Source organism: Malania oleifera, chromosome 12 (genome assembly GCF_029873635.1).
Source record: "Malania oleifera isolate guangnan ecotype guangnan chromosome 12, ASM2987363v1, whole genome shotgun sequence".
In the NCBI taxonomy this organism is placed as follows: Eukaryota; Viridiplantae; Streptophyta; class Magnoliopsida; order Santalales; family Ximeniaceae; genus Malania; species Malania oleifera.
Window position 1 is genome coordinate 53,644,980 of NC_080428.1, and position 72,089 is coordinate 53,717,068.

Below are 72,089 nucleotides of genomic sequence, written 5' to 3' on the forward strand. Positions count from 1 at the left end.
TATGACCTACTTTATATGTCAAACCCTCATAGAGCCTAAGTGGCATTTGAAATCTTAGTGGGTCTTTGTCTGGTTTTGATTATGGCGGGCAGGGATACTTTACCCTGAACTTGGTAAGGAGATAACAGTCCAAAGGCCTCCACCATCTTAATTCTAAGTGCCAGAAAAAAAAAAATATTCCTAATAGAAAATTTCATGTCAATATAAGGACACGCAATATATATATATATATATATATATATATATATATATGTATATACAATATGATATGACAATAAGCTAAAATTATTAGAAATGTTGAATTCTAGTAAACAGTTTTAGTTTTCACTTAGTTGTTTCATTATTTCAACATTACCATTGAAATTTAATTACTTTAATTTGAAATTACACATTAAGAATCAAAGTTATAATAAGGGTAAAAAGGATACATAATTTAATTAAATATATATACATATATATATATATATATATATATATTTTAAAGGTACTTGTAACTTCCAACTTAATTCCTTGACCACCCAATTCTTTTTTCTCTATACTTTTGACCCGTTCTTTATTATTTTATTAATTGTGTACGCTTTTTCACTTTAGGTAGTAATAAATTAATATGGAGCACATTCTTTGTAAAGGAAAAATAAATAAATAGCTGAGATAAAAGTGGGAAATGGAGTGGTTTTGAACATTATTCCCAAACCTAAGTTAATTTATAGCTTTAAGGTACGGGTCAGATATGAGTGCTAGATTGGAAAGGTCGAGTCTCGATCAACATGATGTACTAACCTAAATTTCCCACCTTGAGAGTACAAGAATAACAATCAAAGAATTAAATTAGCAATGCCTACTGGACCTGCCTACTATATGCCTATAAAGTCATTCAAACCTCTTGGAATAGAGTTTAATTTGGATAATAATGGAAAATAATATACATGAAGATGGAAAACTTGTGGAGAATTATGAGTAATTTTGAAATTTGTCTTATTTTTATGTTTATTTACATTTCCAACCTTTTCTTTTCATCCTAGGTGGTATGCCAAATATGAATACCTAGGGGTAGTTTTATAAGTCCATATAGCAAGTTCAATCCCTCGAGAAAATATTAGGTATAATGAGTGTGTTCAGTGAATTTAACATGATTTTGCATGTATATAAAAAAAAAATTATTTAATTTAATTAAATATGTACACATAGCAAAATTAAGTTACCTTTAATGTATATAATTAATAATTTTCCCAATCCTTTACCCTTACATCTATTCAGGTATCAATTAAAATGGGTTTTGCTTGGATGCTATATATATAATGGATTTAACATGATCTCACCATGTATATATATGTATACATAATTGGGTTGGATGCTAATAATTTTCCTTCCATTAATCATATATAATCTAATTATGACGAAATCAAGTTAGATCTAGTGTATATATCTAATATATCTAATAATTTCTCTTGATCCTTTATCCTTATATCTAGTTGGGCCAGTAAAATGGATTTTGGGTTGGATGCTAATAATTTTCCTTCCATTAATCATATATATACATATATAGGTTGTTGTTGGGCATTCTCTGCGGTAGCAACCGTCGAAGGAATCACTCAAATAAAAACTGGCAACCTAATTTCTCTATCAGAACAAGAGTTAGTAAATTGTGACAAAAAGCTTAATATGGGCTGCTTGGGAGGACTAATGGTATATGCCTTCCAGTTCATTCAAAAAAATGGTCTTGCTAGTGAAACTGAGTACCCATATAGTGGAAGGGGTGGTAAATATTGCAACTTCACGAAAATGACCAATAAAGCTGCAGCCGCTATCAGTGCCTTCGAACGAGTCCCCACCAATAGCGAGAATGCATTGTTGAAGGCGGTGGCTTTCCAGCCAATCTCGATTGACATGGACGCTAGAAGTAGGCAGTTCAGGTACTACAGCAGCGGGCTATATACAGGTCGGTGCAGTGGTAGAATGAACCATGGCATAACTCTGGTTGGCTATCAGATTGACGATGAAACTGGTGTGGAGTATTGCTTGCTGAAGAATTCTTGGGGTCTAGAATGGGGTGAAGATGGGTATATAAAGATTCCGCGAGGTGGGTGTCAACTCGCTAGGGATGCTTCCTATCCCGTAATCTAAACAACAATAACAACAACAATAATCAAGACTTAGCCTCACTAAGAGAGGTCCTCTAGCCATATAAATAAATTTCTCATACCATAAAAAATAAAAATAATGAAAAATAACAAAAAAAAAAAAATCTCCACATGTATCTTTTGGCATAATTATAATACCACAAATTACAAATGATGGATGGATGTTGTGTGTTCTTTACTTTCTTTTAATGACACAGAAATTGAAAATGATATGTAAAGTATTATATATTTATAATTTAGAAATCTAGTTCTCTACCTCTCTTCTAGCTCATATGCCTCTAGTTTAGTATATTAATATATGTAGACACACAAGTCATATATATACATACATTTACACACGCACACCTCTATACTTGTGCACTCCTAGAGACCCCTTATTAATGTTGAATTAAGTTTAAATTACACTACTGTGTATAGATATCAAATTTTTTGCATGCATTTCCTTTATATTTTAGAATTTTCGCATACTTTTTAACTTCTAAAAATTTTTAATATTTTTATCTACAAAATTGAGCACTCAATTACAAGTTTAGTTAAGTCAATGGTGATTATGGAACAAGAGTGCAAAATTTGAAAATAATTCTTCAAAATTACACAGCTTTTACAAAGAGTCTTCTTTTTTATACATTGACATTGATTGTCATGTTAACCAAAAATGATATGTCAAATCAACACATTTAAAATCAATGTAGTTGGAGATGACCAATGTTGCGCATAGAGAGGCTTGCAAAAAATAGAGTGAAAGTAGACAAAATCACTTACAAAAAAAAAAAAAAAATATCCCTCAAAGAGCTTCAAAAGATATTAAGAATTCATAACATAAGAACAAACCTCTAGGTAGATGATATATGATGACTAATATTGTGCATAGAGAACTTATATTATGTATGGGAGTTGTCGCAACATCACGAAAGGGGTGAATCTCCTACACACTTTGATCCAATGGTTTTTGAAAGGGTAATAAGAATTTATTAATGAAATCTGAGACAAGCCAAGGCTTGAGAAATAAGACAAACAGTCAACAAAAACACAGAAACAACCAACGGATCAAAAGAAAACCAAGTGAGGGACATAGCAGCTAAAACATAACCAGCAAAGACAACAAACATGATTCCTCAGTCGTTATTTGTTATCATTGTGCATTGCTAAGCCAACTACTTCCCCCACTGCAATTGATAACCTCATTTCCAGCTGTTGCTCGCTGAAACTTGAGTGTCGAGATCTCTCTTTTCCAGACAATCATTCTAGAATAAAGACCCACAACCTTCTAGACCTTTCACATACGAAGCGTCAAAGAAAGCGAAACCAGTCACTTTGACCCAATGTTGAACTTGAATCAAGTGTAAGTACATGGGGTTGAGAAATATTTTTAAATGTAGAATCCAATGGACTCGTTACTAACCAATTTCATCCTAAGTGATGTTAGAACACCATGTTTGCCTTGCTGTATTCCTTGGGTATTTAAGAATTAATCCCCTAGGTTCAACTAATCTAACAAGCAGTATTTCACAAATCTAGGGTCTTTCTATATATTCAAAATTTCAATCAAATATTTAAACAATAAACATAAACATACAGGTGCAGAATGTAAATTAAAGAAAATAAAATCAACACCAGATATGTTATCGGGGTTCGGCCAACTATGCCTGCGCCCCCGCCTCTAATTCTCAAACCCGAGGATTCCACTAATGCTCACTTAACGGGTGGAGCAGCACCGGTTACAACCAAGTCAATTCAAGGGGTTGACCTCAACCAACACGTCTTACCAGGATGGCGCACCTAACTTTCCTAACTGGGTCTAAGCCAGTCTGAGACTATTCAACAGGGCTAGTCTCCCTCTTTAAGCCCGTGCCTGGAATACAACAAATGTGTATAAAATTTTGCGTACACGGAAATATGCTTCTCACACTAAGCAGATATGTACTACAATATGCACAAGTAACAATCAATCCACACCAAACATGTAAAAACTGTAAGTTCAGTGGTGTATACGTGCAATCTACACTCAATATAATAATTATACTCAGTCAAACACAAGAGTGTTCAAACAAGCTAATCTTTGAAAGTAAAGTATATCAAATCTCAATATCATATTAGTGTTTCAAAGATGCTAGCAATATTATTCAAACGAACTCAAAAATATTTTCTCAAATTGTATCAAGCATAAAAGTTGTTTGAAAACAAGCTTTGTAAAATATTTTGCACACAAAAATAATTACTTAAGTAATCTTGCAATGACAATGCAAAGATCCTCAAGCTAAAGAGTTTTCCCAGCACAAGATTTATCAAGTTAAATCCATAGGAAGAACCCTAGCCAAACTCTTAACAAAAATCAAATAATACAAATATCAATGAGAGTATAGGGCTATTTAGAATGGAGCACTAATAATCTAAACATTCTCTCTAGGCTTGGATGATCAAAGAAAATGAAGTAGAGAAATATTTGGGATAGTATTTGGCAAAATAGGTTTTTTAAATTTGAGAGGATTTTTCGTTAATGATCTTGTTAATCTCTTGCTAATTTGCACAAACGAGCCTCTATATATAGAAGTTAGGCAAATTATGACCGTTTAGGATATGTAGGGTATTATTAGGATTGTTTTAAATCATTTTAGCATAATTAACCTTGTTTGAAAAATTTAACCACGGTAAAAATAATTGTCCAACTCGAGAGCACCGGTCGACCGGACTTAAGGCTCGGTTGACAGAGTGACAAAGTTCGGTCGACCGGGAGAAATTTGAACTGAAAGTTTGGTCAATAAGACTAAGGGTCCCAAAGGAGATTTTTCCATTTCTGCGTGGTTCGGTTGACTAGGTGATTTTGACCTATGAAGTTCGGTCGACCGGGAAGTTGGATTCTCCCACATGGGGGTTCGGTCAACTAGGGCATTACTCCTATATTTCTAGTCGGCCAACCGATGAGTCAAACATTGACTCAGTGGGAGTTCAGTCGACCAAATAATATGAACTTGGCAAGGTACGGTTGACCAAGCTATGGTCAAAATGTTGACCATTGACTGGTTCGGTCGACCGACATAATTACACTACTTATGAAAGTACGGTCGATCGAACATGCATTTTTAATGCATTTCGGTTCTAATCGCTTTGTATATAAACTCTATTCATATGATGATTAAATTTAAGAAGATAGGACATATTTTTATATATTATAGGGAGTCCTAAGGTCAGTCTAGGTCTTCTTTAGGACACCGAAAAAATACGGCGTTAGTCGACCTTCCCCTAAAGTCAAACCACGATCTTGAGCTTCAGTTCCTACATGCATGTCATGCATTAATTATTACAGACTGTTCCTATATTACTATTACAAACCCAATCTTAAATTTATAAAATTACAACAATGAATCTTCTAGGTCTTATTTTGCTTCAAGTTAACATGTATCATCAAATGATCTTTGCTAAAATGAACCTGCACACAAACTTGATAGACATTAAATACCTGAGTATTTGTCATAATCAAAATAGGGTATGACTCATAGGGTCAACACACCTAATTATAGTTACTATTTGATTATTGGTCTCTAAGCTATATCTTGGTCCAAGAAATTTTATAGTGATGATCTGTGCAACCAAGTAGGGTTTAGGAGTACAATTATGTGAAGGGAAAATATTAGCGCGCGCCCTAACACATCCCTCCAATAAATTGTACCTAATTGAAATCAATCAAACAAAACTTAAATTCTTTTCATTTTATCAAGTACCTAGCTAGCCTTGAAATATTAGGAGCTACTGCATAAGACAAAAACCCTCCTAACCTCAAAAATCCTAAAAGGCATATAAAGACTTAACCCCAAGGTCAGAGGAAGAGTTATTATGGATACCAAGTTATTTGAACAAAACACATACTTGCAAGCACATGCAAAATAGAGAGAAGATACTCATGCAACATGCTAAACTATCAAGCAACATGCCATAATTACGAAAAGCAAACAAAGAAAATAAACATCATGCTAAAATATAGCCCTTTCACATCAGCAGACGAAGCATCAAAGAAAGCAAAACCAGTCACTTTGACCCAATGTTGAACTTGAATCAAGTGTAAGTACATGGGGTTAAGAAATATGTGTAAATGTAGAATCCAATGGACTATCTACTAACCAATTTCATCCTAAGTGATGTTAGAACACCTAATTATAGTTACTATTTGCTCTACATAAGGCAAGTCATCCTCAACTGTTTCTGGCTCCTCCGCAAGTTCAATCATCAATAGTCGTCCCTTTTTGCAATGGTGCTCTTTATGCCACTTTTCATCACAATGCCAGCACACACCTTTTGTCATTCTATCTATAAGTTCCTCTTGATTCAATTTTTTGGCAAGAAGGTTGCGAGGAGCAATTGATGTGATAGTGTTGCTAACATTCTACTTGCTAATGTTCTTATTGAAGTGACATTATTCTTCTCCAAACTTCTATCTTTTAACCATGCAAATGAAATCATAGCATTCATAGTTCATAGCCGATGTTCCTTGACCTCACACTGAATGTTAGGTAGGAACCTTCAATAAAAGTACCAATGAGTTGGCTTTCATTCCAATCTTTAATCTTGTTTGATAGTCACTCAAATTGTGTCTTATACTCTGAGACAGTACTAGTTTGGCATATTTTAGCAAGCTCTCTATTGATATTCGCATATCTAATGGGCCCTAATCAGACAAGCAATCCAGAAACAAATTCTGCCTATGAAGGCATTCCATAATGAGCTTCAAACCAGTCCTACCATTGAACAACTCTAGATGTTTCTAGAGTGCAATGAAAGCAAAAGTAATTTTTAGCCCTAAAAACCCAACAAGTAGGGTTATAACTATCCCACCGAGGAAATTCCACCTTCATATAAGAAGGATCACCATCACGCTCTCCTTGGTAACCTCCTTCACACATATATGGTTGCTTCCTATGATTAGATGACATAGAGGCATCACCTTCTCTCTCTTTGTAGGAAGATGTAATGATTAGTTTAGTCAGCAATGCATGTAGCTCTTCAAATTGAAACTTAAAACATATTTCTAAGTTCAGCCTTTAGCCTAACTTCCATCTGGGACTCTACTGAATTTTTTAAGGCTAGGTGTCCCATTTGGGCATACGAGGTCCAAACTGAGTGGGGTCAGTCCCGACACGTTTATCACATTGAGTTGGACGTGCCAAAGCTAACAATACCCAAAAACTCCTCCCTAAGAGTTTTTTCTCCACTTAGAAGTAAGGTTAGAATATAAACAAACTTAGAAAAATTAGTCCATTCTAAGCACTTAGGTGTCCAATTCAAGCATACAAGATCCAAACTGAGTGGGACCAATCCCGACACATCCTTGACATTAAGCTCGACATGTTGAAGCTGACGGTGCCTAAAAATTCATCCTCGTTGAAACTTATACGCTTAGAGCCAAACTTAGTAAACTTAGTTCATTTTAAGCACCCAAGTGTCCAATTCGAGCATATGAGGTCCAACCTAAGTGGGGTTAGTCTCGACTTGTCTGTCACATCGACCTAGATGTTTCAGATCTAACGGTGCCTAAAAAATCCTCCCTGATTCAAAATTATGTGCTCAAAGGAGAAATTAATAAACTTAGTTCATTTTAAGCACCTAGGTGTCCAATTCAGGCATACGAGATCCAAACTAAGTGGGATCAGTCCTGACACATCCATCAGATTGAGTTGGATGTGTTGGAGCTAACAGTGCCTAAAAACTCCTTCCTAATTGAAAATTATGCGCTTAGAGATTAATTTAGTAAACTTAGTTCATTTTAAGCACCCAGGTGTCCAATTTGGGCATACAAGGTTCAAACTGAATAGGGTTAGTCCTGACACGTCTTTCACATTGACATGGACATGTTAGAGCTAATGGTGCCCAAAAACTCCTCCTTGGGAGCTTTTTCCCTACTTAGAAGCAAAGTTAGAATACAAACAAACTTAGTAAACTTAATTCATTTTAAACACTCAGGTGTCCAATTTGGGAATACGAAGTCCAAACTGAGTGGGGTCAGATCGCACAGGTTTGTCACATTGAGCTGGATGTACTGGAGCTAACGGTATCCAAAAACTTATTCCCGGTTGAAAATTATACGCTTAGAGACGAACTTAGTGAACTTAGTTCATTTTAAGCACCCAAGTGTCCAATTCGAACATACGAGGTCCAAACTGAATGGGATCAGTCCCGACACGTCCGTCACATTGAGATTGATGTGCTAGAGCTGACGGTGCCCAAAAATTCATCCCTAATTGAAAATTATGCGCTTAGAGGTGAACTTAGTAAACTTAGTTCATTTTAAGTACTAAGGTATCCAATTTGAGCATACAAGGTTCAAACTAAGTAAGGTCAGTCTCGAAACGTTTGTCACATTGAACTGGATATGCCAGAGATGACGATGGCCAAAAACTCCTCCCCGTTGAAAATTATGTACTTAGAGGCAAACTTAGTAAACTTAGTTCATTTTAAGTACCCAAGTGTCCAATTTGGGCATACGAGGTTCAAACTGAGCTGGATTAGTCCTGACACATTTATCACATTGAGCTAGATATGCTGGGCTGACGGTGCCCAAAAAATCCTCCCTGATTGAAAATTATGTACTTAGAGGCAAACTTAGTAAACTTAGATCATTTTAACCACCCAGGTGTCCAATTCAGGCATGCGAGATCCAAACTAAATGAGATCGGTCCTGACACATCCGTGACATTGACCTTGAGCTTACGGTGCTCCAAAACTCCTCCTCTGAAGCTTTTTATCCACATAGAAGCAAAGTTAGAATATAAACAAATTTAGCAAACTTAATGAATTTTAGCACTCACGTGTCCAAGTCGGGCACATGAGGTACAAACCAAGTGGGTTGGATTCCGACTGATCAAACCTAAATATTTACAATTGTATCATTTTTTTTAACTATGTTTGAATGCCCAATCATTTTGCTATCAAATCTTTTTTAATTAAGTATACATATATATTGAAAATTTGTATACTAATTTTTTGTATAATTATTACTTTGTAGGGTTTGCGGCTATCACAACACTATGACGATGCCAGGCACTACAGTCATATGTGCGCAGCTTTTGACTTTTTCTGTAGTTTTTGCTATCTGAACAAAATTATTTTTTTGTATTTTAATTTGAATTTATAATTGTATGTATTTGAATTTTGATCAATTTTTATTTTAATTTTGAATAATTTATGAATGTTTTAGTAATTGTGGTTTAATTTTATGTATGCTAAAATGTAATTACAAGTTTTTATAGGAATCAATGAATGAAATAAAAAAAATTAATCAGTTAAAAGTATTAGTAACGATTTGAAAACTGTCACTAATAACACCACGACAAAGTATTAGTGACGATTTTAAAATCATCACTGATAGTCCATTTTTAGTGACAGTTTGGGAACCGTCATTAAAAACTAAGTATTAGTAATGGTTTTTAAACCGTCACTAATAGTCCATTATTAGTGACGGTTCTCAAACCGTTACTAATAGCTGGTCAGGTGAGCATTAGTGACGATTTAATAACCGTCACTAATAATGGACTATAAGTGACGATTTGAAAACCATTACTAATACTTGGGCTTTAGTGACGATTTTGAAGTGAGAAAATATAGAATTTATAGTTACGGTATTAGGCTTTTAATGACGGAATGAAACCGTTACTAATACTCCATTATTAGTGACGATTTTTGTAATTCTTCACTAATAAGTATTAGTCACAGCAAATTTAGCAATTAATTCTGAACTGTCACTAATATTCATGAAACCTTCACTAATAAGTATTAGTAACGGTTTTGTATTATTAGTGACGGTTTTAAACTGTCACTAATAACCTTATTTTTTATTTTATTTTTTTGTAGTGTTAACTACCATGTATGACACAAGCTAATTATTTTTAGCTTCCTTCACATTACTTATCTATAAATAAATAAGGCATAAGGCTCTTTTAGGGGATGCAAAACAGTAAGGAAGGACCATTAGGGTGCTATTTTGGCTGTAGAAATCAAGTTTTTTATTATAATCCCTTTTCATTCTTCCATTCATCCCATATTCCTCCTCCTACCTTTCTCTCTCACTTTATCTTATTTTCTCTCACCACCTTTTGTTGGATTCTTCATATCTTCCCACTATCATACCTTGTGGTCGAAAAATTATATAGGGGACCTCCCTCTTCACATGTCTGTGTGCCTATGTCCTAAATTATACACTTATGAAAAATGGGTCCCCCTCTTCACATCTCTAATATGAATAAATTTAAGACCGATTTACCACATGTCTAACATTTAAAATATGGGCACACAAACACGTGAAAGGGGAGGCCCCATATATAATTTCCCCTTGCAGTCGAATTAATTCCAAGTCATCATTTTATTTTGCTTTTTGATTTTTATAGTTTAAGTACGATGTGCTAATGCATATTTGTATTATGTGTATATGCATATTAGTTAGCGTGATCAACAATCATACGTGTTTTCGTACACAAATAAATGAATGTTATAACATGCAATGGTTAAAATAAGTGTATATATGTAATTTAAGCCATAATAAAGTAGGATTTATAAAGAATAAATTTGCATGTTTTTTTTTCTACATGTGTTACATCTAAAAATCAATTTACACGTCATCTAGGGGTCTAGTAGGATGTATATTTGCACATAGAAATTAAGATCATGAACAAAACTTTTAATTTCTTAATTTGGTCAACAAGCAATCAATTGCCATTTATTGACTAGTCCACCAGCCAAATCAGAGATTGTTTTACATGTAAATTTTTTGTATTTCTTTTATACTTCTAGGGTGATTTACTATTTTGTTAAGTCATGTTTATTTGAATAAAATCTCTTGGATGTTGAGATTTGCTATAATTTATGATTTTTCCTTAAAAAACCAAATATTTTCTTTTTTTTTTCTAAAGTTGGTTTTCCCAAATTGGGTTTTGAAATTAATTTTTTCTAAGAAAATAAGAGTTTTTATGTTGTTTTTAAGACTGAAATGTGTTTCGAAATTAGAATTTTTAGTTTAGAAATCAAAATATCAAAATATTCTTAAAATTTGGACTTTTATAAAAGATACTTGAATTTTGTTTTTCTAAATTAAAATTTTATTTTTAAGGGTGTTTTTAGGCTGATTTTGTATTTCAAAACTAGAGTTTTTAATTTAGAAATCAAAATATCAAAAGACTTTCCCAAGCTTTGGACATTTTCAAAAATAACTTGAATTTTTTTTTTAAACTAAATTTGTGTTTTCCCAATATTTTCTAGGCTAATTGTGTATTTCAAAATTAGAGTTTTTAATTTAGAAATCAAAATCTTAAAGAGTTTCCTTAAATTAAAATTTTCAAAAGGAACTTGAATTTTGATTTTCTAAATTAAATATTTTTTTCCAAAATTCACAAAAATATATTTTTAAAATAATATTTTTATGTACTACAAGAGAATTGATCCGAGAAATGGGTTGTAGGTAGCTTGTCTCTTGAAAGAGAGAGAGAGGTCTAGTCCAAATTTTTTAAAATAAAATAAAATCTTTTTTAAAGTCTTTGTTGTGTATTTTTATTTTTTTCTATATGTAAATAAAGAAAAAAAATAGAGAAATAATAGAGTTGTGGGGTCTTCTTGAGGTCAATTTTTTCGTATAGATTTCATGGAATATTTTTCATGAAATATATATGAGGAGTTTTCCTAAAATTGGATTTTTCGAAAGGAACTTGAACATTGATTTTCTAAATTAAATATTTTTTTCTAAATTTTACCAAGATATTTTTTACTAAAATATTTTTGTAAACTATGAGAGACTTTATCACAGAAATGAGTATGTGAGCAGCCTATCTCTTGAAATAGAGATAGGTCCACTCCAAATTTTCTTTTTAAAAAATTATTTTTTAAGTCTTAAAAATTATACTCCTAAACTCAAAATATTTTCAAAAAATTTTTTTTTTCCTTAATTTTACTTTTTAGGGAAAAAAATAATGTAGTGATTCCATTCTATACCTTTAAATTAATACAGGTGGGTTAATAGACTAATTAGCTAGTCTCCTTTCTTTCACCTCCTTTTAAATTTGGTCTCCAAATTGTTAGCTATGAGCTTCCGGGTTCTATATCAACAAATGGCAATATAAATTAACTACAATACGTTGAGAAGAAATGAGACTTGCCAAAAAATTACGGAAACACAACCAAAAGTTTTTTCTCTCCTAATTAATAAAATCAGTTCTTGTGATATGATAATAGCACAAAAATATATATTTTCAGTAGCACAAAATCAGTCCAAAAATAATCACAACTATCAATCATACGAGACACACGATTTTACAGGGAAAACCCCTTCAAATCAAAGGGTAAGAACCATGGGACTTGAGAGTCTACTCACAAACTTTACTATGATAAAAGTGTGCGTACAAGATCTTAACTTTTAGCTATCACAGTGAGTACATAACTCTATTTTTAGTTAACAACAAGAGATCTTAAAAAATTAAAGAGAAAAAGTTAAGAATTTCACCCAAAAAAAAAAACATGATTACTGTTCAAACCCGATATCTGACGCTACAGCGCTTGGACGACCAATCTGGCCATTCAAAATCATATTCTATGATTCCTCTATCAATTGACAAACAACCGGCTCAATTGGACCACGGATGCCCCTCTAATGGTTGATTGATCAAAATTGCATACTATTGCAAAAAACCAGATTTTCTCAATGTCGTTACTGTCAAAAAGTCGATATCTAACGCTACAGAGTTTGGATGACCAATCTGACCGTTAAAACGCAACGACTATGAGTCCTATATATACTAAAAAAACATCAGCTTGATCAAACTACGGATGACTATTCAATCTTCGGTTGATCAAAATTGCATATTATAGCAAAAACCCAAATTTTCTCTTCTGCTTCTCCCTCTTTCTACCGCACACTTTCTCTCACATTTTTTATGGAATTCTACACCGTCAATCCTAATTTTATTTACTTTAAATGAGGTGTAAGAAGGTCTCTAAAAAAAACCCAATAAAGAGCCCAAAAAAAATGGGCAAGAGAGTTGAATGGGTTTCTCCACGTAAGAGGGATACCCAAACCCAACACAATCAACACATGTAGTAGCAAATTATAAATTTGAATATCATTATAAATTTGTTTAATTCAAAAGTTATAAATAGTTCTTCTTCTTTTTTTAAGAAATAGAATGCACATAGGATATGATTGATTCCTTCACCTAATATCATAAGAAATACGTTATTGTCATCATCACTCATATCAAGATGCTTAAACCTAAAGTCCCATTTTTTATTTCTATAATTGAAATTTGGGTTCACATAGCACTTCATATCATAAAATAGGTATAGATTTTTAAACTCCCCACTATTGTTATTGAATTATTTTTTTAATTGGTAAATGCATATATGCATAATAGACTAAGGTACGTTACTGAATTGATCTTATTATGAATGCTTGATCCATATGGATGAGATTTGGTAAAAGTAATTTCTTTAGTTGATACATAAGAGTTTGTAAACTTACATTTACATTCCACCATTTGCAGTTGACAATGTCAATATATTATGTCATTCCATTCCATTACACATAAGATAGAATATTATCTATATTTCCCATAATGAGGCAGATTTTCGTGAACCACACAAACTTATTATCTTTATTTGTTAGGGATTCTAATGTGATTTTTGGTATTTTTTTTTATTATTGCATACAAACTCTAGCCACCAACGAGTCCTTCGAACCCCCTAGTGCGACACCAAACCTACGGATTAGCGTCCTCCGCCCCCAGGTCTCGCTGATAAGGATAAAGTCCAAAATACAGACACAGCTTCTATGCATCAGTTGGACATTCGGTCAACCCAAACCCCAGGACTCATCTCCATTACCATCCACGATCTCCACTGGCTCACAGAGAACTCTCACCATCCACAGTCCCCGCTGGTTCACAGAGCGAACTCTCACCATCCACTGTCCCCGCTGGCTCACAGAGTAAACTCTCACCATCCACAAGTTCCGCTGGCTCCATGAGTGTATATACCTGGAATTGAACCCCCGATACTCCTTATTACTTGCTGATGCCTTTCCATTGCACCATGCTCGTGGGGGCGTGATTTTTGGTATTCTTGATCATACATGAAATGTATGGCGATGCATAAATATCTACATAAAGATATATCCTCGTAATTATTATTAAAGATTTTTCTATCTTTGAGATGCAAATTGATATGTACAAATAAGGCAAGTGCGTGGAAGTAATAATATGATGATGGATCCAACTAACTTCACAAACCACAATATGACATCAAGAAATTAAAGTATATTAATTGTAAACATATTGATGAGTGACTTATGTGTTACATTATCCAAATGGATATTAAACACATGATTATGAATATTTTGGCTTTGGTTAGTGTATATTTACAGACTAATCACAACTAATCAAATAGCCAAATTGAGTTATTATTGAAAAGTGACCAAGAAAATGTGGGAAGTATTTATTATCTATTTAATCAAATTAATGAAAAGTAATTAATTGTGAGATAAATGTTTGAAATAGGAACCTTTTAACTAATGGATTAAATAGATACTAAGTAGAAATGCATTGATAGGAATGGGACTTAAGCCAATTAGATGAATCACTTGTAATAGCAACCAAAGCTATGAGAATGGAGAATTTAGGGTCTAGGTTCAATGGGGAAACAAGTTGTGTGAGTGGTCGATGACAACACTATCATTATCGCTTCTAATGGCATGTGCAATGCTCAATACAACATGTGAGGTTGAGTGAAGGCTTCTAATAGATCCATAGCCTTAATCGGCGGTGTACTTAGTTGCAGGGCGGGGTACACTTGACTGAATTTGCCTATATGAGTGTGAAGGTGAGACCGCCTTTTTATAAGACTTTGGTAAAGTCTCTAGATGCATATAAATTATCCAGGCAAGGTGCTGTTGAAATATTTTCTAAAATAATCGATTTTTTGGGTTTCCAAAGTCTTCCATTTATAAATTCTCTAAAGCATTCATAAGGAGCATTTAATGCTATGTGGGCTCGTCCCGCATTGAAAAGAGTGAAAAAAGGAAAATTCATTAATAAATGATAAGGTAGAATAATCTCTTAAAGTTGTTTGAGAGATAGTGCTAGTGTTTATTCTAGTGCACCCTAGGACAGTGTTTCACACAGTCCACACACATACACGTACGTGCGCATGCGCGCGTGGTGTGGGTTATAGGATGCTAGTGACGCATTTAGTTGGCACACAAGTACTTAGAATTTTACACGCTTGCATCATTACGAGGTCGTGACCATTGATCATGATCGGATGGCTTAAAATTAATCTTATATTTTTTAAGATCAAGTTGTGTGATCTGAACCGTATAATTAATATAATGGTCAGAATAATTGATTTTCCAGAATTTCTTGACCAGGGTGCGACTAAGAGACCTTGGAAGTGCGACCAGGTCTACTGAACACAAAGAAAGAATTGAATGTATTCTAAATTGTGTCAACCAAGGCGCGACCAGGTCGACGTCTAGTGTGACCAGGTTGAAGCCTAGTTGATTTAAGAAATCTGCTTCACGAATGGCAATTAATGAAACAGATTTGAACATATGTCACCTTTCAAAAAAGGCATAATTCTGTCTATTTAAAGACAGAATTGACTCCAAGAATATATAGAAAATTCAATCATTCTATCATTCTCTTCCCTTTATAAAGCTTTTACAAATTATACCTTCTTCAATCTTGAGTTCTATTTTCTGCAAAAATAGAATTCCAAAAATTTGTTCAGATTCTTCTAAGGGTGTTTGTGATCAGTTTTCGTTTGTTTATAACATAAACTGATATCAGATTATATTTTGGGTTTCATTATATCTTGGAAACGTATTTGCTAACTCAATACACACCGATATGGTGGAAACAAATAATGTTTTAAGGAAAACGACTTTGTAATGTGCCTTGAAGCGTTTTCTGTTCTGCAGCATTTTCTCTATTTATTATTTCTATAAGTGCATAGCTGAAATAAGGTAACCCAAGAGAATTTGAATCCATTGTGTTTGTTGAGTATGTGTCGATAAGATAGTTGGTTTGCAATAAAAGGATTTATGTTAAAAAAATATTTATTTTACCTATATCATTCAAATTCTATCTTCTAACACATAGTTATAATTCAAGTTTAAAAATCATTAGGACTAATACACAGCACTATTTTTGTAGAGACCCATAGAATTATGATAATTAAATAATAAAAGAAAGGTGGAAGTAAAGGAAAATTTTTAGAAGGTCAGTAGGGTCTCGTCGACGAACGCGGAGCGTTCATCAACGAATAGGCTTCTTGGGATCGTCGACGTGGACACGTTTCTCATCGATGAGAAGATACCGAGGGGACGAGTTCCTAGACTTGAATTTCGTCGACGAGGAGTAAGGGTTTGTCGATGAAACTCCTCTTAGACTCGTCAACGAGGTGACGTGGCTCGTCAACGAGGCCACGTGTCAAGACATCTATAAATATGCAAAAACGGGTTTTCAGCGAGGAAAAACTCTTTCTCTCATTTTCTCTCTCTAAAATGGGATTCTCTCACTGCTCTCTAAGTTTATGGCTATGTCTCTCCCCGATTCCATGATTAGGAGTTACCACGGTGATCTTGGAGAGATTCTTTAAAACATAGCCAGAGCGGAATGTTAATTTGAGAAGATTGGGAACCATCCCAAAACCAGGGTAAGTGAATTATTTGAGTATTTTTAGTGTTACCCAATTTATTTGAGGTTAGATTTAGAATTTTATATGAATATACTAGGGTTTTGTGAAGATTAGGGTATTATATTTTCAGGAATAAGGTGTTTTGAGACCCGGCAGGCATGGGCTGAACACCTAGAAAATATTTTCAGGAGTCCAAGTAAATTATAATTTAGAGAATTTATGGGTATGAGAGTTTGGGGAAATATAGTTGATTTATTGGAAATATGCACATATGTATTATTTTAGGATTTTTGGGATAGTACGCCATGAGCGTAAGGATTAAGATGGAGGCAAGCCTCCCAATCAGTTAGGTAAGAGAAATATGCTATGTTAGGAATTTTGGAAAATTTATCAGAAAATTTTATATGTATTGGTATTATTATTCAGTTTTCTAGAATTTTATTATTATTATATCAGGAGATGCAAATTTTAAAGCCTGGGATTTAATTACTCTACTGTGTGGCATGAGTTTATTATAGTTTAGTATAGTGTTTGTGCAGTTTTACAAATATCATGTTTTACAGCTTATTGGCGAGAAAATATTGATATCATTTTTCAGAAAATATGATTTAAATTAATATTCAGAATTCCATGACTTCAGATCCATGACACTCAATTATTTAGTTTATTTAATTATTCAGTCAGAAATTCAAGGTATGAAGAGCAGTTTAAAGATGTTATGGTTATTTTTATGTCATGGTAAAATAGTAAGATAATTATATATATCAGTACTAAATAGTATCAGACCCTGTGGAGATATTCAGTCAGATTCAGATAGTAGAGCACGGTATCGTTGCTATTTTCATATCAGAGTACAACCACATATCTCCGATAGTATATGGATTCTGTCAAACTGTGTCTAGAGAGTTTGCAGTCTCCCCAATACTTTGGGTTGAGGGGACTGGTTTGACGAGGTAGTTTCTAGTTCCGAGCCTTGGAGAGCTTGTAGTTTTGGGCAGACTGAGGATTGGTAGAGTACAGTTGACTTACTTGGTAGGTCAACCAAAATTAAGTCCCGCCTACGGGCCACACAACCTTGTCATGAGAGGTTAAATCATGACGTATAGTTTTTCCAAGGTAAACATTTCATTTATGTATATGTATACAGATTTACAAAATATCAGCAATATAGTATGATACTAGAAGTATGAAAAGGTAGAAAACTCAGATATTACAATTATATTTTAAAATATGATAAATGCAAGTTATACTGTATATCAATTTACTAGCTTTTGTAGTTTAAATATTATATTTATAATCTTTATATAAAACTCAGTCGCCACACACTAGTGATAGCATATTTCCTGTTACTGAGCGTTGTCTCATCCCAATGGTTTAACATTTTTTTTAGGTGATCCAACTAGGCGAGCAGATCAGGCTCGCAGATAGAGAGATCTTTTATTTTTCCTGGCTTATAAGGTAAGTGTATTTAAGGGATTATGTTTTGGGCAAATGATAATGGGGTGATGTGTAAATATATATACATATGGTTTGGAAACATATAATTCTGGTATTGTAAATATGGGTGTATGACTTTATGTTTTGCGCTACATAGGTGTGTTATTTTGTGTATAGGGATATCTCAGTGCCCACCTGGGGCCCGAGTTATTATGGCAGGTATAACAGGGATATCAAAGTAATTTATATATATATATATATATATGAGAAAAAAATGGTGTAATTTTTGGGTCGTTACAGTTTGGTATCAGAGACTAGGTTGCTAGGTTCTATAAACTATAGAGTACAACGAAAAACAATACCAAAATATAGGAATAGAGTTTGTAGAAAGATAGCACAAAGCATCGATGAATTAATGTTGGGGAATTAGGATGAGAATTTAGGATTCTGTTCTGCGGTTTGGAGGTAGAATTTCGGGATAATTTCTGTATTTTTCCTGGGGTGACGATTTCAGGAAAACCATAGTAAACTATCGACGATTTCTATTTCCATATGATAGAGTCAGACCTTAAATTAGTGATAAGCGGTAAGGGGTATTTTAGTTAGTATAGTAGTGTGAGGTTCAGATTCTCAGAATAATTTGGTAATATTGCAGGATGGACCCAGGAGGTAGTAGCGCTCACGCTAGTAGTGACAATGGATTGGAGCCTTCTGGTGTAGGAGGTGGGGATTCAGATGCTGTGTTACGTAGTGTGGCTTAGCAGGTCATGGTTGAGATTGTCCAGAGCTCGAAAGAGCAGGAAGGTCCATCTATAGCTCAGGGGTGCATGATAGAAAAATTTACGAAGATGAACCCACCAGCATTTTCAGGAGCAGCTTATCCTGCAATAGCGAAGAATTGGATGCAGGAGATGGAGAAGATTTTGATGGTGCTTCATTGCACCGATGAGCAAAGGGTCCTCTATGCCACATATAAGCTGACAGGGGAGGCCAAGAGATGGTGGATGACCACTAGATTATTGGAGGAGCAGAGATCAATTCTAGTGCCGATGACTTGGGCCCGACCGAAGGACATATTCTTTGATAGATACTATTCTTCCTCGGTCAAAGAGGCTAGAGTACAGGAGTTTCTGAGCTTGTCCTGGGGATCGATGACAGTCCAGAAGTACACGGCAAAATTTATCGAGTTGTCGCATTTCTACCCTTATATTGTTCCAAATGAAGCTAAAAAGGCTAGGATGTTCAAGAGGAATTTGAAATGAGATATTTATAGACAGGTGGCAGTACTGAGGATACAAGACTTTTCAGAGCTGGTTGACAGAGCCGTAATAGCATAAGAGAGTTTGCCGAGAGAGACTAAGATACAGAGCCAGAAGAAGAGGGCCGCACCCTCGAGTTTTCAGGCAGGTTCCAGTCGGGGTCCTTGGAGAGGAGGTAGATCCGGTGGGGGTCAGAGGCAGATGATGGAGTACAGTGGATTTTAGAGTGGGCAATCTTATCCCATCTGCCCCAAATGTGGACGGAGACATCTGGCTAGGGGAGAATGTCTGCTACTGTTGTGGGATGCCCAACCATATGGCCCAAACATGTCAGGGACCGCCGATTTATACACCAACTCCCAGACTGAACCGGGGTGGTCATCAGGCACCCCATGGAGGCCAATAGAGGAATACAACGCCAGTGAGGGTCTATGCATTAACGTCGGGAGACGTCGAGACTGCTGGAGACGTTATCACATGTACACTTACTTTATTATCATATAAAGTTATTGTTTTGTTTTGCACAGGTGCCACCCATTCCTTTATATTGGTGGGGTATGTTAAAGTAACTGGGATAGAGGCATTACTACTAGATGTAGAACTGTCTGTAGTCAGCCGATGGGATCTAGGGTGAGGTATAGGAAGGTAGTTCGGAACTTTCCAGTAAGTATTCAGAAGAAAGTACTACAAGCTGATCTCATGGTACTAGATATGTAGGGGTTTGATATAATATTGGGTATGGATTGGCTAACAGCTAATCACACCAGCATAAATTGCCATCAAAAGAAAGTGATTTTTCGACCCCTAGGTGAGCAAGAATACAGATTTGTGGGTTCACGTGTATGTGCCTCGCCACAACTAGTATCAGCTATTCAGGTGAGGAGACTGCTATTGGGTGGTTGCTAGGAGTTTGTTGCCTATATAAAAGAAATGCCAAAAGAAGAACTAAAACAAGCTGATATTTCAGTAGTTAGAGAATTTCCAGATGTTTTTTCAAAAGAATTTCCTGGCCTACCACCAGACCAAGAGATTGAATTTACCGTGGATCTATTACCATGATTGGCACCGGTATCTAAAGCACCATACCGCATGGCTCCATTCAAATTGAAAGAATTAAAAGATCAGTTGTAAAAGTTGCTGGATAAATGATTTATCAAGCCCAGTGTGTCGCCATGGGGGGCCCCAGTCCTATTTGTGAAAAAGAAAGATGGGACCATGAGGTTGTGCATAAATTATAGAGAGATAAACAAATTGACAGTCAAGAATAAATATCCTCTTCCCAGGATTAACGACTTATTTGATCAACTCCAGGGGACCCAGGTCTACTCTAAAATTGACTAGCGGTTGGGTTATCATCAGGTGAAAGTTAGAGTAGAGGACATTTCAAAAACAGCATTCCGAACCAGATATGGGCATTATGAAATTTTGGTGATGCTATGTGGGTTGACTAATGCACCAACAATATTTATGGATTTAATGAATTGGGTGTTCCATCGTTACCTGGACTAGTTTGTTGTGATTTTCATTGATGACATACTGGTCTACTCGAGAAGTTTTGAGGAGCACGAGTATCATTCGAGGCTGGTGTTACAAATATTGAGAGAAAGAAAGTTGTACGCAAAATTCAAGAAATGTGAATTCTAGTTAAGGAAAGTTACTAGGCATGTGATCTCCGAGGACGGTATATCGATTTACCCAAGTAAGATAGAGGTAGTGGTGAGCTAGGAAAGGCCAGGAAATATCCAGGAGGTCAGGAGTTTTCTGGGTTTGGCAGGCTATTATCGACACTTCGTAGATGATTTCTCCAGATTATCGAGTCCATTAAAACGACTCATGAGAAAAAATGTGAAGTTTTATTAGACCTATGATTGTGAGCAGAGCTTTCAGGAATTAAAGCAGCGGTTGGTTTCAGCACCAGTACTGGCTATTCAATCAGGGGAGGATGAATTTATGATATACAGTGATGCATCTTTAAAGGGTCTGGATGTGTGTTAATGCAGCATGGAAGTAATTGCCTACGCATCTAGACAACTTAAAGAATATGAGAAGAACTATCCCGTACATGATTTAAAATTAGCTGCAGTGGTTTATGCTTTAAAAATCTAGAGGTATTATTTATATAGTGGCAAATGCGAAATCTTCACAGACCACAAAACCTTAAAGTATCTCTTTACCCAGAAAGAGTTGAATATAAGTCAAAGAAGGTGGCTTGAACTCATTAAGGATTATGATTATACTATTAGTTACCACCCAGGGAAAGCGAATGTGGTAGCAGATGCTCTGAGCAGGAAATCAGTGGGACCAGCACTGGCAGCTTTGGAGGTTCAACATCCGATCCTGATGGATCTGGAGAGACTTGGTGTAAAGTTGGTAGAGGATAATCCTCAGGCATTTATTGCCATCCTGGTTGTGCAACCTACGCTATATGAAAAGATTAAGGTCGCTCAGGGTGATGACGCAGAATTAGCAGAGGTAATAGTCAAAGTACAGGAGGATCAGGGAGAGGAGTTCAGTATCTTTGATGACGGAGCTTCGAGGTTTCGCACCAGATTTTGTGTACCTATAGATAATAATATTAGAACAATTTTAGATGAGGCTCATAGATCTCTATACACTATTCATCCTGGCAGTACTAAAATGTATAGGAATTTGCGAGAGTATTTCTGGTGGACTGGCATGAAGAGGGAGATTTCCAAATTTGTGCAGCAGTGTTTGACGTGCCAGTAGGTTAAATCTGAGCATCAGAGACCCGTAGGGCAGTTGCAGCCACTTTTTATCCCTGAATGGAAATGGGACCACATATCTATAGACTTCATCACTAGGCTACCGCTAGCATCATATGGTCAGAATGCCATTTAGGTAATTGTTGATCGGCTAATGAAGACAGCTCATTTTCTACCTATTAAAGTTAGCTACCCTAAGAATATATTAGCAGAGATTTACATTTAGGAGATTGTTCGACCCCACGGAGTGCCATTGTCTATAGTCTCAGACCGTGACCCACGCTTTACATCATGGTTTTAGAATAAGTTGCAGGAGGCTTTGGGGTTTCAGTTAGTATTTAGCACCGCTTTCCATCCTCAGACAAATGGTCAGACAGAGAGAACGATTCAGATACTAGAGGATATGCTGCGAGCATGTGTATTGGATTTTGAAGGTAGCTGGATCCAATATTTACCGTTGGTTGAGTTTATTTACAACAACAGTTATCAGGCCAGCATAGGCATGACACTGTATGAGGTGTTTTATGGTAGGAGGTGTCATTTTTCTCTATATTTGGATGAGCTAGGTGAGAGGCGAGTCTTGGGGCCAAAAATAGTGCAGCAAACGTATGATAAAGTTCAACTTATTAGAGATAGAATCAGTTCAGCACAGAGTCGGCCGAAAAGCTACGCAGATACTCACTGCCAGGAACTGGAATTTAAAGTGAGTGATCCTGTGTTTTAGAAAATAGCACAACTAAAAGGAGTCATGAGGTTTGGGAAGAAGCATAAATTGAGCCCTAGAATTTATTGGCCCGTTTGAAATACTTGAGAAGATTGGGTCAGTAGCCTATTGACTAGCTTTACCACCAGCTTTGTATAAAATACATGACGTATTTCATGTTTCTATGTTAAGGAAATATGTTTCAGATCCTTCACATGTCATCAGTTATGTAGAATTAGAATTCAGTGATGCTCTAGCATATGAGGAAGCTCCAATTCAAATCTTAGACAAGAAAGAACAAGAGTTGTGCAGTAAGAAAATACCACTAGTAAATGTCCTGTGGAAGAATCACATTATAGAGGAAGCTTCTTGAGAGCTTGAAGAGGAAATCAGGCAGAAATACCCACATCTGTTAATGGAGTACAATAGTGAGTTGTAAGCTAAATAATAACAGTTTTATTTTGTTTAGTACAGGGTAATGAATGTGTAATTGTAATATAGGATATAGGATAGGTAGAGTTCTTAGTTTTGGGAGAATTTTCTTTTATGAGTATATTTGTAGTCTCTCAAAACTACTTATGTAACTATGGTATTCCTCCGCCATAAGTGAGGGTTAGTAATAAAATAAGTAGTCCGTTTATGTTAAGAGTAGTGTTCAATATAAATAATAAATTTCGAGGACGAAATTTTATAAGGAGGGAAGAATGTAGAGACCCATAGAATTATGGTAATTAAATAATAAAAGAAAGGTGGAAGTAAAGGAAAAGTTTAAGAAGGTTAGTAGGGTCTTGTCAACGAACAGGCTTCTTGGGATTGTCGACGTGGACACGTGTCTCGTCGATTAGAAGATATCGAGGGGACGAGTTCTTATAGCTGAATTTCATCAACGACGAGTAAGGGTTCGTAGACGAAACTCCTCTTAGACTCATCGACGAGGTGACGTGACTCGTCGACGAGGAGACGTGGCTTGTCGAAGAGGAGACGTGGCTCGTCGACGAGGAGACGTGGCTCATCGACGAGGAAACATGGCTCGTCGACGAGGCCACGTGTCAAGACATCTATAAATATGTAGAAATGGGTTTTCAGTGAGGAAAAACTTTCTCTCTCTCATTTTCTCTCTTTAAAATGGGATTCTCTCACTTCTCTCTAGGCCACGTGTCAAGACATCTATAAATATGTAGAAACGGGTTTTCAGTGAGGAAAAACTTTCTCTCTCTCATTTTCTCTCTTTAAAATGGGATTCTCTCTCTTCTCTTTAAGTTTTCGGCTCCGTATCTCGCCGGTTCGACAATCAGGAGTTACCACGGTGATCCTAGGGAGATTCTCTACAACATAGCCGGAGCGGAATGTTGATTTGAAAAGTTTGGGAACCATCCCAAAATCAGGGTAAGTGGATTATTTGAGTATTTTTAGGGTTACCCAGTTCATTTGAGGTTAGATTTAGAATTTTATGCAAATATACTTGGGTTTTGTGAAGTTAAATTAAGGTATTATATTTTTAGGAATATGGTGTTTTGGGACCCAGCATGCATGGGCTGAACACCCAGAAAATATTTTCAGGAGTCCAAGTAAATTATAATTTAGAAAATTTATGGGTATGAGAGTTTGGGGAAATATATTTAATTTATTGGCAATATGTACATATGTATTATTTCAGGATTTTTGGGATAGTATGTCGTGAGCGTAAGGATTAAGTTGAAGGCAAGCCTCCCAATCATTTAGGTAAGAGAAATATGCTATGCTAGGAATTTTAGAAAATTTGTCAGAAAATTTTATATGTATTGGTGTTATTATTCAGTTTTCTAGAATTTTATTATTATTATATCAGGAGATGCAAATTTTAAAGCGTGGGATTTAATTACTCTACTGTGTGGCATGAGTTTATTACAGTTTAGTATAGTATTTGTGCAGTTTTACAAATATCATGTTTTGCAGCTTATCAGCGGGAAAATATTGATATTAGTTTTCAAAAAATATGATTTAAATTAATATTCAGAATGCCATGACTTCATATCCATGACACTCAGTTATTCAGTTTATTTAACTATTCAATCAGAAATTCAAGGTATGAAGAGCAGTTTAAAGATGTTATGGTTATTTTTATGTCATGGTAAAACAGTAAGATAATTATATATATCAATACTAAATAGTATCAGATCTTGAGGAGATATTCAGTCAGATTCAGACAGCAAAGCACGGTATCGTTGCTATTTTCAAATCAGAGTGCAACCACATATCTCTGATAGTACGTGGATTCCGTCAAACTATGTCTGGAGAGTTTGTAGTCTCCCCAGTTCTCTAGGTTGAGGGGACTAGTTTGACAAGGTAGTTTCTAGTTCCAAGCCTTGGAGAGTTTGTAGTTTTGGGCCGAACTAAGGATTGGTAGAGTACAGTTGACTTACCTGGTAGACCAACCAAAATTAAGTCCCGCCTATAGGTCGCACAACCCTGTCATTAGGGGTTAAATCATGACGTACAATTTTTTCAGGGTAAACATTTCATTTATGTATATGTATACAGATTTACAAAATATCAGCAATATAGTATGATACTAGAAGTATGAAAAGGTAGAAAACTCAGATATTACAATTATATTTTAAAATATGATAAATGCAAGTTATACTGTATATCGATTTACTAGCTTTTACAGTTTAGATATTATCTTTATAATCTTTATAAAACTCAGTCACCACACACTAGTGATAGCATGTTCTTCTTACTGAGCGTTGTCTCATCCCAATGGTTTAACATTTTTTTCAGGTGATCCAATTAGGCGAGCAGATCAAGCTCGTAGATAGAGAGATCTTGTATTTTGCCTGGCTTATAGGGTAAGTGTATTCAGGGGATTATGTTTTGGGCAAATGATATTGCGGTGGTGTGTAAATATATATACATATGGTTTGGAAACATAGAATTTTGGTATTGTAAATATGGGTGTATGACTTTATGTTTTCCGCTGCATAGGTGTGTTATTTTGTGTACAGGGATACCTTAGTGCCCACCTGGAGCCTGAGATATTATGGTAGGTATAACAGGGGTATCGAAGTAATTTATATATATATATATATATATATGTATATGAAAAAAAATGGTGTAATTTTTGGGTCGTTATAACTTTACTCAACATGAATAGTTTTGTTTTATTTTTAAAAATTATGAATCGATAGGGGATTGCTGGTTTAATTCTAATTTATGATTCAAAATTTTGGACTGTTTTTGAAATTTATTTTATTTTATTATAACTGCATTTTATACTTTCATAACTGGAATATTTAATTACATCATGTAAATTAAATATAAATATTTTTCATTTTTATTATATGGTTTATATAAAAAAAATTAGATTGTATTTATTGTTTTTGAATTGCAATTGATATTAACATCCTATTTATTTGTCTATATTTATTCAGTAACAACAGTTACTCTTAAATCTATTAAAAGTGTTGAGAGATATAAAGAAATCAATGAGTTTCTTATTTAACTTATTTACTTTAGCTGAGATTGGTTACAGTTCCAAGGTAGTAGTTTAATATGTAACTTATCATAAGGTATAGGTTATTAAATCTTGAAGACCGAGCGCTAACTACACTGAAGTGACACCAAATTCGATTTTAGCACAACAAATTACTATGTTTTAATTTATAAAATCTATTTGTTGTAGTATGTGGCTCATATCGAGTGGAACACATGTACAAAGAAAGCTTGGGCTTGTGTTGACCTTATCGGTCATGCCCGATTTTGATTATGACAAATACTCTTTGTATCGATCTAATGGGTGTTTGAGGTTTTGTGTAGGAACTAAGATTGTTAAGATCAAGATGGGCACAAAGCAAGTAAAGCCTGAAGACCGATTATCGATCTTAATTGTAATATAATTCATTAGTGAAAATCGGTCTGTAATAGTAAGTAGGGCTCTAATTTGTAATAAGCTCACACACATCACATGCATGATAAATACGTAAGCTCAAAAAAATCATGAGTGAGAAATGACCTTAGAAAGACCTTAGGGTTTTTCTCTTTAGTTGACCGAAGGTCGATCGACACCAGACTTTTTCGGTGTCTTCAAATTGGACCCCAAATGACCATAGGACACTCACATTTGCACTTATGTTTGTTAGGCACTTGAATAGGGTTTGTATGTTTCAAAACTGGACTGAAATGCACACATGGTGCACTTTTGATCGACCAGGCAAGTCAGTTCATTTTGGCCTGGTTGACCGAACCAGACCTGGGTCAACTGTTGACCAAGGTCCTGGTCGACCGAACTTATGCAGTTCAAAAAGCCTTGGTCGACCGAAACCTCCATGGGTCAACATTTTGACCATCTGGTCGACCGACCCCTTTTTGTACTCCAACGACCAGGTCGACCGAGGGTCCTCGGGAGAAATCCCAGCGGTCTGGTTGACCGAACGAGCCAGTTCAAATTGGTTCCATGGACCGAACCTCAAAAAATTGAAAAATCGCCCTCTCCTGGTCGACCGAGCCCTGAGTTCAATTTTCCCCTAGTCAACCGAACCATATAAGTCCTGGTCGACCGAAACTGATCTGGTCAATGGGACCTCTCGGGTTGCCCTGATTTTTACCGCGATTAAATAATTTTTAAACAGGGTTAAAATGCTTTAAACATCATTAAACTTCCCTAATAATACCCAATAGGTCCCCAACGGTCATATTTTCTCCTATGCCTATATATATGAGATCATTTTATGAAAATGAAAATGGATTAGCCACTTTGATTAGGGGAGAATTCTCTGAAAACTCAAAAGCCTATTCTACTCATTTCTGAGCCTCATTCACTCATGCTTACTATCTATTAGTGCCTACATCATTTGTAAGTGGATTGAGTGTTTGTTTCCATAGGTTTGCTCTCCTTGTCTTTCTTGGTTGATACGATTTTATTGAGAGAAAAACCTACGTACTTTTAGGGGGCTCCATTAATAAGTCTCTCCTAAGAAGACTTTCATTTGATCTTCTGAGGTTGTACATTCATTGCAATATCTTGAGAAGATCGTATAGTATTTTGGTTGCAAAATCCTTTCATAATCACTTTCAAATATCTATTGTGCTTTTATCTTGAAAAATATTTGAAGAGATATTTGTTTGTGTGATAGTTATCTTTGTTGCAATATTTACTCACTCATATATTTTTTGCTGAAAACAAAGATTTCACATCCTTTGTAAACCAGGCATATACATCATTTGATACTTGCATGCTTGAGACATCCTGTTGATTGAAATACTTGAGACTTGACATCTTTGTGTGAACTTATTGGTTGAATATACTGTGAAACAAAGATTGCTTGTTTGACACTCTCACGTACCCATTACACGTAAGCACAATCACTGTACCATTTGATTATATACACATTTGTTGAATTTCCAGGCACGGGCCTGAAGAGGGAGACTACCCCTAGAATAGTCCCGGATTGGCTTAGACCCGGTTAGGAAAGCTAGGTGCGTCGTCCTGTTAAGACATGTAGGTTGAGGTCAGCCCTGCTAATTGACCTGATTAAGGTTGAGGTGAGTCCTATGTTAATTTGACCTGGTTGTAAATGGTGTCGCTCCACCCTTAAGTGAGCTATTAGTGGAATCCTCAGGCTTGCGAGCTAGAGGCGGGGACGTATGCACAGTTGGCCGAATCCCGATAACATATCGTGTGTCTATTTACATTTCAGCACTTTATATTTACCGCATGTATATGTTATAGTATGAATGATATGCTTGATTTAAATTTCACGTATCTTATTTATCAGCACATTTAGAATTGTGTAAAAAGACCCTAAGTTACCAAATCATATTGACTTCTTACTTAACCTAGGAGAAAAGTTTAAAATTTCCAATTCACCCCCCCTCTTGGGAATACACCTTTTCTAACAGCTTGTAATTTATTGATTTATTGTCTGGGATGCTTAATGGGTTGTGGGTACGGGGGCGATGCCCTTGCGGTATGGTACAGGGGTAATTTGAGGATTTTTTATAATACCTTTTGTACAATTAGGGTCAGTATAAATATATATGATGTAATCCTACTTTGATATATTGAAATACAACCACCGTTCACTCTAGTGGATATAGGCATACTATCGAACCATGTTAAATCCGTGTGTTTTTGTCGCTTCATCTCTGTGTTTTTTTTGTACTATTCATCCTAATTGTCCCATGTTTCACGAAAATTGGTATTAGAGCAAAGGTCACGATGTCTGGGATTTCTTCTGTGAAGTTCGACATGGTCAAGTTTGACAAATCTAGAAATTTTGGATTACAGTAGAGGGGGGTCGAGGATTTGTTAGTGCGGTAGGACATGGTGAAGGCGTTATACGAAAGGCAGCCGGAAGGCATATGTTAGCCTTAGTGGCTATATAATTATATTTAATATGTTTCGATGATATTAATCTATTTGTAGTTCCAAGTGTAATCCATCTTTGCCGATCAAGTTAGTACAGGTACAAGTGACAAATACATAAAGGTACTAGATCAAAGACAAAGATCGGACTGAGAAGACGTTCGAGTAGGAAAGATCAAGATGGACACTCATTTGGAAGAACTCAAGAACATCCAAGGAAGCTAATACAGAATCATATGTAATGGAGAATGTTTGAGGTAGTGTTTATTGTAACTCTTGCAGTTTTGTTTCACGCATGATTACTAAGCAAGAGTTGAGCAAAATGCATGTGCATATTATTACATACGAGTATATAGGATATCACTTAAATGAAAAATAAGTTTTTCATAGTTTGATGCTTAAGAGTTTTCAAAAAAAAAAAAAACAATGAGTTTTGTGGAAAATATCTTATACTCAACTTTGATTAAAATAAGACATAAGAGTAAATAGGATATCACCAAATCATAAGTTCAGTACTTATGAGTTTTCAAAGTAAAAACAAGAGTTTTATAAAAATATCCTTTACTGAGATATATTTTTATATGGGGCAAGTTTTAAATCAAATTAGTGCTATAATCTTTTAAAATATTGGTCCTAATTGGGTTTAAAATCTCAGTTATGCACCTCTCAAATTTCCTGAACACCTTTCAGTATTTGGGGCATAACTTTTGCTAGTAAAGTCTAAAAAAGGCAATCTTGGTATCTATGGAAAGCTAAGAAAAAATCCCATAATTTTCATGTTGATCAATTGTTGACTCTGGTGCAAACCCAAAAGGAGGGGTGAATTGGATATTTAAAATTTCTCTCATAGGTTCAACTAATCTAGCGACAGTATTACTCAACATAGGGTCTATCTATGCAATTATAAACCCAATCATTCATAATAGTAAATTACAAACATTCATGTTGGAATTTAAAATGCAAAAATTAAAAGCACGCACAAGAAATGTTATCGGGGTTCGGCCAATATTGCCCACATCCCCACCTCTAGCTTGCAAGCCCGAGGATTCCACTATGACTCACTTCACAAGTGGAGCAACACCGGATTACAACCAGGTCAATTAGAATAGGACTGAACTCAACCTTTACAACCTCTCCTTGCAGGGCAAAGAAAGCCCTAACACCTTATCCTTACAGGTTAAATCAAACCTGTAACGACCCGAATTTAAAATGGAAATTTGAGTAATAAAGAGATAGGGAAATAGAGACAGAAATAGAAGAAGGCCGTAGACTTCGTTGACGACATTACATTTGGGGAATAAAATAATTTTTAAGAGATTGCCTGAATTCGTCGACGAACACAGGGTTTCGTCGATGAAAGCTTTAAGAATTTCGTTGATGAACACAAGGCTTCGTCGACAAGAAAATATCGAGAGGGGTTCTAAGGCAGCCTAAATTTCGTCAACAAAATTTATGAAGAACTCGTCGACGAAGGTCGGGCTCGTCGACAAATTCTGCTTTTTATAAATACTAAAAATCCGATTTTTATTTCATTTGAAGCTTCCTTTCCACTCTCACTCTCTCTCTCTCTCTCTCTCTCTCTCTCTCTCTCCTCTTTGGCCCTCTCACTCTCTCTCTTCTATTTTGGGCTAGTTTTATGCCGGATCGAAGATCTGAGGCTACCACGACGCTCCTGGCAAAGTTCCCTACAAGTTTGCCGGAGCGGATCGTTGGGGAAATGAAGTTGGAAATCATCTCAGAGTTGAGGTAAGACTTTTTAAGCCAAATTAGACTTTATGGTAGTTATAGAAATTGATGTACGCATGAAAATACTAATGTTTAATACTATGAGTTTTGAGTTTCAAGGTATTGATCAGGAAGTCATACGGGGGTTAGCCTAGGATATTTTGGGGGCTATTTCAGTAGCTAGGTAAGGGAATAAATTAAAATAGTTATTTTTCACACAATTTATTATTGATTATGAGTAAATTTATTTTCAGAAAAGCAAATGTTCTACTTGTATATTATAGATGAAATGTGCATTTGGAAAATACTGCTATTATGATTAAAATATATATGTATGTACGAGATGCCAAAAATGATGATTTTCAGAATATAAAGCATGACTTTAAACGACATATGTGTGGCATGAACATTATTTTTATGTGAAGTGAATCAAGATATGAATGATTTTACAAGCAAGCATATTTCCAGGTATTTTGAAAAGACGAGTTATGTTATACTGAGTTTGATGAATATATAAAAAATGAGTTATTTTCAGAATGTAAATACCTGAAACGTATTTATGTTATTGGCGTGAGGCTATGTATTTATATTATCAGCACGAGGCCATATTTACGATTTTGGCGCGAGGCCATGTATTTATTATCGGCACGAGACCGTATTTACGATTTTGGCGTGAGACCATGTATTTATATTATCGGCACGAGGCCGTATTTATGATTTTGGCCGAGGCTATGTATTTATGATTTCGGCACGAGGTCGTATCTATGTTTTCGGCACGAGGCCGTGATGATGTTATGTATGTTCATGTATTATATGTTATTACAACCAGGATGTTAGTTTAGTTTAGTTCAGGGCTCGGTACTGTAGCTATATTGTAGATCAGATATCTACGTCAGATTAGTGCTAACCATCCCATAAGGGGATGGGAGATGGATAGTCGATGTAGCTTTCAATAGAGTGTAGACGTCCACCTGGAAGTCCGGACCAGGGTGTGGCGGGCCCATCGTACTTACAGACATATTTGATTAGGCAGTGGTCGGCCAGCCATTGTTGGGTCCCACCTTCGGGCTGCACAACCCATCATGGGGGGTAATACATGACATTGCTAGCTATTCATCCTGGGTAGATTTTCAGTATTACAGTTATAACAGATGCTTATGTATGTTATGATTTATTAGCAAATATGGAAGTACATGATTATCCAGAATGATATTATGATTATTTCCAGAGTTGTGAAATGTACTGTATATATATATAAGCACTTTAAATGTTCATGTTGTCACACAGATGTATTTAGTTTATTTTCCCTTACTGAGACGTGTCTCACCCCCAACATTAACACATTTTTCAGGAATCCTAGAGAAACCGGCGGGTCAAGGACGCTGTTGAGTGAGTGGAGCTTCCCTACTAGAAGGGTAAGCGTTGAACTAGGACTAGGAGACTTTCTGTTGTAAGGTCCTAGTGTCATTTTTGATTTTTTGAAAGATTGTAAATAAATACAGTATTTTGGGAATGTTATATAAAGCTCTGGTATTATGTTTTATGATTGGATATTCGAGATTGTATGTTTACTGCTGCTAGGTTTTCCGTTGTGCCTCACAGGTGTCCCCGCTACCCACGGGTTCGGGTTGACCATCTTGATTTATTATGTTATATTTTATTGAGGGACATTACAAAACCCCCTCAAGCCACGCCTGGAATACAACAAAATTACAATACAAATCATGTACAATATAATGCTTCTCCAATAAGCAGATATGTACCAATACAAATTAGTAATCAATGCACATCAACACAATATATAGAAACTATAAGTTTTTTGCAATAAGTGTCCAACTACACTCTTACAACTATTAATATGCAATAACCACAAAGAGTGTACAATTAATCTATCTTTAGAACCAAGTATCAATATTGATTAATCATAGCAAGGGTTTCAAAGATTTGCAACAAGAGTGTTCAAAATATCTCACAAATGATTTTCTCAAAAATATAGCTCAAGAGATATTTGAAAAGTATGCTTGTAAAAATGTATTTGCACAATCAAAATACAAGCTTAGTGAGTCTTGCAATGGTGATGCAAAGACCCACTAGCTACAAGGTTTTCCCACACAAAGAGTATACATTATACTAGGGAAAAACCTTAGCTAAAACTCTCCAACAAAATCAAGCAATCAATCTCAAGTGAGGAGAGTTTTGAGCAAGTGTAGCTACTCAAGATCACTCAATAACACTCTCAATAAACTTGGTTTATCAAAGGAATCACAATAGGAAAGTGTATTGAGTTTGTATGTGAAAAATAGGCACTTAAAATTTCAGAGGATTTTCAAGATAATTTAAGTGCTAATCGTATCTTAATTTTTCAAATGAGCTTGTATATATAGGCATAGACAAAATTATGGCCGTTGGGGACTCAATGGGTATTATTAAAAATATTTTAAAATTGTTTAAGAAAATTAACCCCATTTAACCCTATTTACCTCGGTTAAAAGTTGGACCAACCCGAGAGTTTTGGGCACCTAATCCGTGGTTCGGTCGCCTGAACAGACACAATAGGAAAAGTGCATTTTTGAGGTTCAGGTGCCTAAATGTGGGTTCAGTTTGCTGAATCGAGGCGATTTCCAAAAGTTCGAGATTCGGTCACCCGAGGACCCTACGGTCATTTTTGGTTAGGTCACCCGAAACCAAGTCAACCTTCTGACTGGTCAAAGGTTCGGTCGCTCAAGGTGTTTTGAACACCAGGGTTCGGTTGCCCGAAACCTCACAAATTTGGCCTTTTATGTCCTATTTCAATTCAATTATTTCCCCTGATAATATAAGTGATTATGGGGACTATCTTATGTGTTTGTGTAAGGACCTAGGAACTTTTTAAGGTCTTTGAGTTAGTCCCAAAAACCCGGCGTCGATCAACCGAAGAGTGATCCCTAAGGTCATTTTAAGGTCTTGAGTTTATAGTCCTATATGCATGATATGTAGATTATTACAGACCTAGGATAATTATTATTATAGACCCGGAAGAATAAAATATAGATTACAACAAATAAAAAAAACATTCTGGGTCTTCATTTTCCTTCAGGTCTCCGAGTGCCATCATATGATATTGCCAAGATAAACATGCATATCAACTCAGCAGACATTAAATACCTGAATATTTGTCATAATTAAAACAGGGTATGACCTACAAGGTCAACATCAGTTTTTCTTCTTTGGGATATTAGTCGACAATTTCAAGCCAAATGTTGCCCGGATGAAATAGTCACCTAATTGGGAAGATTAGTCAACAAATTGGGCCAAATAGTCCATGAATTAGGTCAAACAGTCGACAATTTGCATCGGGATTCAGTCCCCAATGGCTATAAATGGCTAGTTTTCAAAGTAAATATATAATATATCATCCCAACAGCCATAAAATGGGTAGTAACCCATTTTACCTATAAATAAAAGTCCAAAGACTTGTTTTAGACATTGATTTAGTAGTTCATATATCATTCCCAAGCACGCCACATTTTAGTTCATATTTCACGTGCTTAACATCTCTCTTACTCTTTATTCTAGTTGTGAATCATTACATGGAGAGATTTGTGTGAGGTTTGATTGTATTTATTATGAGCTCTTGAAGGAGCATTATTATTGTAAATCATTTTCTTCCTCAAGTTGTAAAAGGGTTCTTAGTGAACCGTGGTTGAAGGTTCTTAGTGCACCGAAGTGTAAGGATTCTTGGTGAACCTTGCGGCCCATGGTGAGCGAAAGGGTGGTTCCCGTGTGAAGGTTCTTGGTGAACTGAACCTTGTGGCTCTTGGTGAGCGATAGGGATTATTCCTATTTGTGAAGGCTTCTCCGCTAGTGAAGGATGCATATAGTGAATTTTGGAATCCTTGAGTGTGTCTTAAGGCGTGGACGTAGGTAAGAGGCTGAACCACACTAAACATCGGTGTTAAGTTTCTCTTCTCTACACTCTTTTATTTATTTCTTGTACATGATTTATATTTTATATATTGTGATATAATTGCTTGTATCTTGTCAAGTTTTATTATTTTATAGAGGAAAGCCTAAATATGCAAAAAAGTCCATTCACCCTCTCTCCCCCCCCCCCCCTCTCTAGACTCTACTTTAGGGCCAACAAATGGTATCAGAGCAAGACACTTATATTATCAGAGTAATTTGAAGAGCATAAAGATCAAATGACATATATTGTGGACACCTCTTCCCAAGGACTATCCGTGACGAAACCATCGTTGTTTAACGGCTCCAACTGCCTAGCATGGAAGAATTGAATGATAATCTTCATTCATTTACATGATCTTGAGATGTGGCAGGTTGTTGCAAAAGGAGACTACATCTAAAAAAATGAAGAAGGGGAACCGAAAGAAATAGAAGAGACGTCAAACACGAAAAAAAAAAAAAAAAAGCTAGTACAACTTCAAAAACAAAACATTTTCTTTATTGTAGCTTAAGTGATAATGAATATAGTTGTATTTGCGAATGTGAAACCGCAAAAGAAATGTGGAATATGCTTCAAAACACCTATGAAGAGCCTAAGAAAGAAATAGGTTTTACCTTAGATTCATCTAGTGCTACTCACCTAGATACATTAGGAGAAACACATTCTTGATTCATAGCCAATGAACAAGAGGAAATAAGTTCGAATGATGATGATGATTATACTCCTTCATATGATGAATTAGTGAATAATTGTGCTAAATTATTTGATGAATTAGTTTTAGTAAAAAGAAAAAAAAATATTAAGAAAGAACTTGCTTTATTTAAACTAAGGGAACTCTCTTTGAAAGAAGAAAATAATTCCCTTAAAAGGGAAAATGAGGAGCATATTGAAAATGCTCAAAAAGACCGTGAAGTTTTTCAAGTAGAAGTAGGAAATTTGAAAAATCAAATTGAAAATTTTTTTTTTTTTAAATACTCTCTTGAAAAAGAAGATGAAGATCATGGAAAAAACTATTAATGAATTTACAAGAGGAAAAGAAAACTCCAATAAATTCTTAGGAGTTAAAAGAAATAGTTTTTACAAAAAGAATTTTAAATCCTCTTCATGGGTATGCCTCATTAAGAAAATATAGGGTTAATAAGGGAAAACCCTCACATGCAAACAAAATATGCTTGTATTGTGAAAGAAAAGGGCACATTCGTTATTTTTGCCCTTATAGAGGAGCTAGAGGCAAAGAAAGGAAGCTATAATCGGTAGTTAAGAAAATCAACCCCTTAGGACCCAAGGAAGAATGGTTACCAAAAAAAACTACATGATTTTTTGAATATTGCTTCCTTAGAACCTAGGATTAGAAAATAGGATTTAGGTAGATTTAACCAAACCTAGGTAAAAAGGGATAGTGATGACTAAGTGAATCTATATAGTGAAAAGTTTACAGGCACTTGCCAAAATTGTGCTTATGGTATAAAATCCCATATTACTCATAATAATTGTTTAATTACTACGATGGGGACTTTAGAAAAATAAGCCAATGTGATGAGTTCAAATGATAAATCCATTATGATATTTTGACTATGTTTATCCTTATTAGTTGGTTAATTTCTATTTAAAAGTATTGGCTATAACTTATGGGATAAAGTAAGCATGCACACCCTCACAAGCTCTATAATTAGGCTTATTCTTTAAAGACTAGAAAGGAATGAAACAATATGTGATTTTGTAAGACATCAGTCTTCATAAGATATCATTCCTTCAAAATGTCCAAGGGAAAAGGACTTAACTAGCCTATTTTTAGGTGAAAATAGAAACGTTCTATTTCTGATTTGAATAACTTAGGTTTTGAATAAAGGATTCAAAAGCATACTTTAGTAAGTAAATCCATCTCTTATGGACAAGAGATATATTCCTTAGTTACATAATCTGTTTTTGATGATATATGCTTAAAATTTAGAAACATAGTAAGAATATCTAAAGCATAACATAACTTATCACATACATGAAGTTGAGTTTTAGGGGATTGAATCATAACAACTTGCTCACTTTGAACATAAATGTTGAATGCTTGATCAAATTTCAAAGGCATTCTTAAGGCATGAAAATTCAGTCATCACCTAGGATCAATATGCCCAACTCTGGTAGTAGAAACCTTCTCAAATTCTAGTTATGAGCACTAATAGATTCTAAAGTAGTTTTCTACTTATGAATACTCATAAGTATAATTTCGCGCCAAATTTGAGGCATTTACTAAGGAATTCGTGTTTTCATTGTCTCAAGATAGAGTATCCCTCGCTCTATGCTTGACATGAGAGAAAACTCCTTAACCAGTAGCATTCTTTTCCATAGGAAATCTTTACCAAATCATTGGTAAAGAATTTTATATTCATAGTATTATATTCTTGCTCAAAATTATGAGTATATACTTAGTTTATGGCACTTTCCCATTAGTGGCAAATCGGGAGAACATGTCTCCTATTACCAAGAGCATTGTTCAATAAAGTTTTGTATAATCCTAAATGCTCATTGCCGAGTAGTAAGGACATACTTATCATGCTTAAATCGCAAGCATGAAATCGTTATGGAAAATGTCCACTTATAATTACTTTGAAATTATGTAATAAATTGAAAAATAGCTCTCGAGCTATACTCAAATCTGATAAGCATCCCCTTCCAAGGAATATACGACTCATTATTTGGATGCTAATCTAGAAAGCAATACCAAAGTAATTCAGAGAGGTTATTTTAACATTGGAATTATCTACCTCTTATCTAAAACTCACTTTGTTGAGATATTTGCTCAACAAAAGCTTCAAGAGCTCAACAAAATGCTTAGAAAAATTCAATATCATATATTATGCTATGCTTATATAGACATATCCTAGAGCTGCTAACTTGCCACATAAATCAACATCTCTTACCGTTAGAGGAAAATTTGTCCTCTGTAGTGGCAATAATGGAAGCCTCTGAGTGCCAAGTGATGAATAGACTAGATCTTATCCTTAACTCACTTGAATCAAGGTAAGTCTTGCTTTGAGAATCAAATAAGAAACTTCTTAGGATGAAAAGAAACTTTTTAGATCCTTACAATCATTCGTGCCAAACGTTGAATAGACATGAAATTCATCTTATCAAAATCTCAAAGCAATAATAGGTTCTCTAAATAAACATTCATGATTGATCAAGAACCTATTTACCATAAGCATCATTGTGTTTGTGCAATGCAATTAGTTGTCGAGCATGCACTAACTTATGGTTGATTCAAAAAGAAGAAAAATTTCTTCTTATACTCTTATTTATTCATCGTTGAAGTATCCCTTGTAAGAGTATCTATTCCATATTCCATTGAGAGTTTCACTCATAAGTACTCAATCAATTGTTGCTTAATCAATTACAATAATATAATTCTTAATTTTCAAAATCATTCATTCTTCATAAAGTATGAAATTAGTCATGGAAGCTAATCTAGTAAAACTGATGGTTTGGTTCTGCACCAAACTATCAGTGGTTTCAAAAGAAACCATCAACAGAAATCAACCAAGGTAGGTTAACGTTTTGGTTCAGCACATACTCGCCTCACCAACATGAAATTGGTCTTAATATGCTTTTAGGCCACTTTAAGCTAAATAAATAGTTCTTCTTCTTTTTTTTATGATGATCAAAGGGAGAGAAGTAGCCTGGTGTTATAGGTTGGTTACTATAGGTAGGTGTATTAAGTACAAATTTGTGGCAGTGCTTAAAATGATTTAACTAAAAGTTTGGATTTGCTACTTAATATGTTTTAATGAAAGTTCTGTTCGTTTGTTGCTTTATCTTAAAGAACTTTCTAATTTTTGTATTGTTTATTATATAGCTCCTTTGAATATGAAATATCTAGTTGAATAATTTAATTGCGCCTTATATGCATATAGTAAGGGGAAGCAAAATTTATAACTTATTCAAACTATATGCATAAATCAAGGGGGGGCTTTCAATAATATCCTGTAAGAACACCAATGGTTTTCCATCATCAAAAAGGGGAAGATTTTTAGCCTTGGTAGCTACATGATCTTAATTATCATGTTTTGATGATAACAATCCATTAGTGGTTCTAAGTAAAATAATTTTTGCATATCAAGATGATAAGTACAAACTCAAATGTAAAGATTAAGTAAAATTTTAATAGGTTAGACATCTCAAAAAGGAGGAGATTGTTAGCCTTAGTGACTACATAATTATATTTAATGTGTTTTGATGATATTAACATTTTTATAGTTCCAAGTGCAATCCTTCTTTGCAGATCAAGTTAGTATAGGTACAAGTGACAAATACATGAAGGAACTAGATCAAAGGCAAAGATCGAACAGAGTAGACGTTTGAGTAGGAAAGATCAAGATGGATACTTACTCAGAAGAACTCAAGCACATCCAAGGAAGCTAATGTAGAATCATATGTAATGGGGAATGTTTGAGCAAAAGTTGAGCAAAATTCATGTGCATATTAGTACATACAATGTTGACTCTATGAGTCCAATATTGTTTTGATAATGACAAATCACATAATATCTCACATGTGCATTGAGATTGTGAACATGATCATTACTTAGCATGCACGGAAGGTAAGAAAGTCGTGGAAGCCATGAGGATCTTAAAGCATATATAACCTCACACACTCCATGGAATTTGAAGAGCGAAATGATGAAGAAGCTTCAAGTTTTCAATTGTAATGGGTATTTAGTATTGTTTAAATTTACATATCTCATATGATGTAGTTGGAAGCTCAAAAAGACCTAAACTGATCTTAGGACACATACATTTCATGAAAAATCTATTTAAATTAGTTCTAGGTTGGATAGTCATTGTAGAGGCACAATAAGTCTGAAAAATAAAGGCCTCGTCAATGAACATCCTGGCCTCGTCGATGAATGATCTGCTCTCGTCAACGAGAAAATACTGAGAGCTCAAAAATCTCAGACAGACCATTCAGCGATGAACTCATGTTCTCGTTGGTGAACGAGTGTTGAACACTCGTCGATGAACGTGTGCCCTCGTCGACGAGTACATCACGCTAAACAACACTCCAATGTGGACATGGATGGAAATCTTTTATTTTAAATTATCCAAAGGCCAGAAATCTTGCAGATGGCGAGAACACTTATAAATACAACCTCTAAACCCTAGGGCATCACTTTTTGCATACTTATTGAGAGCTTTGAAGGTATTACAAACTTCTTGCCTGCACTCCAAGGCATTCACATCAAGTTTGGGCATTTCGTGTGTTGAGTTTCAAGATAAAAGGGTGTTCATTCATATGATCTTGTGCAAATTGTTGAGTTTTTGAGTATGATCCCTGTCTTGATACTGACAAAGCATAAGTTTCTTATGCGTGTATTTAGTTATTGAATAGGTTATAATTCAACACACACATAAGTAGACTGGAAATGGAAGCCTAGAGGAACAAAAAGCTCCCACCATCCTGGCACATTCCATGAAGTCTTAAAGAGCAAAGATGAAGACATTTAGTTTTTTTTTTATTGTATATGCATTTAAGTTTTTATTATTTGGTCTGTAATAATGCTTGCATTTGCATGATATGGTTATATGCTCAGATAGGACCTTAGACTTACTGTAAGGAACCAGACCAAACTTTGGTCGACCGAAGGTTGACCGAAGTTGGATTTTTTAGGTCAAATTAAGGGCAAAATAGTAAATTTTAATGCCCTTGGTCGACCGACCATTCTTGAGTTATAATCCAACGGTCGACCAAAAGCACTATTTGTCGAGGTCAAAATTTGACCAAGCCTCGGCCGACTGAATCTAGTATGCACAAATTGGCTCGGTCAACCGGGCTCTGTCAACATATTGACTTCCCTTGATCGACCTTTCTATTTTGAACGCACCTCCCTTGGTTGACTGAATCATAAACCTCTGACGCCCCAACTACTTGATCAACCAAACCCTGTAGTTCAAATTGGCCTTGGTCGACCGAATCTATATTGAAAAGCAAGGTGTAGTCCCAAGAGGAGGGGTGAATTGGATTATACTTCGTTTATTTCTTTGAGCTGATTCTTGACTTGTTTTTTTAATTCTTTAATCACTAAAGAACTTAGTTTCCTTTATCCAATCAACATCACAATTAAACAACCAATCAATTAAACACAATATTCAAACCAAACAACCAATTAATTTTTCAAGTATAAGTTAACTGCAGCACTATTAGATTAATGGAAGTATGCAAGATTCAACACTCTTTGGAATATAAACACATTCAAACTTTAAACCATTCAGCCACAATATATCAATATATTAAATTCAACTTTCAGCTTTTGTTGTTAGCCCTAGTTATAAATTTGAATTAAGCCCTGTATATATGAAATTTGTACTTGCTGATATAAAGCCTTGTATTGATGGATTTGTTTCTTCAATATGATGTGCAATATAACATTCAATCAACACAATATTCACACTCTTCCCAATATTCAAAACTCAAACTAAACTCTCAGTTAATTTATCTTTGGGATGTTAACCAAGTAACGTACTCCCGTATGGTTTCCGCAATATATGGTGTAACCAACGTACTCCTTTTCGGTTTCCGCAACCCAAATCAAAATTAGACTTCAAGTTTACTTGATTTCTAAATTACGTAGTTTGTATGATTTAGATATTCAAAACATCCACACAATTGTATATGTACTGAAAATAAAGAGTAAGGGAAAGAATGAGTGAGACGGAGATTTTTACGAGGTTTGGCTTATATCCAACCTACATCCTCGCCTTTGGAAAACCACCAAAGGATTCACTAAACTTGTTCTTTTAACGGGCGGAACAAACCTTTACTACACTCCTTGGTTAAGGCTAGAGCTCGCCTTCTCCAAACGATATCCCCTCGTCTGGTCACTCCTTAACTAGGCTAAAGTCCACCTCTCTAAGTAATATCCCTTGCTTAGCCAATGATTCAAACAACCCTTGGAATCGTCAATCTACAAGAAATAAATAAAATAGATGCATACAAAGAACTCGCTCCTCAAAGAGCTGGTTAGTACAACAATTATAGCACAACTAATATACATCAAAGTAAATAACAATATGGAAATTAACTTGAAACTCAATGAAGTATATCAACGATTAATTCTTTCAATGATTGAAAGATTTAGAATTTGTAGCACAATTCTAGTGGAAGAATATCAGCAAAAACTCAGTTGAATTCATGCACAATATGTGAGCTTGAGAGCCAGAGAGAGCCTTGAGAATTTGAGAGCAATTGAGAGAGATTTTGAATTTTTGCTGAATTTTAATTCTTGGTTTCATTGATTCAATGATCTTTGAAGCTTATTTACAGACTTTAAAAAGTATGTAACTTGATCCCCAAGTGACTTGGAGTATTCCCCAAGTTTTTACAAATTTTAAGCCCCAAGCAACCTCATTTAAAAATTTGACAGTTATGAAAAAAATTCAAAACAGTCGCGTGGCAGTAGACTGTCCATTTGTGGTAGTCATCTATCCAGTTAAACCAAGGGGACATCAAGGTGGCATTCGGCTGTCCAAACACGAACAAATGCCTCAAAGTGCACTAACAGCCGACTATCCAGTTCTTGACAGTCGTCTGTCAAGTTGTCAACTTCGAGCACCCTTCAGTTTTTTGATCATAACTTTTTCTGTGTAACTCCAAATTTGACGATATTGGTGTCAAAAGAAAGATAAAATAAAATTATACAACTTTTATGTTGAAAAAATTTTAAAATAAGTATTTTTGGATAGAGAAAAATGCACCTCAATGCGGATATAGAAAAATTGATAGCATTTGGAAAATCCTCTTTTTGGTGCTTTTCATTCCAAAAATGATTTTTAACCTTTTTGAAACAATTTTTGACCTTATAAAAATATTTTTCAAGTATGTTCAAAGGTATCTACGTCTAATAAATTTACCTAAGAGTTTCATGCATCCATATTGAAATTCTTTAAAATACTTACATGAAATTTCCTAAACTCTTTCGAATTTTCAATTCTTGAATTCCTTGAGGCTTTTATACTTGTTTCATCTTTCTTTAAGCTTTCATCAAGTTATCTTTAATCCTCATGCTCTCATGATCTTCAAGATTTATCTTTAACTCCATTTTTGAATCCATGCTTTAAGCTTCATATTGATCATCCTTCTTTGAAATATAAGTTTTTATGAATTCTTTAAACTTGCATTCATCATTAAGTCTTAAAAATACATCGCTTAAACAAAGCATGTTAAGTTCTACTTGTTTGTTAGCATCAAAACAAGATGTTAAGCCTTGTAAGGCCAACATATATGAATGGTAAACCAACCTTTGCCTTGGTCGTCCGAACCCACGAAGGGTTCAAAATTACCCTAATATGGTCAACCAAACTTACAATTCAAAACGACCATGGTCGACCGAACATCAATGCTCGGTCAACCGACTCGAGCTTAAGTCGATCGAACCTCGCGGGTCTACTATTTTTAACTGTGCTAATCAGGGGCTAATTTTTAATTAAACTTTTTTCAAAATACCCAGCGTGTCCTTAACGGTCATATTTTGAGTAAAATCTATAAAAAAAACCCCCCTCATAACCTCAAATTAAAAACTTTGATTAGCCATAATTTTCTCTCAAATTTATTTTAACTTTTCCTAATCCAAGTTCCCTCAAATCTATTTTTATTGCAAAATTTTTTTCTTTGGGGCAAATCTTTTCATACTCTCCAGACTCTCTTTGATTCTTTCTTTGAAAACATTTTTTGAAGAGAGTATTTTTATTGGGCATTTATTTTAGAGTGTGTTTATTGCAAAAACCTTTTCATGCATAAATCCTAACTTCTCCAAATATCTTTTTTTGCAAATCTTTGTTGGAGAAAACTTTTATTACAATTTGATCTTTGGAGTTTTTATTGCATATTTAGTTCACATCAAAGATCATATATGTATTGTTTTTGCAAAAATATTTTTAGAGCAAAGCCCTAAGTTCTCCTACTGTTTTTATTGAAATATATTTTAGGAGAAAATTTTTATTAGGGACAAAATCTTTGAAGCATTTATCATATATATTCTTTTCAAAGATTACAAAATCATTTTTAGAAAAACACCCTTACTCTACTGAGCTTATATCATATCATAAGAGAGTGCATGTATATGAGCTTAAATGTGTACATCCCAGCTTATTGTTTGAAACGTGTAATATGAACAAAAATGGTTTTAATGTATTGGTTGGGTTCATCTCATAAATTGAACTCGGGAGTCTGAGCCCCATAAGTGAGACCGGTTGGGTTCAGCCCGTAAATTGAACTGGAGAGTTTCAGCCCCATAAATGAGACCGGTTAGGTTCAAGCCAAAAATTGAACCGGGGTGTCTCCACTCCGTAAGGGAGACCAGTTGGGCTCAACTTGGTGATTGAGCTGGGGTTTTTCCTCACCCCGTATAAAGAGGTGTTGTAAACGATTTCTGCTCCGCTCGTTAAGTGAGCAGGTTTAGTGGAATCCTTGGGGGGTATGCCCAAGGCGGGGACGTAGGCTGGTTTGGCTGAACCTTGATAACAAATATCGTGTGTCTCTCTCTCCTTATCTCATTTAATTACTGCACTTTAACTTCCGCATGTGTATGCTTTTATTTAATGTTATAATTATTTGCATGCACACCTCTATTTAAATGAGATGTAGCACTCATGTATGTTTGCACTAATTGGAAAATCATTTTTCATGCACGCTTTAAATTAAAATGGGATATGATGTGATGCACGTATGCAGATATTTAATTACAGTGAATGCCATATTTGCTTTAAATATTTGCTTCCTTGATTGATTGGGGGAATTAAGAATGCTTAGACAAACCCTAGGTTGTGTAATACTATTGTCATCTGGTTTAAACTAGGAAGAAATATTTTATGCCCAATTCAACCCCCACTTGGGATTACACCAATTCCAACACAAACAAGTCGGGTATTGAGGTTTGGTAAACAAGGTATCGTTTTTGATATATTGATCTTTATTCTCAAAGTTTTGTACTCTCACAATCATATTGTTAAAAGATCTGTTGAGAGCAAGATCTTGACTTTTTCATATAATATATTACCTAAAGAATTTTTTTAAGAACTTATTAAAGCGTAAATCCTTGAAAGCATTCACTATTATATATTATATTCAAAGATTTCATATCAACTTCATTTTTGCAAGTAACTATTTGTTTAGATCTTTGGAGCCAAACTGTGCTTCATATGCTTTTACAAAGATCATTTAGTTGGATTCAATCTTTGAAGCATAATAGTCATATCTATATTTATACAAAGATTATTAAAAGACCTTTTTGACCACATCACGTACACTCATTGAGCTTCACGTTATATCATTTGAGTATGTATGAGGATTTAATTGTACTCATTAGCTTGTTAAGGAGTGTTTGAGTTTTGTAGAAAATTGTAATTATTGTTGTATTGACGGTTCAGGTTATGAACTGGGTTGAGGAGGAAGCTACGCCTATTGTAAGCAGCGGATTGTAATGGAAAGCTCCGTCCTAGTTAAAGGAGCGGGATTAGTGGAATCCTTGAGTAAGTTGCTCAAGGCAATGACGTAGGCTAGGTTGGCTGAACCTCTTAAAAACTGTATTTGCATCTCTCTTTCCCTTAACTCTTTTAATTTCCGCTTGCATTTAATTTTGTGGTTGTTGTGTATGTGTTAACAGGTTAGTATGTCAATATAATAATAGGGAAAGATTGATTGATTAATAAAATCACACATTAAAATTAATAAGTTGAGAAATACTGAACTACTTGTCATCTAAGTTGTACGTGTATGGTTGTAAGTAGTTCAAAATTAGAACTTGAGTGACACAAATTTTAAAATACCCAATTCACCCCCTCTTGGGATTACACCTTAATTAACATACAAGTATATAGGATATCACTTGAATGAAAAATAAGTTTTTCATAGTTTGACACTTGAGAGTTTTCAAAAACAAAACAATGAGTTTTATGGAAAATATCCTATACTCAACTTTGATTAAAATAGGACATAAGAGTATATAGGATATCACCAAATCATAAGTTCAGTACTTATGAGTTTTCAAAGAAAAAAATAAGAGTTTTATTTAAATATCATTTACTCGGATATATTTTTATATGGGACAAGTTTTAAATCATATTAGTGTTATAATCTTTTAAAAACTTGGTCCTGGTTGGGTTTATAACCTCAGTTATGCACCTCTCATATTTCCTGAATACCCATTGGTATTTGGGGTATAAATTTTACTAGAAAAGTCCAAAAAGGGTGATCTTGATAATTATGGAAAGCTAAGAAAAAATCTCACTGATTTGGGATATTAATTGATAATTTGGGGCAAGTTGTAGAATATCTCAAGCAAAATATTGCCCAGATGAAACAATCTACTAATTGGGGCAATTAGTCGACGAATTGGGGCAAATAGTCCACGAATTAGGTCAAATAGTTAACAATTTGCGTCTAGATTTAGTCCCCAATAGCTATAAACGGCTAGTTTTCAAAGTAAACATATAATATATCATCCCAACAACCATAAAACAACTAGTAGCCCAGTTTCCCTATAAATACAAGTCTAAAAACTTGTTTTAGACATCGATTTAGTAGATCAAATATCATTCCCAAGCATAGCACATCTTAGTTCATATTTCAAGTGCTCAACATCTCTCTTAATCTTTATTCTAGTTGTGAATCATTATTTAGAGAGATTTGTGTGAGGTTTGATTGTATTTATTATCAGCTCATTCAAGGAGCATTATTGTTGTAAATCATTTTCTTGCTCAAGTTGTAAAATGGTTCTTGGTGAACTGTGGTTGAAGGTTCTTGGTGAACCGAAGTGCAAGGATTCTTGGTGAACCTTGCTGCTCATGGTGAGTGATAGGGATTTGTTCCAATTTGTAAAGGATTCTCCATCATTGAATGAGGCTTATAGTGGATTATGGAATCCTTGAGTCTGTCTCAAGGAATGGACGTAGGCAAGATGCCAAAACACGTTAAACATCGGTGTTAAGTTTTTCTTTCTTACACTTTTTTATTTATGTCTTGTGCATGATTTATATTTTATATATTGTGATATAATTGTTTGTATCTTGCCAAGATTTATAATTTTGTAGAGGAAAGTCTAAATACACAAAAGAGTCCATTCACTCCCCCTCTAGACTCCACTCTAGGGCCAACAACATGCACGCCATAAATTAGAAGGAACTAAAAGTGAAGACTATGGCAACTATCAGACTTTGTCTGGTTGATGACGTGATGTATCATGTCATGGATGAGGAATCACTAGCGGCAGTTTGGTTGAAATTGGAAAGTTGGTATATGTCCAAGTCATTGACGAACAAGCTTTCTCTTAAGTAGAAACTCTATGGTCTTAAGATGTCAGAGGGTCCATATATGAACCAACATATCAACACGTTCAACAAGATCATCAGTGATTTGAAGCAAGTTGATGTGAAGTTCGAAGACAAAGACAAGATGTTGATGTTACTGAATTCCCTACTTGCTTCTCCTACATACAAAAATTTGATTACAACTCTGATGTGGGGAAAAGAAACTCTCAAATTGGAGGAGATCACAAGTGCTCTATTAGGTTTTCATCAGAGGAAGAAAGCCAGTGATGAGGATTTTCAAGGTGAAGGGCTTATGGTGAGGGGTAACTAGGAATGTTGGAGAAACAAGTCTCGGAGTGGATCGAGTAACAATAAATCTAGGTCTAAATCCATGAAGAGGAAGGACATAAATTTGTTATAAGTGTAGGAAAAAAAATGGCACATAAAACGAGATTATCTAGAGAAAAAGAAGGGGAATACAAAGAATAAAGAGGGCCCATCACAGTCAGCGAATGTAGCGAAAATAGAAGACTTGGAGAGTGGTGACGAGGATATGCTTTCTGTTTCATCCAATTCAGATCATCTCATAGATTCTTGGATTCTAGATTCAACATGCTTCTATCACATAACACCCAATAAAGATTGGTTTGACACCTATAGGTTAGCAAATTCTGTTTTTGTTTTAATGGGTAATGATGCTTTATGCAAAGTTGTTGGAATAAGGAATATCTGAATTAAAATGTTTGATGGTGTTGTTAGAATGTTGTGTCATGTTAGACATATACTGGATTTAAGGAAGAATCTGATTTCATTAGGCACTTTTATATTATAATGAATTTAATTACAAGTCTACAAGTAGAGTAATAAAGATGAGTAAAGGTGTCTTAACAATAATGAAGGGGCAGAAACTAGTAGGAAATATTTATGCACCGCTAGGTACCACAATTGTAGGTGGAGTTGCTGCTGCAGAGTCTGAGTCAGATAGCACAGTCTTGTGGCATATGCGGTAGGTCATATAGGTGAGCATGGGATGATGGAGCTTCATAAGAGAAATCTATCAAAGGGTGTCAAAATATGCAAGCTTAATTTCTGCAGGTATTATATTCATGGGAAACAGATTAGGGTGTAGTTCAAGACAGTTACACACAAGATAGAGGTAATTCTTGTCTATGTTCATAAAAATGTTTGGGGGGCTGTAAGGGAAGCATCACGAGGATGACATATGTATTTTGTGAGTTTTATTGATGACTACTCACAAAAGGTTTGGGTGTACTTCATGCGGCACAAATAAAAAATGTTTGCCAAGTTCAAGTTGTGGAAAACTAAAGTAGAAAACCATACAAGGAGGAAGATCGAATGCCTTAGGTCCTACAATGGTACTAAGTACACAAATTGAAAGTACACGGAGTTGTGTGAGCAGTAGGGGATTAAGAAACACTTCATAGTACATAAGACACCACAACAAAATGGTGTAGTAGAAAGGATGAACAGAATAATAGGTGAAAGAGCTCATTGTCTCAAGTTGAATGCACAGCTTGCAAAGAACTTTTGGGTAGAACGAGTGAATATAGCATATTTATTGATTAACATGCCACCTAGTGTAGCACTAGATGAGAATTTAGCAGAGGAGGTGCAGACAGGCACCGCGGTAAAGTACTTTGGTTTAAGGGTGTTTGGATGTCCAACTTACGTGCATGTTTCTAGTGAGGAGAGATCAAAGCTTGATGCGAAGTCTAGACAGTGTATGTTTTTTTAGGGTATCAAAAAGAGGTGAAAGGCTTTAAGCTCTGGGATCCGAAGGCAAACAAGGTGGTGATTAGTAGAAACATGGTTTTTGATGAGAAAGCCATGTTGTAACGTACTTAGGAAGAAGAGAAACGTATGCTAGAAAATTGCAACAGCAATGAGCATGTGGTACAGGTAGAGCTAGAGATCCATGGTAGAGAAGACAATGTTCAAAATATAGGGAGTTCTAATTCAGGAGATCAACAATATCACTGTGTAGCTATAGATAGACCTAGACATGCTATCAGGCCACCCACCAGGTATGGTTTTGATGATTTGGTTCCTTATGCACTCATTACTAGTAACGGAGATCCTACTACTTTTCAAGAGGTGATACATTACCAAGAGAAGAGTAGATGAATGGGTGCTATGGTGGAGGAGATTGAGTTTCTTCATAAGAACCAAACATGGGAGTTAGTGGAGCTTTTAGAGGGGAATAGAGCAATAAGATGCAAATGAGTGTACAAGAAGAAAGAAGCAATATCAAAAAAGGAGGGAGAAAAGTTCAAGGCTCTTCTTTACTCATAGAGAAAAAAGGGTTAATTATAATGAGATCTTCTCCCCTGTGGTCGGACACACTTCCATCAGGGCAGTGTTGGGTTTGGTAGCACATTTTGATATGTAGTTGGAGCAGATGGATGTAAAGATAGCTTTTCTTTATGGTGATTTAAAGGATCTGATTTACATGATACAACCAGAAAGGTTCAGTAAACCTAGACATGAACACTTAGTCTGTAAATTGAGAAAATCACTTTATGAGTTGAGGTAGTCTTCGAGGTAGTGGTACAAGCGATTTGACTCCTACATGATCTGGATTAGCTACAAGAGAGAATATGATTGTTGTGTTTATGTGAAGAGCCTTGATGATGATTCCTATTTTTTATTTTTTTGTTACTTTATGTAGATGATATGTTGATTGTTGTGAAAAGTATGAGTGAGGTCAATAAGTTGAAGATTTTATTGAGAAAAGAATTTGACATGAAGGATTTGGGTGTGGCCAAGAAAATTCTTGGGATGGAAATTCGTAGGGACAAAACTTCTAGGAGATTATAGTTATCTCAGCGTAGCTATGTTGAGAGGGTATTAGAAAGGTTCAACATGGATAATGCAAAACCAATGAGTACACCTTTGGTGAATCATTTTAGATTGTCTACCGCTCAGTGCCCAAAGACATATGATGAAGTTCAAGACATGTCAATTGTTCCATATGTTAGTGCAGTGGGGTGCTTAATGTATGCTATGGTTTGTACAATACTGGATTTGTCAAAAGTTGTTAGTGTGGTGAGCAAGTTTCTATCAAATCTGAGATGACAACATTGGGATGCAGTCAAGTGGATTTTCAAATACTTAAAGGGTACTATAAACTATGACATCATGTTTGGCAGACAACATGGTAATCCTTCAGTTGTGGGATATGTAGATGTAGATTATCTAGGGGACTTGGATGACAGGAGGTCTACCACAGGTTATGTATTCACTCTTGTGGGGAGCCCTATTTGTTAGAGGTCTATGGTTCAGTCTCTAGTTGCACTATCTACTATTGATTCAGAGTATATGACAGTGGTTGAGGCTGCCAAGGAAGCTTTGTGGCTTACTGGGTTGGTCAAGGAGCTGGCTATCCAGCAAGGTGGAGTTCAGTTGCATTATGATAGTCAGAGTTCCATTTATTTGGTAAAGCATTAGGTGTATCATGCGAGGACCAAGCAGATAGATATGAGCTTTCATAAGATTAGGGAAATGGTTTCTTCTGGTAAACTATTGTTTGAGAAAGTTCACACTTTTGAGAATGCAGCAGACATGTTGACAAAGCATGTTACCACAGATAAATTCAAGCACTCCTTGGACTTGATTAAAGTCTCCAGATGCTAGATGGGAGGTGTCCCAGCCTATTGCTTCAGATGGAGTTCCAAGTTATATATATTTTTTTCTCCTAAGGGGTGAATATTCATCAGGGTGGAGATTGTTATAGTATGTGACTCATATCGAGTGGAACATGTGTATAGAGAAAGCAGGTTGATGCCGAAAATGGAGTGGAGCAGAACAATAATGTCAACCATTTGGGCTTGTAATTTATTATTTTATTGGCTAGGATGATTAATGGGTTGGGGGCAATATGGTACAGGGGTATTTGAGGAATTTTTCTAATACCTCTGCATGCCTAGGGTTAGTATAAATACATATGATGTAACCTTACTTTGATGTAGTGAAATCCAGTCGCCGCTTGCTCTTGTGGATGTAGGCATATTGGTCGAACCACGTTAAATCTGTGTGTTTTTTGTTGCTTTATTTCAATTTTTTTCTGTACTATTCATCATAATTGTCTCACGTTTCACGACACTATTACTACAATTATGGTTTTTGAATTATTATAAAATTTATATTTTATTGATAAATTGTATTTGTACTTATTGTGTTCAATATAAAATAAGAGAGAGAGAGAGAGAGAGAGAGAGAGAGAGAGAGAGAGAGAGAGAGAGAGAGAGAGAGAGAGAGGAGGGTTAAATAAGAGAGAAATTAATTAAATAGTTAAATGAGCCATTATTAGGAATTTTAGGAGTTAAAAAACCAACAATTAGAAATTAATTGTATAGTTAAAAAATTCAAAATTATAAAAACTTAATTATAGTTTTGGAGGCATATAATTATAGGATGACCTACTTTAATATATAGTATAGATATTATATCTTGAGAAAATTTTTGTGGACTTACATAATCGATTTTATAAAAATTTGGAGTAAAATGTTTGACATTTTGGGAGTATGGATTTTTTTTTGCAACTGGGGGTTGGTTTGCCCTTTATAAACACCTTTTTTGGACTTACATGGTGGCATATATGATGATGCTTAGATTATTTTGTTGTCCCCAATAAAGTTGTCAATTTTGTTGTTGTCAAAGAGTGGATCGCTACTCCAAAAGCTGGTGAGATGGAAGTTTGATGAAAATTTGTCATAAATTGTGAGATATGAAAAATGGAAAATAGTCTTGGGAGGTCTCGATGACATCCAAATGGATCTTTCCACCCTTTGCAAGGAGAAACTTTTAGATGGAGAGAGGGAGAGTTTAGAGTTTGAATGTGTACTCACCTCTTTTCGGAGGGGGTCCCTCAAAGAAAACTTAACCATCCTTTACATTTGATTTCTGAGTGGGTGGTTACCTATGAATTGATAATTGCCCATGTACAATTATTATATGCGCGTGGGTTCATGCGTGACCACTAACTATGTAATGACCCAGAAAATAAAATAACAAAAGAAAATCAGAAAAATAGATTTTTGGCCGGAGAAGCAGAAAATCAGCGACGGTTTTGGAAAGTTACCGTGGAACGTTAAAGGTGAAACGGTAATTTTGGAGTCAGTTAATAGAAAACCGGCGACAGTTTTCTAAAAGGCACAAAAAACCGGCGACGATCTTTTGGCCAATGCTGAAAATTATAAAATGCCGAGAGTTTTATTTTGTTAATCAAAATAAAACTATTCTTTCTCTCCTCTCAAAACCCACGGCCCCTCTCCCTTCTCTCTTCAATTTCTGCTCCAATAAGCCTCAATTTGATGATCAAGAACCACCACAGGGTTCTTGGGAAGATTCTCCACAATGTAGGTGCAGCAGAATTTTAGTTTGATGTTTTGGGGCACCATTCCAAAATTGAGGTAGGGATGTTATTTAGATGTTTTTGGGCTGATTATTAATTTATTGCAGGTATAAGCTTAGATAAGAATGTATTTTTAAAATTAAATTAAGAAAATGGGATTTTGGTAAAATGTAGGGTTTGGTGCAGATGTTGTAGACTGGCTAGGTTTTAGTCGGCGTTTTTAGAAACCTAGGTAAATAATAAGTAGTTTATAAATTCAGGAAATATGGGTATGATAGTTATTTTGAGAAATTCAATTGATTGACAGAGGAATGTATATGTGTATAATTTCAGGTTTATGGAATTATGAATGTCATGGGCATAAGTTAGAAAGTCAGTAGACGAGCCTAGTTTGTCAGGTAAGGGAAATATGCTATGTTAGGAATTTCAGAATGATTATTTAAATTATATGTTTTTCCAGATTATTATTCAGTTCATGAATTATTTGTATATCAAGAAATACGGTTTTTTCAGTATATGAGATATTTATTTATGTAGTTGTGTGGCATGAGACAATATTAGATCAGTATATGAATTATACAGTTTTCAGACTACTACGATTTACAGTACGTATGCAGAAATATGTTTTATCAGACTTAACAGAATTAAGAATTACAAAGTATATACAGACAGATGTTTTATAGCATATGCAGATTTCTATGATTTCCATAATTTTAAAACCATAACACTATGATTACAGTGTATCTAGTTCAGATTTTACAGATCAACTTTTGATGTTATGGTGATTTCCATAACACTATGTTATTATAGTTTATATAGTTTAGATATTACAGTATTTACAGAGTAGCTTTCGGTGTTATGATTATTTTTCATAACACTATGATATTATAGTGTTTTCAGATCAGTTTACGATGTTATGGTTATTTTGGAATCATGATGAAATAGTAAGATATATATAGGAAATAGTATATATAGTATCGGACCGTGATGAATCAATTTATGTGCAGTCAGTAAAGCACGATACCATTGCTATTACAGATCAGAGTGCAACCACACATCTTAGATAGTGTGTGACCTTCCGTCAACCATGCCTGGAGGGATTGCAGGCTCCCCAGAAGGCTGGGTTGAGGTGGTCGGTTTGACGAGATAGATACCAGTACCGTGCCTAGGAGAGGTTGCAAATTGGTCGGGCTGAGGATTGGTAAAGTTACAGATGACTTGCCTGGTAGGCGAATCAGTGTTAAGTCCCGCCTATGGGCCGCACAACCCTGTCATGAGGGGTTAAATCATGACGTACAGTTTTTCAGGGTATTATCAAAGTTTTGTATATGTATACAGATTTACAGAATATCAGCAGATATATTATGATACTAAAAGTATGAAAAAGTAGAAAATTCAGATATTATAGTTGAATTTAAAATTATAATAGATATAGGTTGTACTGTATATTGTTTTACCAGCTTTTGCAATTTCAGATATTTATTAGCATGGTTTTTATGTAGTTCAGTTGCCACACACTAGTAATAACATATTTACTCTTACTGAGCGTTGTCTCATCCCAGTGATTTAATATTTTTCAGGTGATCCAGTTAGGCAAGCGGATCAGGCTCGTAGATAGAGAGGGCAATTACACTACCCTGTTTGTAGGGTAAGTGTATTCAGGAGATTGTATTTTTGAGTAGATGATACTGAGGTGATGTGTATATATGTATGTATGGTTTGAGAAGAATTACTAAATTTTGGTATTATAAATATCGATGTACAATTTTATATTTTTTCCGCTGCATAGGTGTGTAATATGATCAGAATTTCCTTAGTACTCATTTGAGGCTTGAGATGTTATAGTAGATATTACAAGGGTATCAGAGTAATTTTAATTATAAAAAAAATGGTATAGATTTTCGGGTTGTTACAAACTACTTCAATGGTGGCAGTTTTGTTAATCCTTTCCAATTTCGCATGTGATGTATGTGTTGAAGGGGTGCCATGGAGCTACTATTGATAACCTAAAACCAAGGAAATGGAGTGTGCTTAGCACGCGCGTGTGTGTTGAGAGAGAGAGAGAGAGAGTGTAGTGTGGTCAAGCTACTTGCCTACTTTGCCAACCTCAAATAGAGGTGTGTGGGCACGCACACGAAGTGTGTGAAGCCTAGGTGGAGTCGAGCTTCTTATGGTGACCTCAATCCATGGTGCGGGGTGTGAGGTCAAGGAGCAGGTGGGGCGCATAAGGTGCGTGAGGCCGAGGTGCTAGTGGGGTGACCTTAATCAGCACATACACTGCCTAATCCATCTCAAAACCGCAAAATTGCATTTGCTTCAAATTATCTTTTACTTAAGCTTTAATATTTTGATGAAATTTTCTGGAGCATATCATGATGACATCACAATAAATTATAATAAAAAAGATAAAATCAATGATTCATAAGAATGATTTTTTAATAAAAGATTTACTTTTATGTTTTGTCCATTTAAAAGATTGGATTTATAAATTAATTCTAAGATTGATAAAATTATATTTTTATAATATGTCTATTCGCTAAGTTATTCTCCTTTCACTCCCTTGATTTGCACATTTTTGTGTATATAATTAATAATAAATTTATTTTAAATTTTAAGTAAATCAACAATTTCACAAGAATAAGAAGTCTCTAAAATATTGATAAAAATTAGTAGTGTAAATATATTTTTAAAATTACTTGTTATCTATAATAATATTAAATACTAGTAAATAAATTTTGCAAAGAAAAAAATTAGTTTAAAATAGTAAATTTATAAACTTAGAATATTATGATTTAAAAATATGAAAAATATAAAAGATTAAACAATATAAGTTTTTTTTACTAGATTTGAATTTTGAGAACTAATTCCTCAAAAAATTATGAAATAATTGAAGATTTAATCGGAGAAGTTAAACAAATCGAATGTGAGGATGAATGCTAATTAAGAATCACTTTGTATGAAAATTAAAGAAGTACCATTTTCTTAAAAGTAATAAAATCATATGCAGAAAAGGTTAATAAAGTAAATAGAAAATAAAAATTAACGAAAGAGACATTTGTTTATTTTTAATAGTCTCTAAATATTCAATGAACCTGTGGACATATTTGCCCCCTACAAACAAATTACACAATAATTTCTCAAACCCTAGGCCCCCCTCTTTTTCTCTTCTCCAGGCATAGCTTCTTCTTCTTCTTCTTCTTCTTCTTCTGATGCTCTGCATTGTTTTTCTCTCTGAACGAGTGTAATTTGAAGATTTTTCACAGCCTTTGCATCCATGGCAATCTACTCTACTGTAAGTTTCCCAAACCCAGTTACCACTTGATTTTTCTCTGTACCCAATCATCGGACGAGGGGAAAAAAATCTGTCAAGAGCTAAATTAAATTTCATAGAAAATATTTTCTCGCCGCTGGCGCAAGGTTTCACGCGAGACGAACGGCCGAAAGAGGCGAACCTCCTAACCCAATAGAGTATTTGTAATGGAGGGCTCACGCCCGTGCAAGAGTTGTGGAAAGAGTTCTCTGGTTCGCGATGACGTATCAGCGTATTTAGTATGTACATCCTGTGGTTTTGTGCAAGATTGCCAAGATTTCCAAGCCTATTTCAACGGCTTTAAGGGGCCCCCTGAGGGTACGTTCGTCCGTGTGGGCACCTCCGGGACCGGAAGCTCTCTTAATTACAAAGAAAAGAAGATTTTGGAAGCCCAGAAGACGATGGATGATATAGTGTTTAGGTTGGGGTTTTCAGGGCCGAGGAAGAGTGAGGTTAAGGAGATGGTTGAGAAGATTACTGAAGGAGAGTATGGTCTGGGCGATTGGTTCCCTATTCTTGTTGGTGCGTGTGCTTATGTTGTAATGCGGACGAATAAAAAGTCGTTGTCCATTGCAGAAATGGTGTCAGTGATTGGATGTGACATTCATGAGCTTGGGCGAATGGTTGCACGGGTTGTGGATTTTTTGGATTTGAAGCTACCAGAGTTTGATATTGTGAATTCATTTGAACGAGCAATCCAGACTTGCCCAAGCTTTAGAAGAGTCTCTAGAGATAAGGTGGAAAGAATGCTTAAGCAGGGGATATTTTTGGTGCAGTGTGCTGTGAAATGGTTTTTGACAACTGGGCGAAGGCCCCTTCCTATGGTTGCAGCTGTGTTGATATTAGTGGCGGAATTGAATGAAGTTGATGTTCAGATTGAGGATGTGGCTACGGAAGTTCATGCAGCCGTAGCAACGAGCAAGATGAGGTACAAAGAGCTTCTAGAGGCTCTTGTAGAAGTTGGTAAAGGATTGCCCTGGGGAAAGGATATCACAATTAAAAACATTGTGAAGAATGCACCTTTTGTGATTCAGTACATGGAGATTAAGTCGAGGTCAAAGCATGGTGAGAAGAGGAAGAATTTAGAAGATGTTGGGTATTGTGTGGAAGATGTGGTTAGCGACTGTTTGAGGGAAGAAGCAGGATATGCTGTGCACAGTAATGTCTTTGAAAGTGATTCTCATTGCTTTAAGGCAGAAGATGGAAGCAGGTTTTCAAGATCAAGTATTGATGATTTGGAGAATCTCAAGGTTTCACATGAATGCTTGTCCATGATTTATTCAAAGTTCCTGAATGATTTTTCTCGTGTGAAGGCCGTGGAGGAGTGCAGGGATGATTGTGGAAGAAAGCAAAAAAATAGGTATGAACTGAATGATGCATGTCATGAATGGTGGAGTGGTAAATCAGAATTGTGCAAAAAGCTTTTCCTTGAGCAAGTTTTGGCTAAAGACGTAGGTTTTGATGCTCTGCCTCCATCATTCGTTACCGGATGCTTGGCCACTGAGAGGAGGAGGGAAAAGATAAATGCTGCTAAGCTGCGCATTGATAAGGTTATAAATCCTACCAACATTGATTCTGCAAATGCAGGTGATGTTTGCCTTTTTGATGACAGACATTCTGGGAAAAAAAGAAAGAGGAGACATGATGGCATTGATTGGGAAGATGTTGTTATTGAAACCCTGCTCCTTCATCAGGTTAAAGAGGAAGAAATTGAGAAGGGAAATTACAAATCTTTATTGGGTTTATGCGTCTTCAATTCTGGGGTTTGATTGAGAGGTTCCTGAATGGAAGGCATATTTGCTACAATCTAATCAATTTGTTTTCATTCTTCCTTTCTTCACAACTTCTCTTCCCCCGACCACCCAAATGAAAAAAAAACTGAGTCTCTAACAGCAATGGAATTTTCTTTTTAAAAGAGAAACACAAATTATTGTTCTATATATATATATTTACAAAAGAACATTTTGGTATAGTTCACTGGCATTTGCCTATTAATATATGCTTGTTGACTAGAAGGGTTTTGTTCTCTGCAAATATGCGTCACACTATTTTCAAGGCTTTATAGGTTGATTCCTATTTCCTTTTTTTTTTTTTTTTTCCTTAAAATGTCCATTAATTTATTTGTGTTAACTTTCCGATGTCTGCTGACTCTCCTCCTTATTGTACAATATTTGACTCAATTAATTGCTTTTTCTAAAAAAAGTTAATGATAATGGCTTGTATGGTGTGATTGGTTATCATCTGTGGCTCGCAAGATCTGCACATCATATTTTTTGTTTGAAAGCATGTGATAATTTGCCTTTTTAGAGCATCCATATATTAAAAATCACTAAAATAAAAATTGCCATGAGAAAAAAACTAGTCTGTGCCAATGGCATTTGTGGGCACTAGTGCTCTTGTCTTTATGTCACTGCTTATCTCAGGATCCATGTCTCAGAGCTTCTATAAAATAAAGAACTTATTTGATGACATATTAGTAGTATCTTTGATCGCAGCAGAGGGGCATCGTCTACTTGTGAATTTAAAGTAAGATTGAACCTCAATCTGAAAATATGCCATTCTTTTTTCAGTTCTCTCACATTTTGAAGTGCTGCAATAATAGATGCTTGTATGTGAAAATGAATGGCTGCAAAGAGCGACTTAATGCATTGCAGGATCACTGTCCCGAAAAAAAATGATAAGCCTGGCTGGGGTATTTAAGAAAAAGGAGAAAGGGCATGACTTCTGTTATGTTAATTGTAGGGTCAGCAAGGTTAATGTTTTCTTAATCAGATTAACATAAGGTTTATATTCACGCGCGACAAATGGAGCATGTCTAGAGATAGCCCCTTATAAAGCTGTTTTCTTACCTAGTCCTGATTGTACAATTGTTGGAACTGGATGATAAATCTTCGTTTCATGTTGGTCTCCTTAGAGTTTTATATGCAGAAATGCAGTGCACGCACAGAGAGATGCAGATCTACATCTTCTGATCTAGCTAAGTGGATGTTAAGTTTATATTTGTCCTTCCCTTTTGTAAAATCCTGCGGAATTATAAACCTCCCTACTTGTTATATTTTCCTTGATGACGATGAACCCCACTCACGAACCATGGATGCATGACTGCGACTGCACCTTCCACATCAGGTGATCTGCTTTTAATATTTTTAGTTAGATGATGTGGAACCACCCCTGTAAGCACATGACATCAGGGAAACCCTGGACGCTTGACTGTGTTTGCTGTCTGCACATTCAATTAACCAAGAGATCTGAAAAATATTTTCTGCGTATTTTCTCTCAGTACTATCGATAGCTCTTTCACAGATGCACTTACTGTTTGATATCAAAGCATTGATTGAGCTTCTTAAAAATTCCAACCAGTGTTTTCTATTGAGATCTAAAAGCTTCTAGCTCAAGTTTGCATCATTTTTTTTCCTGGGAAAATTAAGTTCAAGTCATTATCAAATATCAATCAATTGCTTCACTGCAAAATGTAATGCACATGCACACACGCATTATCTACTTTTCCTTTTGTAGTCTCTTTAAGCCTCAAGCGTGCATAATATTATGAACTTTAGGATTCTACAGATATAACAGTTTTCCCAGGCTTTTGAAGCATTGATGGAGTGGTGTGTGAAAACAGAAAATGAAAAGCTTTAATGTGCATTATTATATGGCTGTCACAGCTTAGGACATATAGCAGCAGCATGGTCTCTTTGCAAGCTGTTGAAGTTGTTCAAAGATATATGAATCATTCTTAATATATATCCTAAGAATTCTTCGCTTATTGATTAGAGGAAGTCAAGCTGGATCTCAATATACTTAAATTTCCATATTCTCAAAAGTTTCATGGTCCAGATTATTTTCCAATGGTTTATCATATGGGTCATTTTTTATCTTGTGACATGATTTTTTGCAGAACATAAGCAATACTGTTAATATTTACTTTTACAATGATTTAGATTATGTCCTGATGTTAATATGATGTAATGTCTTTTTGTAGCTGCATTTCTGTTTGCTAATTAGGTTTTGCATTGTATAAATAGAAGAAGTCTCTGTGTCTGTTTTTCCTAAGTCTTGATGTAGATTTGGGTGTTATTAACATCAATTTTTTTAAAGAATCACATATTCGTTAAGCATACGATATGTTTTGGTGCTTTTTTTAGTTTTATATTTCCAGTAAAAATTTAGTTCATAGTAGACCAGACCTACCATTCTGATTGGGTTCAACCTGGACTGGTTACCTGGCTGGTCCAGTAAGGTCAGCCTCCCAGAACCAGAATTGATGTTAACTGGAGTTGACTTGGATTGAATCGGTCTGGACCAGGGTTGAAGGCGGGACAACCCACCTCTTGCTTTAACAAAAAATTGTTGAAATGCAGTGCCCACTGAATTAAACCCCAAACCTGCATGAATACACTCCAGTTGTGTGCCTCCATGCCAATTACTTCTTGTAGAGTTGCAGTTTTTTCAATGGAACAAATAAATTGTAAGAATTGCCACACAAACACCCATAGCCACAAAACTTCAAATATTTATTCTGTCTTTGACTAAAAAAAAAACAAATTTAAAGATTTTTTTTATAAAAATAAGAAAAGAGGTTCAAATTTCATATTTTATTTAGATGGCTGTTCAAATATTTATACATGTGATTTTTTTTCTTTTTTGGCTTTAACTCGCTGATGCATGCAATTTTAATCAAACATTCTTGTAAAATATTTACATGAAATTGGTGTAATATTATCTTTTGTAACAATATTATTACATATGGTATCAATACTTACACATAAATAGTATATTAATATATATATGTATATATTATTTTTTTATCATGCCTTATTATTTTTTTTATAAACCGATTTGACCACTGGTTTGAACTATTACATATGCTAACATGTAATATTTTCTTGAAATAGTTTTGATGTATGTCTTTACCATGATATGCAATGAGAGGATGGTGCTCTCAGTTGCCCATATTGTGTGTAATATAGTCTTTTTCGATGACCTATGATGTGCTTAATGAGCTTGCATCTGTATTTTGGTTAGTAAAGCTGGATTGGTCGTGAAGGTGATTCATTGGTAGTGGTGATGCTGCAGTGTTCTGTTATGTTTTAATTGGTAGTGCTGATGGTCCTTAGCTACAGCGGTAGGCTTGCCTGAGCTGCCAATTCCAATCACAGAGGCAAAATTCCCATCACTGCTCTGTGTCTGTCTATCATCCTCTGCCAAAAGATCTCTGGCTTAAAAATTCCCTCAAACTCTTCATCCTCATCAAGAAGGGGGGATTCTCCATGAGCTATCCATCTTTCAATGACTCTCCTTAAATTCATTCTTCCTGGCATCCTATCAAAACCAAACCTTTTACTTTCTTTAGAAGTCATTAGCACCCTTTTCTTTGTCTTGTTGCTGATTAAAATCCTTGTGCTCTAAGCTAATGCTCTTGGGAAGGCGAATGGCATGGTGAATCTGATTGAGCTTTCTCCTTTATGCTGCTGCCAGCTCATGAGGCACGTGAACTCATCTAGGGTATCCTCTGCATCACAGGTCGTATTGCTGGCTTGAGCCACCCAAGTGCCAACTCTTCTTGTCTCACTCTTAGCGGAAACTCTTAAGAAGGACTTTATGCTCTTCAACTCAATGTTAATCTCATTAAGAACCTTGCACTGTCCTCTGAGTAACAAATATTGTTCTGAAGGAGGCAGGCTATTTTTTGTGACTGGTAAACCAACAGCATATCCCTGCCTTGTGGTCTTTTTGAACAATCGAATCTCAGATGCATGTGCACATTTTGCAATAATTAATTCACAACATAAGATATTTATTAACGATTAGATGCTACACATTAGATTTTTGTTTTTGGATGAGACAGGATTGTGGCTGGTTGATCCTGGAGGGAATGAAGCTCACTTCGATTAGATGCTGCATATTAAATTTATGATTTAGGGATGGTTAAGTTCCACTGTGGTTTTGTTTCCCATCTTTGTTTTTCCTTTCGTTGTTTTAATTCCTGCTATGAGATCTCTTGTCCTCTCCTAAGTTGTAATTCTCTCTTCTTTTTATTAATATATTTCTTTTTCTATAAAACAAATTGCTAGTTAAAGTGTTGAAATTTTCAATATGCATTTTATATTCTGCCTTCATTCAGATTTGAGAAAGTACATCCATATGGGAAGTTTTTCTTTATGGTTTCATTTGTTTTAGACCACTTTTTATTTGATTTAGACTGCCTTGAATGTCCTCTAAAGTTTATATGTTAATTACTGAATATTTCAGAGATCAAGCTGTAACAATTTTTTTTTCAATAGAGGTTCTACACAAGCCAGTTGGGCAAAAGCATGTGGCCCTCTACAATATTAGTGCAGATTACAGAATTCAACCTGTAGGGTATCTAAAATATTTCTACGGTGATCTGAGAAATCATGTTGGCAAGGGAAAAAAGCTCTCCCCAGTCATTTGTCAGTTTGTAGATGTAACGTGAACTTAAAAAGGAATATTGGTTGTCTTATTTACTTGATGGAAAGCTTATTCAATGAAAACAATTTTTTGTCTCCTTAGGAACCAATATCTATGCTATATATTAAAGTTGAGACCTGGATCACTGTTGGTGGCCAGGTGTCGGATGCTGGGGGGACTACTCCCTTTATCTGTTCCACGTTTTCCCCTGCTGCTCTGGCCTTCATTTGTTTCTCCTCTTTTCTCTCTGATTTTTTCTTCTCTTAGAACCCTGAAGAAGGGCAGGAAAAATACTCAGCTCCTGGGGACGTAGCAGGGTTGCATGCTGGAGGCATTCTTTTTTCCTCTACAGTCCGGCTTGGAGTCAGGCTCCACGTGATCTCAAAGTCGTCTTCCTCTGCTTAGTGTGGAAAGGCGGGAATGCTTGGGGTTGGGGCCTTGAAATGGAAAAAAGGATGCAAGAGGAGATCTACTGTGATGGATTCGAAGGACGACGGGTCAGTGAGGGCAGGAGGTTCTAGGGTTAGTTTAGCCCTGCTGAACACTCAAAACAGTGTTGTTGAGACTGTGCAGTCACTGTATTAGTGTACCTTTGGCGGAGTTGGTGCCTTGAGCCTTGGTCCGTGATCATGCTGTGGACCTGTAGATATGTTTGGGTTTCTGATTAGCTGCCTGGCAAGGGCTTGATTGGCTTCCCTGTGATTCTTTTCTTCTGACTCCACCTCAATCTTCATGGTTTGAACTATGGTGCACAATGGAAGGTCAGGGCATTTTCTCTCCCATGTTCTCTTGCTTTCTTTTTGCTATTTTTTGTTCTGTTTATCCTTCCTGTTGGTTCTCTCCTGTGTTGTGGCCAGTGTATTTGGTATTTTGGTGTTGTTTAGGACCTAGCATCATGGATTTTCCTGGCATTAAAGTATGTTTACATTCATTTTGTTCTTGGTCTGCCAACCTGTGCTCTAATTTTTTAGAAACCAAAATCAAAATGTAGGTGTTTTGTTAGTCTACTTGATTCTACTTTTACTTTTTAGTGCATTTCTGTGCCTATATTCTGGAATTTTTTGGTTCGGTGATTGGACTTTCAAAATGTAATTTCCAATATACAGCTAATATTATTTTTGCTAGGAGACCATGATACTATTGTGTAATGAGTTAAATACAAGGCATTCTTCTTCTTCTTCTTCTTCTTCTTCTTCTTCTATATGAAAGATTTCTAATTCAGTAGAAAACCTCATTTCCAAGCATGTTTTTGGAAAGTATAGATTTTTAAGCATATATTTTGGAACATATAGATTTCTAAGCATGTTCACATTCTTCTTCTTGCCATTTTCTGTGTGAGGCACGCTTGTTTTTATTTTTATTTTTATTTTAATTTTAAATGCAGTGCAGTGCAGTCCATGATGTGATTTCTTTTTCAGTCCTGTAAATTTAAAAACCTATTTGATAAGTTATTTTGGTGTTCAAGTATGATGGATAATCATGGTTCATTTTGGGTTTGGTTATTTTCTTCTATTTTGTGGAGTATTTTTACCTGATTTCTAAAATTGTTTGAGATATTTTGTTAGCCTATTATTATTATTATTATTATTATTATTATTATTATTATTATTATTATTTTATTTTTATTTTTGTGATCATGTGTCAGTGTTGCAGATATGATTTCATATTCTCTATGGAGTGTAGTTCTACTTTATGGAACATTGTTTTCTTGCTGATTTTTGAAACTATGTGTATATACATATGTGTGTGCATATGCATGTGTTTGTATATGCATATTTTTGTACACAGTGTGTGTGTATGGTCCACAATATCATTATTAGGGGTGCTACATGATTTTATGGATTGTTATGGCATGTATTGAAATTCCAATACTGTTAAATAGTATGTTAATCTTGAATCATATTTTATAAACATGGTTATATTCTGTTCCTGAATTTTGTGGAATGTTGTGGCATACATTTAAATTTCTGAGTAGTGAAGTGGCCTAATGTGTCATGAACATGCTTATATTCAGGTGAATTTTTTGCCATCTTAAGGTTAGTATATATTTCAATATGGTTTAGTGGGTTATTCTGTGCCATACATTCTAATTTCTGAGCAGTTAATTAGCTGAATGTTTTCAGATTTTGTGTTGTAGACGTGGTTATATTTCAGACCTAATTTTGTGAAATACTGTGCGTGTATGTTCCTGTGCTTTAAATTTAATGAATGTGTAGGGATGGTATATATCTGTGTGGTCTGTGTTGTCATTGTTGAGGTTGCTCTGTGATTTTGTGGATTGTTGCGGCAGAGCTTTAACTTTTGCTCATTTTGTTTTACAAATCACTCGCTATATTTAGGTTCTATGGTGCCCTGAAAAAATATGCGGGATTGTTGTCCTAAGAGTTGGGTAGCTTGACTGAGAAGTTTATATCCAAGTAAGAAGTTGGCGGCCATCAATTTGTGGTTTTGCATGAAAAAATTGATTTTCCCTTGTTGAGAATTAGGATATGATTATTATTTGTTTTCATAGATATCATAACATAACAAAAACTCTCTCTCTCTCTCTCTCTGGCAAATCAGAAATGGAGTATCCTTCTACTAGTATTTTTCTTTTTCATCTATTCTTCTGCTCAAAGCCAACAGAAGTCCTCTCCTTTCCATTTCAATATCATTTCTTTGAACGATCCTTCAATCTTGAAGTGTCTCTGTCAAAGAATGTATTTCTTTGCTCAAAATGTGCATAGATATCAGCAACTAAGGAATATTTTGTAACCTTTTATTTAATTGTAGTTTATTTCATGTGGCCTATCATTTCTGCTTCTTTTGACCTGTCCTGCTCCTACATTCAGGCGTGTTCATTAGATATATTTAAGGGAGGTTTTTTGGTTAAGATAGTTAACTTTTTACACTGGATATGAGATGTTTTTACTTTTATGTCCATCTGTTTCGTTGACTTGAAAACTTTTTTTTATTCGTTACTTTGCTGTCATATAGGGTGGGCTGATGTGTTGAGGTAGATTTAAGCTTTGTAGATAACAACACCATACTATGTTGTGACATATAATAATACTAATTTCATAAATTTTAAAGACTCAAAATATATTTCTGAATTTACTGTGTGATCTGAGGTCCTTACCATCTTTCAGTTTCAGTCATGCATTTACCTCACAATTCTTTGATTGCAGACTTCATACTGATTGAATATTTTGGATTCAGATTTATTCCAGGTATTTTTTTTTAAGTTATTAAATCTTTTCTTCTAAATTGAACTCAAGATATTATCCGCAAATAGTTACAAACCGAAAATGTTTAACTATTCATCAGATGCTTTTATCTTTAAAATAGCCATAGAGATCAATGAAATATTGGCACCTTAGTTCCCATTTTTTTGTTCTCTCAGCTTTTTGTCCATCTGTGCTTCAGTTTTGTTTCCTATTCTACTATAGCCAAGACTATTCACAAGGCCCTGTTTTGAAGATGTAAAGTTTCCTATACTTATTTAATGTTTTTAAAATTCATTTATCCTCGTTAAATTTAAATCATTTTGCATCTATCTCAACTATATATACTAAGAGTGAGTCATTCTTTCACCCGATCTGTATATCTTTTGATTTATAGTTTTGACTGTATTTTATGATTTATAATTGATTGTACAGTGATTTTCTTCTGATATGGATGCATATAGACATAATAGTGCAGCTGTTGTCCTTCATTTGACTTTCTATTAGCCTTTTTTTTTTGTCATTTAAAATTATTTGACAAGTGGACATTCAATCATCTAGGGATAGAACTGTAACAACATTGCAATAATCAAGCGAATGAACTCCTTTCCTCTTTATTTAAATTATATAATGTAACTCATAATTGACGCAAAATTAGAATACACCAACATTTTTTCTTGAACAAAGAAGTTTATTAGAGAGGGCAGAATGTACAAGAAGAATAAAGCAAAAATGAAAAGATGGAGAATATAATTCTCCCTTTACATCAAAGTAAGTAATTACTGTTGGAATCTAGTAAGGTGTCATGGGGTTCTACGGTTCTACCCCTTTTAGGTTAGACAATGTGTGGTTGGACCATGCGACCTTCAAACCTTTAATCCTTTAATTAGGGATTCTTCGGGTGAAGAATTGGAAAGGGGTTGGGAGGTTTTAGACTTACGAAAAAATTGAAATGCTTAAAGGAGAAGCTGAAAGTTTGGAATAAGGAGGTGTTTGGCAATGTGTGAATTAGAAATTTTAATATTTTGGGTGAGTTAGCTTCATTGGATAGGAAGGAGCAGGACTTTAATCTTACAAAGAGTGAGGAGATATAGGTTGAGTGGTGCTACTTGGTACTATCTTTAGCGCTCAAAGCACATTTGTGGGGGCGAGGATGCTATTTTAGTCGCTAATGAGGTGGTGGAGGATGTGCATAGGAATAAGAAGATGGGTTTCCTTTTTAAACTAGATTTTGAGAAAACTTACAGTAGGGTGAGTTGGATTTTCTTGGATATAGTTTTTGCAAGAAAGGGTTTTGGGGAGCATTGGTGTTGTTGGATTAGGGGTTGTGGGTTTTGGTGATTGTGAATGGTGACGCAAGGTCTTAAATTTCGATTTTGACTCAAATTTCAAAACTCCAAAAGTATGGAAATTTCAACAGAAATTTCGATTGCAATGTCAATTTCGATTTCGATTTGAAAAAATAACAGAAACTAGTAGTAAAACATGGAATTCTTTGTGAAACTTTAGAAATGGTTAACAAACATAATAATATAAGTTTTAAGACTAATATATTACAAATTAAATACATCTATGTTTTGTATGAGGTGGAAAAGTTGTAAAATAGTATGTGTATCAAACATATTTGTAAGATAATGTACAATAAACATATTCAGTTAATGTAAATGAAATTCATGAATCATTTAAATATTATTTATTATACAAATATTGATAATTTAGACATGAATGATGAAATAAAATATAATTTTATTTTTCCATATAATTTCAAAAGCACTTGTGATAACCTTTTGTTTCAATAAAATAAATAAAAAGAGAAATTTCACTTCACTTTTGAATTTGTCGTTTGAATTTCGACGAAATTTCATTGCATATTTAAAATTTTGACAAATTTCGTTCAAATTTCGAGGTTTCAATAAATTTCAGATGATTCGTTGAGATTTCAACGGAAATTATGCAAGACGGAAATCGACTGCCATTTCGATTTCGAGGGTGACGGAAATTGGAAATTTCGACAATTTCGTGGAAATTTAAGACCATGATGGTGAGCCTAAATCCTGGTTTAGTGCTTTGAGTGGCATTAGATAAGGTGACCCTTTATCCCTTGTTTGGTTTGTCCTTGTAGCAGATGTTTTGAGTAGGGTGGTGGATAGGGCGCTGGAGGGGGGCTTGTTTGTCCTTTGACTTACTTATGAGTCCCTTTGGGGGGTAACCCCAGAGTTGCAGATTTTTGGAATCCGATAGTGGAAAGGGTGGTGAAAAGATTAGATGGTTGGAAGGGAGCCCTCTTCTCTCTTGGGGGTAGAATAACTTGGATCTTGGCTTGTCTTTCTAGCATCCCTATTTGTTTTTAAATTTCTGGTGGGGGTTGCTAGCAAGCTTGAGAGGATTAAGAGAGACTTTTTGTGGTCTAGTGGGGAGAGTCATAGGGACCATCTAGTGAGTTGGGATAAGGTTTATGGGTCTAAAAAAAAGGTTGGGGGGATGGTGGTGGCGTTGTTGGGTCTTGGTAAGCTGGTGTCTAAAAACATTGCATGTTTAGCTAAATGGCTAAGGTGTTTCCCTCTAGAAGAATTGCACCTTTGGCATGAAGTAAGTTAGGATGGATGAGAATGAGTGGTATACCAATGTTAATTTAGATGTTCTTTGGGGAGCCCGTGGAGGTCCATTTCTTAGATATATCCTTCTTTTACTCCTCACACTAAACTTGAGGTGGGGAGGGGTTCTCATATCCGTCCTTGTAAAGACCCTTGGCTTGGGAAGCACATAATTTTTCACTTCTTTTCCTCTCCTTTTTCATATCTTTCTTTATTGGTGGCTTGAGCAATCCTTTGGTTTCTTGGAATATCCACGATAGGATACCTTTTAATGATAGGGAAATAGTCAAATTGTCATCTTTGTTATCTTTATTGAATGAGAGCAATCTTCCTTCGGGAAGGGATGTTCGTTCTGTCTTTGGATCAATTGGGTGTGTATTTTTGCAAATTTTTTTTTCTTTTTTTGTTTGAGTTTTTGATCCATTCCAATTCTTCTTTTTCGATCTTTTGTACTTGTTAAAGCTTGATATACATTGTTGGTCCACAACCTAATAGCTTAAGCATTCAAGCGAAGTGGTAATATAACATGGTACTAAAGCTAGTTTCCAGGAGGCATTGGGTTTTAGTCTTATTGCCCGCATTTATTTTGTGGTTTATTATTGTATTCCCTATAATGGATGATATTATTGTGTCTTTATCCCTCCATGCGCTGTCGGGCTGCACGTGCGGGGGATTGTTAAAGTTTGATATACGTTGTTGGCCCACATCCTAATAGCTTAAGCTTTTAAGTGAGGTGGTAATCTAGCAGTACTATTTGGAAGGCCAAGGTTCCCCCTAGAATAAAGGCTTTCACTTGGTTTTTTGTGCTTGATAAGATAAGTATTAATAACTTGCTGCAAATTAGGAGATCGTTGAAGGCTATATCTGCCGTTGTATATGTGCTTTGTTACAAGAACTCTGAGATAGCTTCTCTGATGAGAATCAACAAGCACCATTAAAGGATCCATTGCATGTTTCTGTGTGCTTTCTTGGGCAAGCATTTCAATATTGGTTGTTGGGTCTCAATGCGTGTCGATTGAGGTTCGCATCATTCTCATATTTTTTTGCAATGTGAATTTGCTTGGAGGATTTGGAATATGCCTTTTGGTGTTATGGGAGAGAGCTGGTTATGTTCTTATTCAGTGGAAAACTTATTAGACATCTCCTTTGTAGGCTTTGGTAGAAGGAAGGATAGGGCAGCTTCATGGAAGTGTGGTTTTTTTGTGGTTTTATGGGGAATATGGATGGAACGTAATGCTCGAATTTTTTTGTGAAAAAATTAAATTGGATATTTGTTTGGGAAAAAATTCAGTAATTGGCCTCACTGTGGCATGTTATGGATTTTCTGCCCTGCGGGGGGGGGGGGGGGGGGGGGGGGGGTGGTGTGGGGGGTGGGGGAAGCTTTCAGGGGTTTCAAAGAGAGTGGAGGAACATGCTGACATGATCTTTTCTCCCTTTGATGTTTTTATTGGTCTATTTCTGGATTGTCCAGGTTTGTCTCGGGAGATATCTTATTCTTCCTCTTGTAACTTCTTTATTTATTAATGATATATTCTTTTGTTGTAAAAAAAAGTAAATAATTACTAATTTCAGTCTAAACCCTAAACTAAGCTCAATGCAAAAGAGCCAATCAGTCCTGCTGCATGACTTCCTAAGAGATGTGGCTAAAGAAACCATTTGCGGACACCACCCACAATAAAGAAAGATAAGTCACTCTACTCCAAAGCAAGTTACTAGACACGACTGCTGCTTTGAAAATTCTAGCATTCCTTTGCATCCAAACACACCAATCAATAGCCAGAATAGAGCATCCTTATAAAGCTTTTTTATCCTTTCCTTTTCCAAAGCCTCTAAACATGATGGTGCAAAATGCCTTCAGTGTGGACGGACAAACCCAGTTCTCGCCAAATAAACCAAATAATTTATTGCAAATAGCCAACACGGGAGGACAACAAAGAAACAAATGTGCACAAGTCTCTCCACTCCTCAAGTAAAGGAGACAAGTATCCGAAGACAAGTCTTTATTGCGTCTTCTCTTCTGAAGCAAGTCATTGGTATTAATTCTTTCAAGTTCTGCAGTCCAAATGAAGCTTTTTTTTTTCGAGGGAACTTTGGCATTCCAAATCAATGGACATGAAGCAAATTTATCCGCAATAGGTTCATGAGTCAAATAAGGGAAAAAGGATTTACAAGAGAATTGCCCAGAAGCGTCTAATCTCCAAACTGTTTTGTCACTCCTCAAATGAATATGAAAAGAATCAAGCAACATGATCAAGAGGACCAGCTCATTAATCTTTCTCTCATTGAGATTTCCCCCAAATGGCTTTCTCCTCCTTGTAGAAAAAGAAAACCGGAAATAGGAGTATCATGGAGATTAGATGAACGAAAGAGACGAGGGAGTTTAACAGACAAAGGCATATCCCCGGCCCAATGATGTTCCCAAAAACGAACTTGCTCCCCATTACCCACTGAGTACTGGACTTTAGGAAGGAAATAATCATAAATCTGAGATACAAAATTCCAAGGACTTGAAAAGTAATATTATTTCCCACTTGAGCATCCCACCCATTCTGTAGTATTCCAAATTTACTTCGAATTATGTCACGTGAAAGAGAATTAGGGTCTAAGGGAAAGCGCCATAACCATTTCTCCACCAAAGATAAGTTTTTGGACACCAAACTACCTAGACCCAAGCCTACCTTCCTTTTTAGGCTTACACAGAGTCCCTCAATTTACAAGATGATCTTTACTACCCTCACTAATTCACCCATAGGAAATCTCTCTTTAGCTTCTCTAGTATCTATGCCAACCTCACAAGGATTCTAAATAGAGAAAGGCAATACGAAGGTATAGAAGATAAACAAGTGTGAATGAGGGTAATATGGCCCCCTAGAGTGAAGAAAGCTTCTTTCCAACCCTCCAATCTCCTAGCTACTCCCAAAAGGAGTCAGCATTAGGATTAACACTTAAGAGGACACCTAGATGTGTAATAGGCCAATTCAAAATTGGTGCACCCTATAGCCTAAAAAAGGATCCACATTTATAGCTAAATCGACCAGACCACTGTAGAAGAATTTATTTTCAGTGTAGAAGCTTTCTCAAATATTTGTAAGATAGTCAACAAGTTAAAAAAACAACCCTTATTAGCTGATAGGAAGAGAATGATATCATTTGCAAATTGAAAATGCAAAATGGTGCTGTCCTTGTTACCTACCTTAATCCCCTCCACCAACACTCTATCTACACCTCTCTCAGTCATCTTACTCGAACCATCCACTAAAATGGGAAAAAGAAAAAGAGAGAGGACTCCCTGTCTTAGGCCCCTAGATGCATGAAACCAAGATTTAGCCTCGTTGTTAACTAAGATGGGAAACGCCATAGAAGATAGGCACCCTCTAATCCATTTTCTCCACCTCAAACCAAAATCTTTTCTAGCCATGGCCCCTAACCTTATCCAAGAAACTCCAACTCATCCTATCATAAGCTTTTTGGAAGTCCAATTTCAACACAAGCCCCCTCTTCTTTCTTCGAATAGCATCCTCCACCTCATTAGCTATCAAGGTGGCATCTAGGATTTGTCTATTACCCATAAAAACACTCTGATTGATAGAGGTAAAGTCCTCCAGAACAGTAGCCAATCTTTTAGAAGCACCTTAGCCAATATCTTACTAGTAGCTAGACTGATAGGTCTAAAGTCCTTAACCTTTACAACGTCTTCGTTTTTGGGAACCAAGGTGATAAAATTAGAACTCATACTCCTCCCCTAACTCCATTATCAAAGAGAATCCAATAAGAACTTCAAAAATATTCCCCTTCGAAATCTCCCAACTATCCTAAAAAAAAGTCATTGTAAAACAATCAGTGGTCCAAGAGTCTTTTCTCTATCCATCTCAAAAGTCAATCTTTGATCTTCTCTTCCTCGACAAGTCTCTCTAACCAAGTAGCCTTATTAGCTGTTAAAAGCACCAACCC

General features: G+C 35.4%; 2 protein-coding genes across 2 annotated transcripts; both read left to right on the plus strand.

Moving 5' to 3' along the window:
* Nucleotides 1-1,485: 1,485 nt before the first annotated feature.
* On the plus strand, nt 1,486-50,693 carry LOC131143931 (cysteine proteinase COT44-like). The gene is made up of 5 exons (XM_058092285.1): nt 1,486-2,115; nt 49,146-49,270; nt 50,156-50,242; nt 50,396-50,475; nt 50,560-50,693. Exons 1-5 carry the CDS (start codon nt 1,486-1,488, stop codon nt 50,691-50,693), a joined length of 1,056 nt encoding a protein of 351 aa, XP_057948268.1.
* Nucleotides 50,694-55,713: 5,020 nt separating this feature from the next.
* On the plus strand, nt 55,714-57,924 carry LOC131143709 (plant-specific TFIIB-related protein PTF2). The gene has a single exon (XM_058091976.1). The coding sequence runs from the start codon at nt 56,077-56,079 to the stop codon at nt 57,676-57,678; it is 1,602 nt and encodes a 533-aa protein (XP_057947959.1). The 5' UTR covers nt 55,714-56,076; the 3' UTR covers nt 57,679-57,924.
* The last annotated feature ends 14,165 nt before the right edge of the window (nt 57,925-72,089 follow it).

Coding starts and splice junctions, on each gene's coding strand:
- LOC131143709 (XM_058091976.1), top strand. CDS start 56,077: ATGGAGGGCTCACGCCCGTGCAAGAGTTGTGGAAAGAGTTCTCTGGTT.
- LOC131143931 (XM_058092285.1), top strand. CDS start 1,486: ATGGATTTTGGGTTGGATGCTAATAATTTTCCTTCCATTAATCATATA. Junction 49,271..50,155: donor GCTATCAGGCCACCCACCAG/GTATGGTTTTGA, acceptor GAATCATTTTAG/ATTGTCTACCGCTCAGTGCC. Junction 50,476..50,559: donor TGACAGGAGGTCTACCACAG/GTTATGTATTCA, acceptor CTATTGATTCAG/AGTATATGACAGTGGTTGAG.